The following is a 71,122-nucleotide window of genomic DNA, read 5'->3' on the forward strand; positions in this document are numbered from 1 at the left end:
AGCCCAAACCCTAACCCCTCTCCCCTTTCCCTCCATTGGACCGCCGCCGCCACCTTCGTCGACCACCCGCCCCACTCCTCTCCCCGTCGACCATCGCTCCGCCGCCGTCCCGTCCTCCCCTTCCTTCCGCTGCCCACCTCTCCCTTCGTCTGCACCCTCCCCTTCCCCCCTCCACTCCTCCCTCGCCTCTGGCCAGAATCGTCGCTCCCGATCCAGATCCCTCCCCTCGCCGCCACCCATCCCTCCCTCCCCACCTCAGATCCTCGCCGCCGCCACCCACCTCTCCCCTCCCCACCTCAGATCCCTCCCCTCGCCGCCACCCACCCCTTCACTGGCCGTCATGGACATGGTCGCCACCACCGACCGCGAGCGCGTCCGAGTCCCATCCATGTCCGCGTCGGCTCCGTCTCTGTCTCCTTTCGTGGGAGGTGACCCGCACCCGGCCCCGCGGCGGGGGAGAGGCGGCGGCAGCCTCGCGCTCCATCCAGATCCGGTGCTCGCGTGCTCCAGCGGCCACGCGCGACCGTCTCCCGTGGATAGGGTTTGGTCCACCGCGTCGTCGGCGTGTCTCCAGCGACTAAGGTTGGTCCCCTCTCTTCCTCACCTCGTCTCCTATCCCTACCAGATCCTTTCTTCCTCACCTCGTCTCCTCTCGCTACCAGATCCATCCAGCACGTCGTTGTCGCTCGTGCTCCGGGCCGCCATGGCATGGACGGGAAGGCTGCCTCGACGCCGACGCCATGGAGAACCCCGCGGTCAGCCCCCTCTCCTCTCCTCTCCTTTTCGATTTCTTCTTCCATTGCATTCCCTTCCATCCTCTTCCCTGACGCGATGTGGTTTCCGTCCATGAGCAGCAGCGTCAGGGGCGGTGAAGGCCAACAGTAGAAGCATCCATCTCCGGCGCCACCAGGGGCAGGTAAAATTCTGGTTGATTTGCATATATGGTCGCTGTTGACTCTGCTTGTCTCTATCTGAAAGTAGTGGTAGCTGTAGTGCGTGTGCTGAGTGATTGCCAACGCTTTGTTGGCTGGTTGGATGTAAGAACTGAATGCGTTGCTTTTGCAAACTGATTATCTATCTAGAAAATGTTGCAGTTGTGGTACTACATGATCTTACTAATGCTGTCTTTTTCAGTTCTTCTGAAACTGAACGCATCTAAGTTTGGCCATTTGTACTGCATCTTTCTGAACCGAACACTGCCATGTTTGGCAAACTGATGATACGTGTATCTTTGTTGAACTCTGGTTATCTGCAAGTAGTAGTGCTCTTCCTGGATTGGAGTGGAAATTGCTGCATGGTGCTGCAACTTGCGCAAACTGATGATATGGGATTAAGAATAATGATGCATTTTTGTTGTTAGCGATTTCTTCTATGAAACTTCATATATGTATTTACATTCATTGAAAGCATATAATCAATATCTGGTCTGATGATTTATGTACTATTATCTCAAATAAAAAAGCATATAACAGTAGCAGTAGCACAAATTTAACTGAATTCAATTAAAATTTCCATGATGTGCTTCAATTAAAATACAACCATGTTACGATCTTTCAGCATGCATGATGTGCTTCGATGGTTTCTATCTACTGTCATGGTATGATCATTTGACCACCGTGTCATCTCCAATTTGCTTCAATTAAACTGTTGGGTGCTTCTACAGATGACCCCTTGCATCTCCAATTTGCTCTGACCCTGAATTACCTTGTTAAGTATTTGCCTTGCCTGGTAATATTGCCCTTCCAGTTTAGATCATGCTTGGCTACTTGACAAGGTATTCTGGTCTGTAGATGCATCTTATTCCTGTTGAGAATCGTTTGGATGCATCTTATTCTGGTCTGTTTTTTTTGTTATTGACCTGCTGCTGTTGTCAATCTACTGTTGTCATTAACCTGCTGTTGCTGTTGTTGTACGAGAAGAAGGAGCACACCCAGGAGAAGAAGGAGCAAACCCGGAGAAAAACAACGAGCAGGAGAAGAAGGCCCTGGATTGCTGTTGCTGGAGTGTTTACGAAAACATGATCTTCTCCCATGTACAGTGCAGTCACATTTCATGTCACAGAGCAGGAGATGACGGACATGCTGATCGATATGCTATAAGTTGCCGCAAACTCCCTCTTTTTCTTCCATTTGCATGAATGATGCTATATCGATCTGTTTGCTTGAGATCATAAGTGTATGCTATGAGAGATATCCAGAAGGTCCCCTGCTCTGCTCTGCCTGCCTCGTTTACTGCCTTTCCACCATAGTAGATGTTCTTTTTTCTTCTGTAATTTACCATCAATGATTTGTTGTAGCCTAATTTCTACGAACTAGTATGATTCGTTCGCATATTTGGCCAGCTCCAGACTAGTTAGTGCTCCTCTTTTGGTTTCCTTAGTTGCTTTATGCATAAGAATAAGCTAATAAGAACAGAACATTAATACTTTGCATGCTATTAGCTGAATGGATGGCTGTGGTAGTAAAATTCTATTATTGTTTAGGTGCAATTTGGTGTAGTGAAGTTTTTTGCACGACTCGCACTTGTGCAATACATATTCATATTTTTCTCTGTTTTCTTGTATGAATGAGTATCTCATTTTAACTAGCTGGAGAACAAAAATCATGGTACTAGCTGAATTTGTGTCATCATTCTAATATAAATAGTTGTTATTTTTTGAATGGTCTCTTCTTGCTATATTGGCTCCAGTTTTCCTAATTCTTCTCTGTTGATTCATGTATCAGGGTGACCGTGGAAGGCATATCACCGTTTGTGCCCAGTCCTGACAGGAGTAGGTGCCTAGTTTGTGATTGTTATCGAAGGAGCTCCATGCTGAAGAACATAGCTTGTAACTGTATCACATGTGGAGCTTGTAACTGTGATTGCCATACTTGCAGAGCTTCTGGATAATGTCTGGAGTATCACGTGTAGAGCTTGTATGTGTTAGAGCTTATTATGTGTAGAGCTTGTAAAGTATATGTTATTTGTACAATAGGAGCTCTGTACTGAATCTGGCTGATAATATTTGGAGTATTATGTGTGTTTTTTGTTTGTGCCAATTTAAATACTGGTTATTTATTTACTGTTAAATTGAAATATGAAGAATATGAACTTGCTAGCTGGGACCCACGTACCTGAACCTGACATCTGGGACCCATTTGACTAGTGGACCTTTTTTATATTACAAAAAAAATAAAACTTTCTAGCGGAAAAGGCCACGGCCCAAAAATGAGAAGGCTTAATTGTTGGGCTTGGCCCATCTACCTAGCCAAAATTAATATGAGAAAAAAAACACAAATAAGCCGAATTGTTGGGCTAGGCCCATGTAGAAAATCGAATTGGACCGGGCTGAATCTTGTGCCACATCAGATTACCACGCTGGATGCCTACGTGGCCTCGGGAGGTTGCTAGTGACCAAAACGCCACAGTAGACGTATTTTGGTCATAAACGTCTTCGACCATTCTAGAAGAAAGGTCGCTATAGTCAGTTTATGATGGCCAGCTTTTGACCTTCTGTTTTTGGTCACAAAAAGGTCGCAAATGGAAATTTGTGACCTTTCAGTGACCAATAGTGGTGGTCACAAGTTGACATATTTCTTGTAGTGGTATTTATAATTATCCTCACTATATTATGCAGATTGAAGATCGTCGAATTGAAGAAAAGACAAGTCGGTGATATTGGGTTCACTAACACAAATCTCATAGATGCAACTGAGGTTAAATTTCATGCCGCAGATATCGAGGCCAACTTGCTACAATCGTTGTTAATAAATGAAAAAAAAGATATAATACTCTTTCCTTACAACTCCAAGTGAGTGTTACTGTCTTGTGCATATTCGGATTCCCTTATATATTAGTCAAGGTTATAGTAATGTAATTGGTGAGTTATGCATGCGTGCGCAGGTTCCACTATATTCTCCTAGAGATTAAGATTGAGCAGGGAGTAGTAATTGTCTTGGACTCTAAACCAAAAGATCCCCAGGAGTATGCGGACATGACTCAAATGCTCAAGAAGTAAGTTAAATCGATCATTATCCACCATATCAGCAACTTTGTTCATTTCTGATATCAAGTAATTGTTTTCTTTGCCTGGTAGGGTTTGGAGAAAATTCACCAAAAAAGCTCCGGGACTGCCAAAGAAACTGGAATTTAGACACCCGAAAGTAAGTACTATAGTAGCATGTTCCGCGCATCTCCTAGTGATTCAAGCGCTAGTTTCATCAATACCATTTGGCATTCTTGCTTATCAGTTTGATTGACCTCTATTTCTTGTAAAGTGGTTGTGGCAGGAACAAGGGAATGATTTCTGTGGATACTACGTTTGCGAGTCCATCCGCCACACGACCTGTGAGTGGGGCTACTCTGACGAACAATATGAAGTGCGTAAATAACAATATTCACAATTTTATTTTATTACCATCATTTGTGTTGAGTTTCATTCATATATATATATATATATGTATTGACCCCCTTCTTCAAATTAGATGTTTCGGATGCGGGATGAACTCCTAGCACCAGATCGCATGCGAGCAATTCAAGAGGAATTGGCGGCATTCTTTCTTGACCACGTGATCGCTGAAGACGGAGAATACTAGTGGACCATGCGTCTGTATGATAGGAGATTATATTTGTAAGAGATAATTATTGTATATATGTAGCCGGTAGTGTCGGATAGATATACGAGAACTTGTTGTTCGACCAATCTCTCGAAGAAGGAGAGGTGGTCGATATCACTTCTCTCTGTATGCATATATGTTCATGACGATCTTCTGTTTCCTTCGTTTGCTTACTAGCTAGCTAGCGTGTCTAGTCCTCTCTATACGTATGTATAGTACGTAGCGTCGACCAAGCACGAACATAAGAGAGGACACTTCTCTCTATTAATTAGCTAGCTAACACAATATATGAAACACCTAAATTAACCCCTCAAAACCCCCAACCCCCCCCCCCCTTCAAAAAACAAAAAAAACAGCCACAGAAATGCTGACGCGTGGATGCCTATTGGTCCCGGTCGGTGCCACCAACCGGGACCAAAGGCCCTCTTGCCTGGGCTCGGCGCACAGGCCACATGGAGGCCCATTTGTCCCGGTTCTGGACTAAGCCAGGACTAAAGGGACAGGGCATTAGTAACGACCCTTTAGTCCCGGTTCAGGAATCGGGACAAAAGACCCTTACAAACCGGGACAAATGGGCCGTTTTCTACTAGTGCTTGGAGCTATATTTTTATTCACCACATGATATGTGTTTTGCTTGGAGCGTCAATTTATTTTCTTTAGCTTTGCTTGCTGTATGAATAAAATACCAAGATCTGAAATTCTTAAATGAGAGAGAGTTTTCACATAGCTACACAATTATTTAACTACTCATTGATCTTCACTTATATCTTTTTGGAGTAGTTTGTCATTTACTCGTGTGCTTCACTTATATCTTATCAGTAAATGGTTGAATAATTTGAATGTCATAAATCTAGAATTATATATGTTTCATATGCCTTTCCCATGGGGAGTAATGCCTTCACATATAAGAAGTAGAGGTGCTAAATTTATTGAAGGTTAGCAAACATTGTATTGGTCACTTGAACAATTGATGAAAGAATATTGAAGGAAGAGAGATTTCACATATAATACTATCTTGGACATCTTCTATGATTATGAGCCCCATTAGTTATTTTCAAACCTGAGCAAATTAGTTGAAGTTGGACAAGGAAGACAACATAATGAGTTATGCTTGGGTATATTTGTAAGTTATATTGTTTTGGATCCTCTAACATGTGGTGCTTGCTATTTAGAATCCTTTGCTAGCTGAAATATCTGTACTAAGCGGGAATACTGCTTGTGCATCCAAATTCCTTGAACCAAGTTTCTTCCATGAGTGTCCACCATATCTACCTATATGTGGTATTTACCTGCCATTCCAACTAAATTTGCATGTGCCAAACTCTAAACCTTCAAATAATAATCTGTTTTGTATGCCCGAATCGCTCATGTAGCGACTAGGGGTTAGTAGTATCTTCCATGCTAGGTGGGTTATTCTCACGATGAGTGGACTCCGCTCATCATTCACGAGAAAATGGCTGGTAACTGGGATGCCCAGTCCCATGATCAAAAGATCGAAATCAAATCAAAAATAATTGTAAACAAAACTCCCTAGGTTTGATGTTAGTTGGAGGCACCCCTTGTTTCGGGCAAGCCATGGATTGATGACTGTTGGTGGAGGGGGAGTAAAATCTTTACCTTTCTGTTTGGACCGTCTATAATGTATGTAGTGTGGAAGATATTGGAAGCTCTTCGTCGTTATGTTGACAATGAAAGCATACCTCTCAAAATTATTTTCATCTCTGTTTTTGCTTCGAGCTCTGGCACCTTTGCAAATCCCTGCTTCCCTCTGCGAAGGGCCTATCTTTTACTTTTATGCAAGAGTCAGTAGTATTCCTTCCCATTCCAACCTACTCTTTAGTTGGCAAGCATCATATGATGGAAAGATGTAGGCATATATGGCCATTCAAATATATTTGAGCATGAATTATTACTATTGACATTACCCCTGAGGTAAAAGGTTGGGAGGCGAAACATTAAGCCCCTATCTTTCTCTGTGTTCGATGAATACTATTTGTTCTAAAAATATGCTTTGAGTGGTAGCAATCATGGAAGACTAAATGATAGTTGAGTATGTGAAGTTTGCAGAATCAAAGCTCTGACATAGACTCTTCCTGAAAATAAGATGAATTGTAATTGTTTGATGACTAATAACATGGTTTGTTGTTTTCAAGAAATTTTATGATCTATACTTTAACATGTGAATAGTTTGTTACTTGATCATGCAAAGTTTTATGATATGAGCTACTATTATGACATATAATGATGCTAGAAAAGGTGATAGAAATTATCATTGATCAAACTTGTGCACCTGCTAGGATTCACACTTCATAAATTCTTTCTTTTATCATTTACCTACTCGAGGACGAGCAGGAATTAAGCTTGGGGATGCTGATACGTCTCCAACGTATCTATAATTTATGAAGTATTCATGCTATTATATTATCCATCTTGGATGTTTAATGGGCTTTACTATGCACTTTTATATTATTTTTGGGACTAACCTATTAACCCAGAGCCCAGTGCCAGTTCCTGTTTTTTCCCTTGTTTCAGTGTTTCGAAGAAAAGGAATATCAAACGGAGTCGAAACGGAATGAAACCTTCTGGAGAAGTTATTTTTGGAAAGAAAGCAACCCGATAGACTTGGAGTGCACGTCAGGAAAGAAACGAGGGAGGCACGAGGCAGGGGGGCGCCCTCCACCCTCGTGGGCCCCTCGTGGCTCCCCTGGCATATTTCTTCCGCCTATATATATCCATATACCCTAAAACTATCGGGGAACAGAATAGATCTAGAGTTCCGCCGCCGCAAGCCTCTGTAGCCACCAAAAACCAATCGGGACCCTGTTCCGGCACCCTACCGGACGGGGGATCCCTCACCGGTGGCCATCTTCATCATCCCAGCATTCTCCATGACGAGGAGGGAGTAGTTCACCCTCGGGGCTGAGGGTATGTACCAGTAGCTATGTGTTTGATCTCTCTCTCCCTCGTGTTCTTGATTTGGCACGATCTTGATGTATTGCAAGCGTTGCTATTATAGTTGGATCTTATGATGTTTCCCCCCTCTACTCTCTTGTAATGGATTGAGTTTTCCCTTTGAAGTTATCTTATCGGATTGAGTCTTTAAGGATTTGAGAACACTTGATGTATGTCTTACATGTGTTTATCTGTGGTGACAATGGGATATTCACGTGATCTACTTGATGTATGTTTTGGTGATCAACTTGCGGGTTCAGTGACCTTGTGAACTTATGCATATGGGTTGGCACATGTTTTCATCTTGACTCTCCGGTAGAAACTTTGGGGCACTCTTTGAAGTACTTTGTGTTGGTTTGAATAGATGAATCTAAGATTGTGTGATGCATATCGTATAATCATACCCACGGATACTTGAGGTGACATTGGAGTATCTAGGTGACATTAGGGTTTTGGTTGATTTATGTCTTAAGGTGTTATTTTAGTACGAACTCTATGATAGATCGAACGGAAAGAATAGCTTCGTGTTATTTTACTACGGACTCTTGAATAGATCGATCAGAAAGGATAACTTTGAGGTGGTTTCGTACCCTACAATAATCTCTTCGTTTGTTCTCCGCTATTAGTGATTTTGGAGTGACTCTTTGTTGCATGTTGAGGGATAGTTATATGATCCAGTTATGTTATTATTGTTGAGAGAACTTGCACTAGTGAAAGTATGAACCCTAGGCCTTGTTTCCTAGCATTGCAATACCGTTTGTGCTCACTTTTATCATTAGTTACGTTGCTGTTTTTATATTTTCAGATTACAAAAACCTATATCTACCATCCATATTGCACTTGTATCACCATCTCTTCGCCGAACTAGTGCACCTATACAATTTACCATTGTATTGGGTGTGTTGGGGACACAAGAGACTCTTTGTTATTTGGTTGCAGGGTTGCTTGAGAGAGACCATCTTCAACCTACGCCTCCCACGGATTGATAAACCATAGGTCATCCACTTGAGGAAAATTTGCTACTGTCCTACAAACCTCTGCACTTGGAGGCCCAACAACGTCTACAAGAAGAAGGTTGCGTAGTACACATCAATGAATGACTTGTTTATTTTTTTGGATGAGGAGTTGAGGAGGAATGTGCAGTCATCTTGGAGTAGTAGTATTTATAACCAAGTAGTAATACGCTCCTAAGTGGGAAACCGTTTTGGTTTTGATCAATGTGAACAGGTTTGCAATTTGGAATGTGACGAGATGCATGCTTAAAATTTACTGACGGTTATAAGTGCGGCACTATTCCCGGAAGGCGTAACGTGGGCACGTACGCCTTCTCGACCGCGTACGTGGCATTTGCACTATAGGGTGCACCGCAATAGGCAATGTCAGCACACGTCTTGTTCCAACAATCGTGCATGCTCGTTATTACCATCGCACATGCTTCTTTTAATTAGAATGTGTGTGCCCGTCTAGCGCACACACATTGATCTATCTGACTGTTTCAGTTTGTTGTGGCTAATCGCAAACAGTTCATCCGTGTGAAGTGTATGCCATGAATCGCAGACACTTTGATCTGGCTGACCCGTTTCTGTTATGTTTCCTAATCGCAAATAGTTAATCCTTCTAAAGCGTATGCCCTCAATCGCACACACCTTTATCTAGCTGCCTGTTTCTATTGTTCTTCCTCATCACAAACAGTTCACCCGAGTGAACCGTATGCTGTATATCGCACACGCCTTCATCTGTCTGCCCGTTTCTTTTGTTCCGCCTCATCGCAAACAGTTCATTGAACTGAATCGTATGCCCTGCATCGCACACGAAACTAAAGCTGAACCGTGTTTGATGGCTCCGCCATCGCAAACGTTTTGCACCTTTTTTGACGGTTCTTTTACACCACCGTTTCCGATTATTGCATCACACACAGTTTCATCGAAGGGTCTCTGATCGCAGTGTCGCGTTAGCAGCATCCTGTAGTAGTGAGCTCCTCGATGAGAGGATCGTTGGTGATGACGATGGCTTCGATTTCCCCCTCCCGGAGGGAAGTTTCCCCGGCAGAATAGCTCCGCTGGAGCCCTAGATTGCTTCTGCCCAGGTTCCGCCTCGAGACAGCGGCGCTTCGTCCCAAAAGCTCCCTTCTGATTTTTTCGACATCAAAACCTTCCGTATAGCAGAAGATGGGCATGAGACGATGGCCAGGGGGCCCACAAGCCCTGGGGGAGTGCCCTGGGGGGTAGGGCGCGCCCCACAGGCTTGTGGCCACCTGGTGGGTCCCCTTCTATAACTTCTTCGCTCAATATTTTTTTATATATTCCAAAATAATTCTCCGTAAAGTTTCAGGACATTTGGAGTTGTGGAGAATAGGTCTCTTAGATTTGCTCCTTTCCGGTCCAGAATTCCAGCTGCCAGCATTCTCCCTCTTCATGTAAATCTTGTAAAATAAGAGAGAAAAGGCATAAGTATTGTACTATAATGTGAAATAACAGCCCATATGCAATAAATATCAACATAAAAGTATATGATGCAAAATGGATGTATCAAGGCTTCTTGAGAGAAGCTCCGGTTGTAAGAAGCTTATAGCAAAACTTGTCCCAAATCGGACAAGAATTTTACAACAGCATGTTGGTGCCATGTCATGACACCATGCCAAGTTTCTTGATTTTCAGGTTAGTTTTAGGTTTACAGGAATTTTAAAACCAAGTTTCTCAATGTTTTCGACCGAGCCACGATGCCAGATATTTGAGAATTCATTCCCATTTCTTGCATGAGACTTAAACATTCACCAAAGGACACATATATGATTTTTCAACCCATTTTGGTGCACTGGAACATGTGCATGTAGTTCAAATTTGAATTATGGACATTAAATGCTTAGAAACTCAATTTATGTATTAAAAAGCCAAATGAACCCTGAATAATTCCAAATTTTAACACGACACTCATATAGTTGCGTGTTCACTGCAGGTAAATGTTCTAACAATTCAAACATCGTCCTTTCCTGCCATAACCCCATTTTGTCTATGAGGATGGATTTCTTTAGATCCAGACTTTTGTGGCAAGAAGATGTTAATAAGAAAAAAATACCATTTGTTGAAGTGGTCTAAGGTTTGCAGGCCTATAGACGTGGGTGGGTTAAGAATCCAGATTTTGTCTCTGATGAACAAAACTCTTTTATGTAAATGGTGGTGGACACTGTTTGATACTAAGGGATTGTGGCAAAGTGTCATTTTAAATGAATATAAAGAAAGGGACATGCCTTCCTAGTATTAAACCAAGACAAGGTGATTCCACTTCTTGGCTGGAATATTAAAACACAAGGAACACCTTTTCTCCCTTTGTAGATCCACTGTTGCTAATGGAATAGTGTGAGATTATGGGAAGATTGGTGGAATTGAGATAAACCTCTGAAAACCAATTTTCCTAGATTATACAGGATATGCTTTGACAAGAATAAATCTGTTAACGAAATCCTTTTGCAAAGGGCTTGATCAAGTTTAGTTTAGGAGAACTTTGTATGGTGATTCCTTGGAGCTTTGGAATCATATTAAGGAGGTGTGTATTCGAGTGACCATGTTTGATCAGAAAGATTCCACTAGATGGACTCTAACTAAAAAAGGGATTTATTCCGTCAAATCATATTTTAGGTTTTTGATTGAAAATGAAATGAAATATCCACAAAAAATCTTGTGGAAAACTAGAAAAGCCTCTAGAGTGAAGGTGTGCCTTCGGTTAGTTCTTAGAAACAGTATACTAAGTTGCTAACCAAAGATAATCTTCTGAAGAGAGGGTGGGTTGGTGACAGTGAATGTCCTTATTTGTGGTAAAGAGGAAACCATTAACCCTTTTTTCACAACGTTCTATGGCTAATCTACTTTGAAACATAATGAAATGTGCTTTTAATCTACATGATAATCCAGATATCACACATGACCTGTTTAACACCTCATTGCTGAAAATTAATAAAAATGAGAAAAACCTGGTGGTGGTTGGCATTTTTGCTACTTGGACTATTTGGAAAGAAATAGTAGCATTTTGTACAACAAAAAGGTGAATGAGCCTTGTACTCCTGTGAATATGATTATTAAATGGCTTCATGGTTGAAACACTTTGCTAAAAACCCAGAAAAGCAAAAAAATAATGAAGTTTTCAAGGCGTCACATGGCTAGAGATCAGGGAGCAATAAGATTACGGCGGGGTGATCTTCATGAAGATGCTTCCCCTATACCTCCTCTGCCTTATTGGCTTTGAAGATGTTCTGTTGCTATCTTCTTTGCTTTTGGACATTTGATATTAAGAGTTTGTTGTTAGACATTTATGAAAGGTTTTAACCCTGTATCCTGGAGACCCAGCATTTGGACTCCCAAAATATTGGGATTGAAGTTTATTAGCTTTTACCTTGCAAAAAAAAGTTTATTAGCTTTTGTGGGTTATCAACTAGCTTTGTCCGATATAGCCCATGTGGTCTTTGGGGCTAACGGATGCAGGCGTGTAGCCCATTTTGCTCTGGTAGATCATGCATAATTTCATCCCCTTTTTTTTTCTTTTGTTTTAGTAGTTGTATGAGACATTGTGGTTTCTTTTAGTCAAAATTGGAGAGGGAGCTCTCTTTATCAAAAAAAAAAGTTTGGGGTACAAGCTCGGGAGAGTGCAAGAGCCAAATTTGATGACCAGCGTTAGTAGAGCTTGGTTTGGAAAAAAAAATCTCTGGGCCCAAATGACAGTCAATGATAAAAGAGATAAAAAAATTGCTTGTCGGACTGTTACGCGCAGCCACCCACACAAGACAGACCCACTCAGATCCCCTGTTTTGCCTCAAAAAAAAAAAACTCAGACCCCCTGTTTCACGCTCCCCTGTTTCACCCTCTCGAATAAGGAAATGCTCATTCAGGTTCCCACCTGACCACCTCACGGGCCAAAACCCTCTCCCCCTTCCTCGCTGTCTGCCTCTCCGGGGACGACGGCACGACGCGGTACGGGCTGCGTCGCCAGGATCTGCTACCTCGTCGAGTCCGCTTCTCCCCCGCCATACAAGTCTTTACCTCCGGCGACGGCGTACGCGGCCTGCTGCGCGAGCGATTCGGCCACCTTAGGGGTTAGGTTTTCCCCACATCCGTCAAGGTACGAACCACGAAATGGCGACCTTTTTTTTGGGGGAGTCTGTATGCGATTGAGGGGTAGGATCTCTATTTGTCATCGCCCGTGCGGCCATGCTTTAGCGTGCCTGCGGTGGCGACCAGGGTACATACACATGCCCTGCCTGCGCTGGGTTCGTTGTAGATTGGGGGCTCCGATGTTTCATGCCGACTTTTTATTGATTGCATATCTTCATGATAATGCACCATAGGCCTGCAATTTGTTTGTTATACATGAGAAAGGGGGAAGAAGAAGAGATAGGAGAGATGCTGTTTATGCCAGATTTGACTTAAGTTGTGCTGTTTTTTGTTGCATGTACTGACTACTGAAGCTATGGCTCGAGACTTTGATACATACATGAAGGGGTACCAGAGGTGCAAGCGCCCTTGGGAGTGTTCAGTTAAAGATCTAGGCGTCAAGCATATCGATTTCGATAAAAAAAGGATGAGGTTTTTTGAGGGCAAATACACCATGGGACCAATCATATCTGACTGTCTCATGAGAAGTTCCTAAACAGATCACAGTTTGAGTCCTATTCTCTTTTGAGGAACTTTAGGCATTCAAATGTTGTGCCTGTCCAAAACTTCTATGATGTGTCAGGCTATCCCAGGTTTGTATTGTCTTGGGTGGACGGAAGCTTAACAGCATGGATGAAAAAGGATGGCGCAGGCATAATGTTTAAATCAAATATGAAGGGGAGCATTCCAACGGGAGCACTACGACAGACCATCCTGTGAGCCCTCAATCCTCATACTAGTTTTTTCGCTTGTTTCATCTGAACTTGTCGTTTTTGGTTGATGTTGGTGTTGGGCTGGGAGGGGGCAGGTTTTGCTGGTCTGATCTAACTTCTATCTTGATTGTATATTTTGTATTCAGTGACCTCTGTAGCGGACTTGAGCATTTACTGGCTGAGCAATTGTACCCTGCTGAGATTGATTTAAAAGACATGTACGTGCGCCAAGTGGGCCACAAGGGAATTGTCCAAATCCTCATTAATAAAGGTACTCGACCAACTTTTTATTTTGTCAAACGACCAACTTATTTAAGGAAGAACTGCAGCCCATTCCCTTTTGCTAACATTTAAATGTATGGATGCAGTTGAGAGATTGTCAGGTCTTGATGCAACAAAAAGGAAGGCAAAGTTATGGGCTGGTCTGAGAAAAGCTCTTCATGAGATATATAAGGAGGCTCCACGCGCTGTTAACCCTGTTGCATTGAGGTTCATCAACTATGTTGGAGTGACAGACAGCACCCGACTACAGAGGTTCCCTGACAAATGGGACTACAACATGAAGGCAAGGTACTTACTATCAGTTATGTCAGAAGATATTGCTGTGGTAAGACCTAAACTGCATGTCTAAGGTGTGCCTATAATAAATTGGCCAGAAACTCCCAATGGCAACCGTCTTCGGGCACCATTTCAAGAGGCGTTTGACCATCAGGCCGCACGTGGAACAATCTATGACGTAGAAGATCCCTATGACTACATAAGGTTGTGCAAGGATGTTATCAAACATTGGAACGTCATGCCAGCTTCTGTTAAGGTACGCATGGAAGTGTGTAATGTGAGGTGTGGTTTTCATTTCCTTTTTATCTGACAATTGATAGCTGAAACACAGGGCGAGTGTTCCACCTGGGAGAAGTTCATTGACAAGATCGAGAAATGGGATCAGATGATTTGGTGCACTCTGTACGAGGCTACTGCATGTAAGAGCTATTTTTCTACGACACGTGCATGCCTTAAAATGACATGTTCCTTACACATTGCAAACTTTATTAGCATCATTATATGCTAATGCTTATTGTTTTCGTGTATGCAACTCCGTAGCCTTGAAACTGGATTCAGAACAGGGAATTGCTTATACAAACTGAAACAACCTAGAGTAGATTTTGATTGCAGCTGCGAAATTTAGGAGCCACTGATTGATCATGATCTTAGTTAGCGATCGTAGTAAACTATAACAAGTTTATATGCAAATGAAATGTACCTTGCACTTTCAGGAATCCTGAGGATGTATGGCAACAATGAGACAAACTAGCTTGACTTCGCTTCTGGAAACTGAAGACGTGATGAATGCTAGACACTGGCAGCAAAACCTGGTGATTTGTATTCTCATGTAACTTGTATGTTGAGGCTTGCTAGTTTGTTTTAGTGTCCCCTTCTTGGAGTTGTTGAATACTTGTGGTCAAGAGGCTGAAGATGTGGCATGTAATCATCACTTGTTCTAATACTTCTTGGAGTTGAATGTTTTGGTAACAGATTGTCAGGTCGGCTGACTGTTGAAGGATCACATAACTGCATGTTCTGTTTCCTGTTGATGTTTGTGTGAGTGCCAAATGAGAAGGCAACACTCTGACCATTGAGTTTTGACTGGGCATCATATTACACACGGTAATATAATATGCCCAAAAGGCATGGTTTGGCAGTGTCTATGCATGTTTTTTAGAATGTTGTGAGGCGTTTCAGAGATATATGTGGTGTCGATATAACGATGGATCTTACTGGAGTAGTGTCTGTTTTTTATCCTTCCACCCTTACTGGAGTATATGATCTATGCAAGAATGAAAACAGTGTGGCGACATCTCGAAGCAAAACCTATTCTGCATGCAATCTTGTCTCACACTGCAACAACGGAACAATCTGGCATGGTCAGATATAAGTTGCTCACATCACAATCTAGCCCCAAGCGCTGCACAGTCGACGTGGTTGACTTCACTTGCCGGCCACCTCCACACTTGCATCTGCTATCTTGCACCCTCCACGAATGTAGCGCATGGTTTGAAGAATTGAAGCCCTCCTAAATCCCCAAATCCTGAAATGAATAGCGCGTGGGTTGAAGCCACTCACGCGGTTTTATAAAGAAGCTAGTCTGACAGCGAATATTGTCTTTGGAGGCCGAGCTCCATGGAGCTCGGTTTTGAAAAAAATTAAATTTCGTCAAATTTCATATTCTCCGTGTTTCAAAAAATTCAAAAAAAACACAGACATGCATGAAGGCACTACACACATGTGTGTAAATTTTCATTGCAAAATACGTTGAAATGAGGATTGTGCAAAAAAGAAAAATCTGGAGCTTTTTAACACATGATACTATTCATCCTCCCAGGCCATGAATTTATCTTTTTTGCACAGGTCGCATTTCAACATTTTTCATCTTGAAATTTTACACACATACACATAACATCCTTGTTTACCTGCACAATTTTTTTTCAGATTTTTTTGAAATCAAAAGGCTTGAATTTTGATTTGTTTACAAAAATAGGCCTCCATGGAGGCCGAGAGCCAAACGTCCATTCTGGACTGACAATGAATATAAAAGGTTATACTGAAATTAATTACAGACATACAGAAGCTAGTCTGACTAGCTAGTGTTCTTTTAGCACTACTAAAAGATGATTCATTCAAGGTGTAACATAGACTACAACTGTTTTTTTCTCTGAAGATCCCTCTTTTACATAAAAAAAAAACTCCGGCTGGATCAATGTTTCTTCAACCTGTGGTTGCATGGTTAGGAGGATAGCGGTATTCCCAACCCACCAGAGTTCAAGTCCTACATTTGATATTGATGATCGCATTATTTCTAGATTGAATTCAGACTTCCGGCGATGTTAGTTCAGTAGGAGTAGACGTTCCTGCCGACTGCGAGGCGTCTATGGTGACTTCGTAAAATCTCAAGATGCTATGCCGGCTCAGTCTCTTGGAGGCGTTCACAGGGGTAGGATGTGCATACGTGCGTTTATAGGTGTGAGTGTGCTCGTGTATGTGGGCGACTTAAAGATTATACTGTGTTAAGAAAAAAAAGTCTATATATCCACGAGAAGACTTTTTCTTTCCCCTTTCGCAAGGCAACTAGGGAAAGCCTTCCTCCCTTCGATCTTCATCTGCGAGCCCGTGGATTTAGCTCCTCTCCGCCGGCCGCTCCGGCAACCGGTGGCGGGGAGGATATTCCTGGTGCCTCGGCTTAGATAGGTAGGGTTTTTGTTCTCACAAGAGCAGCGCTCGGATAGATGGAGGCGCTTCTTTTGAGTCAATCTTCCGGGCTCCGGTCATCCTCAAGTTCGTTCGTCGGGGCGGATCAGACGGAGCTCCGGCGTTCCAGCCAGCTCCTCGGAGCGGCGATGTTAGGGTTTCTCGTCATGCGTACGCAACGGCGAGATGCGAGATTCAGTGTCTGATTCTTCAGATCGATTCAAGGATTCAATGGCGACGACTGTGGCTCCTGAACGCTGGTCCTTAGGGGCACGTGCACGAAGACTTCCCAGCTGTCATTGATATGGTCAAGCCGGCTCCGGTATGGAAGCGACGTTGGCGGCTCGTTCTGGCGGTGGCAATGATCGTTCGGTTGTCCATGGACCTTGATGTAACTTTTTTTTATGTTTGAGGTGCTTTGTACTCCGGATGAATTTTTATAATAGTGATATTTTTGGGGAAAAAAAAAGCCTCGAGAGAATATGCGTGTCCTTTTACCTGCGTGCCACACGTCCACTCCTGGCTCCCAAACAACTCTAGCTTCGGATCGTGGGACAGAGCAAAAGGTTTGACCCGGGACAGAGTACTGTTTTTCTTCCTATTCGTTGTGCCCCCAAACTGGCCACCGCCTCCCGCGAGGCCGCGACGCATCGGGCCTCTCCGCGTCTTGTCTCCCTTGTTCGTCTGAGATCGATTCGTTCTGGCTCTCTGGCAGCCACCTCCGCCGCGGTCCTCCGTGTGGCGAGGGAAAGCTCTCCTTGTCCTTGCCACTTCCACGCGTCGAGTCGCCGCCAATAACTCCGGCGGAACCACTCTGTTTTTCAAAACATTATCATTATTATCGGTTTGGATGTCGTTTGTTCATATATCCATTGTTGGTTAGGGTTCAAGGACAAGAACACTGCTTGCGCAGGAGCAATTAGCAACTCCTGATCGAATCCGACGAAGGGGGTCGAACACAGAAGCACCTTGCGATCTCCGTCGCCGCGTGGAGAGATGCCGCAGAAGCGAAAGAAGACGCCGGGTAACCCCGCCGGAGAGAAGCAAACAAAAACTGACACGTCGTCGCCGCCGAAAAGAACAAGCACTCCGCAACTCAGAGCAAGAACAAGCTCCCGCTGTTCGGACCGGAGTACCGGTCGTCCCAAAGATCCTCCCGACCATGGCAACGCCGCTGCAATCCAGGAACAGAAACAAGAATATGCCGCAACACAGGTACTAGATGAAGATGTGGGCGACATAATCCAGAAGCTGAACGAACTGGGCTTGGGAGAGGACATCGACTTCGAGGACTACTATGGATACTTGCAGCAGCTGCCTCCCGACCCCCGTGTTGACACTTCCACTGAACTGGACCTTGAGGATCACTTTGACATGGACCTCCGCCATGCGGTGTATCGCATTAGAGATCCTACAAGGTTCCATCCATCCATGCCTCTGTTTTTCAGCCATCTATTCAATGCTGTTCAATCTCTACATCTGCATTCCTTCCTTGTGACTTTGTGGGCATTTTATGTTACTTGTTCTATCCTACTTATGCTGGTTTCTTTAAACAACCGTCCATATCTAATTTGATCCAATGGTGACATCATTGCCTACAGTTGTTAAAACAGGAGTCCAGGAATGAGTTGTGCTGCGATGAACTGAAAGAGTGCCCTATGGAGCTTCTTGACAGGGACGAATTTCCTACAGATTTCCTCGTGAAGATGCGATATTTTAGCTTCTTCGATGAAGGCGGCGTATTAGACTGGTTCTTCGATCCTGATCTCTGCAAGCTTGCTGGCCTGGATGACTACCAGCGTCTAGTCCCACGGAGGCATGTACGTATATGATTTGATCACCGGGTGTTCCTGTGATCGTTTAATTGCCTTTAGTATTATTCCATTGTGTTAGTAACTTAGTATGGCTTGTTAGGTCCATTTGTCTGAATTTCAAAACCATGATATATACACAAATGAGACTCTATGTGGTCTGTTTCCAGAAAAGGGTTGAAGAGTTATTTATTACTCCCTCCGCCGGAATTACTTGTCGCTCAAAGGGTTGAAGAGTACTTATTTAAGGTTCTAGATTACAGAGCAATTTATACATAGTTACTGATGAGTTCATGACACATCTACAGAGTGTTAATTGTCTCCTTGGATGGATATTTCATAATGTTATATGCTGGAAAATGTATGTAATCAAATTATCGGCCGCTGAAATCTGGTCAATTGACTACTTTTAACATAGTGCCAATCCAGGATATTTTCTTTCCACTTTATTGCCTTCATAGAGGCTCATCATTATTTTAGTAAAGTAGTCATATGCGTATTTTCCTGTTGGAAATGGTAGTTTATTTAAAAGGAACCAACATATTTATTTAATTTTATGAATAATAGTATGTTTTTGCTAGCCCTTTGTCAAACCCTTCGTTTTTTTTGCCCCTCGCTATTTACAATTTGTTATGTTATAATTGTCATTCTAGAAAACATTCTAAACCATGTGTTTCCTCTTTCCCTTCATTTTTGATGTAGGATGCTTATGAGTACGCTGGTTGGGTTGTGTACCGCAGTTACCTCCATAGCTACGAGATGCAATATGAATACATCAAGTACTTTGAAACATTATTAAGGGAACTTAAGGTATACATACACCATAAAGTCAAGCAAGATTAGCTTACCTGCAATGATTGGATTTTTGTTCGGGGACTCAAACCTTTTATTTAATCTTGATACAGTGGTTGAAAGATTGTCTACCGAGCAAGTTTTCATCTCTTACTGTAAGTACATGACCACACAAAAATCATGGATGGCGATGTTTCTGTATACGCTGCACCACCATGGTAATTCTTTTGTTCTTTAATCTTTATAGGTAAGCAAGATACGCACCAGAGGAATTTATCAAGCAACTAAGATCGCTACTCGCTTTTCCAAGATCACAACTCATTTAGCTCGTATTGGCTTCCGTGTATGATCTCTAACACACTCACTAATTTATTTTTGTGTGTGTTTTACATCTAACAGTTCCATTCTTTCGATGCAGGATTGTTTTAACTACATGAGCATTGAGGCTACTTGGTGTAACGGATCCGATGGTGTCTATTTTGAGATTTGGAAGAGGGTCACTCAACAAAAGGTTAGAATTCAGCACATCAACCCAGTCTTCTTCACACATGATGATTATCCATGTAATTCTGATTAATTCATGGTGTTAATGAACTCTGAATATGATGTATTTTTTTCCTCAACAATGCACAGAAGAGTTTCAGAGATGCTTTGAAGGAAGTCTGTAAACTGAACAAGTGTTCATCACTGCAAGATAACATGAAATATGCCATAGAGAATGACTGTTCCGTGATGGAAACAGCGGTAGGCTCTTCTTCACATATAATTTTCAAGTCAAAATTCGAACATGCATGCTTATCCTTTTTGCGTATTTTCTTCATCTTTTCAGTTTCTTCGTTGCACGGTAGGGGCAGGCGTTACCAAGGAAGTAAGTACTGTGATACGCATGTGGGATCCATCCAGTGGATTATATGCTCTTATATTTGATTTGATTTCACGTCTAACTGCCTTAGGTATCAGAGGATAAAGCTCAGGAGTTGATTGCAGAGGCAGTTAAAAAGCTGGTAATGTGCTTGAATGAAATTGCACCTTGCTATATATCAGTACATGCCTATTTCGAAGATACCATTATGCTAAGCGACAATCATTTGTTTATTCAGAGGATAAAACCAAAATTCTATGATGGGTATATCAGAAAGAAGATAAACATTGCCAAACTTATAGGAATGATCACTGTGGTATGCCATCCTATCCTTAGTTTTTAATTGTGCATAATATGATATCTTTTCTGTTTACGGTAACCAAACTATATGTGCTCTATAACAGCGATTATATTATTTACTTTTCCAGGACTGAAAAGACATAATACATCTGGCTTTTCATGGTTGGAGCTGCCATTTGTTCAAGATGTCTTTCTTGGATTTCCTGTACTTTTGCTGCTGCAATGAACAAATGAACTAGACCAGACTTAAAGCTCTTACCAAGTACAGTAGCATAATACTAGTAGTCTACTAGATGGATGGTTTGTTCCGGGGTCTACTAGTACCGAAAGAAAGTGGAAAATGCTTGTATTGAATTGTTGCTACTAAGGGTTTAGGTTTATTAGAGGGCTTATTGGAATCTCATAAACATAACGGTATGTCATCTTGCTCAAAGCATTTACCTGTATTTACACTTAAATTCCGGATGGTGCGGAGGGATCTTGATCTATGGACGGCTATTTAGTTATAAGATGCAGAGGGTATCTTGGTCTAGTAATATTATGGACGTACTGCCTATGTAGAATCAACACATTCATATGTCTCGCATGAGCATGAGATATTTCATTGTGCACATTGGAGTGTTACACTTAGTAAACTTATGAAGACCGGTCCAATTTTTAGCATGAGAATCACCTTCCAACAACTATTACACACTGTTTTTATTTCCAATTTTGTTTTATTCCGAAAATACAAAAATATTGTCGACGTGTTATCTTTTAATTACCTTTGTGCAACTAGCAAGACTAGTAAGGATCGACAACCATTGTTAGAACTATTGGGGAACACAAGTGAATATTTATTTGTGTTGCGGAGCATTCGACTGTTGCAGGATACTGGTAGTACGCGGATTTATACCTTGGTTTCTCATCAAGGAAAGCTTGCTACGAACTCCTCCACTTGAAGCCCAACGCCTTGCCCCTAGCAAGCAAGCACTTGTAAGGTTAAGCCCAACTAACATACACAATTCCTCTTGAAGATCACTCATCTATGCATGACCATTGTAAAGACTAATAGATCGGAGATTGTATATGTCTATAAATCATGCAACAAAGAACTCATATGAATCCAAAATAAACCATATATATAAATGTGAATATAAACTGACAATTCATCACACCTCAAAAAAACACACCATTAATAACATCCAATGGATGACAATCATGTTGGCGGCTCATGTGATACAAACAAGAAAGAGGTGATGCAATCTAGCTACTATTATAGACCCATAATTCAAGGAGGATTACTCATAAATGGACATGGTTGTAGCAAGGGTGATGAAGATGACTTTGGGGATGAATTCCCCGTTCGCCAGAGTACTGAAAAGGCCTCCAAATTAGATCGTCACGAAACAGGAGGTGGCGATGGCATAAACATTCCTTGATAATTATTTATGAGGGTTTCAGGTCAATATAAAGGCAGGCGGTGGAGAGGTTCCCTGGTCGTGTGGGCCCATGTCTACTAGTCCATCGCTCCCTTGGCTTCATCCTGATCCAAAACTTTGCAAAAAAAAAATCAATGTTTCCAGTTACCGAAGCGGTGATTTTCTGAAAAGTCAAAAACATGAAAAACAACAACTCACACTTGGCATTGGATTAATATATGTTAGTCCAATAAAATAATATAAAATTGTGTCAAAGCTATGCCAAAATGATATAAAAGTAGCATGAACATACAGAAGAAAAAAATATACATACATTTGAGATGTATCGAGTAAGAGTGACAGAGCTGCCGACAGAAAGCTGGGAGGCCAGGTTGCTAAACAGGGCCCTAAACTTGGGTTGTTGCATGTTGAGTAGTCACGTGTCTGTGGGCTGAGTAGTGGGCCTAAGCTTCGGAAAGGTTGGATGGACCAAGACCAGGTTGGGCCCTAACATAGCTTCATAGTGGCAACTTCGACGACTAAACATGTCGCGACCTAAGCATAGCTTAGATGACTAGATTTCTTGTGGTGGAACCAACCCAACCAAATTCAAGTCCTAGGCATGGCAGTAATGCTTGCATATTTTCTGAACTTTTTAGGCTTTTTCGCACTATTTGGTAGCATGGCGTGCCCTTCGACTACGAGGTGCATGTGGCAACTTCGTCGATCACAAAATTTCTCTCGAAGGTGCTCATAGTAATATAGTGTGCTTACGTTCATATAGGTGATTGTGCTTGCGTGTTGTCAGCGTCTACGCTTATATTGTGTTTCTAAAACATTCTAAATCTACTCACTATCCATGAAATGTAACTTAAACTAGCCAGTGATCATATTTTGAATATATTTTTGACATGATATTTTGAATATATTAATATTTGGTAACCAAGGTGAATATATATGCCCTAGTTCTTCTACTCTACTAAGGGCATCTCTAATCAATCCCCTATAATTTAGAGAAGGATACGGCAGAGGAGTATATTTGCTCCTCTAAACAAGTGTCATTCCTAACCGATCCCTTAAATTTAATAGAGTAAAAAAATATTTTTGCCAAATCTTTCTAATTTTAGTTTACATAGTACATTCCAACTACATATTTGCACACATATTAAATCCAAACATAATAATTAAGGTTCACACAATTAACGAATATTACAAATTCAAATTAGAAACCAAATTATTCAAATTTGGAAACCATATTATTCAGATTCAAACACATAGAAGGGGTCAAATGAAGTAAAGAGCATGATAAAAGCACAACTATGAAGTGCTATGGAGATGCCACTGATGCTCAACAAGATCATCTTGGAGTTGGGTATGAACTTCTTGGTTCTCGATGTTGTGGTGTGCTGTGAGGAATCTTTATATCATGTTTGCATTGTGCTCCTGCTCAACAGGATTCCCATTGGAGATGTAGCAAAAGTTCTCAGGTATGCCTCTCTTATTTTCAATGATTGTGTTATGCAAGATGATGCAACATGTCATGATTTGTCATAGGGCCTTGGAGTTCCACTGGTCAGCAGGGCCACGGATGATGGCAACTCATTTCTAAAGCACACTAAAAGCTCTCTTCACAACCTTCCTTGTCAACTCTTGATGCGCTGCAAAGTGAGACCTCTAGTTACCTTAGGACGCATGATTGTCTTTACGAATGTGGCCCATGGAGGATATATAGATGCCATATGCAGGATAGTATCATATCATGTACTCACCGCCATTGACAACATACTTTCAAGGAGGAGCATCTCCAACAACAAGCATAGCAAACAGTTGTGATCTCGGTAGCACATTCAGGTCATTATGAGAACCAGACAATCCTAAAAATGAATGCCAAATCCATAAATCCTCCGATGGAACAGCCTCAAGAATGATTGTTGGATCGTTGCAGTGGCCTTTGAACTGACCTTTCCAGTGCATGTAGTCAACTGAACCTTCACTCAATCCCAACAGCCTTTCGGTATCTTCATCGTTGGGTGGCCTGAAGTACTCTGACCCAAAGATATTAGTAATGGCTTTTGTGTACCTTCAAATGGTCTCCAAGATTGCATCTTCTCCAATGCGGACATAGTCGCTAAATGGCGTCGGCCGAACACCCGTAGGCGAGCACTCGAACAGTTGCGATACACTTCATGAAAGGACTCACACTTATCTCTCCAGATGCACTCCTTCTAAGTTTGAACTAATCATCATGCCTCTCCACAGCTTTTACAATGGTGAGAAATAGACTTGTGTGCATCCGAAATCTCTGGCGAAAATACTTCTCCCGTTCTCCGGATAGGTTTGATTGGGGCCAAAATAGCCTCTCATGATCTTTGCATGGCCATCCGCTCTATCACAGTTGAGGTGTATACGACCGAATTGTGATCCTCTCCTGAGCCGCTGAAAATGATCATTGAAGGTCATGCCATTGGCCATTTTGAAGTCGTTACCATCTTCTTCCTCCTCCGACGATGAAGAAAGTCCTTGAAGATCATCTCTCTTAATCTATTCATCTTGACAAATGACTCGGTTCAATTCAATTGACAAAGGACAAAACGAGCTGAAAAAGCACAAACTAACTCACCTAGGCAAATTGTCAAACACTTGAAAGGCGGCGAAGCTGTCACGACAGGCTTGCAACATTGAGAAGATACTAGCGGCCGACAGGGCTTTTGAGATGGCCAACAGTGGACGGAGAGGCTCAGAGAAAGAAGATATGAGCCTCTTTCCGGTGACGGGATCGATGCGGCGGTGGTGTTTGAGCTCGATTTCGGCGACGACAACGACCGATGATTGGTTCGGAGTGGGGCAGGAGGGCGGCGAGGGTGAAAGGAGGCAATGGGGTGTCGGCGGATACGGTGGCTAGTCACCGAAAGCAACACCGGTGATGATGCATCGTGGGGTGGAGACGGCGCATGTGTGGGGGAGAGGTCAAAACTTTTGCTCCGCGGTTCACAACCGGATGATCGTGGGGTGGAGACGGCACATGTGTGGGGGAGTACTGTGAACGCCGATGTGCACTGTAGTCCCCTTCCCCCCTATCCGTCGTTGTGCCCCCAAGGCCCCAACCGGCCGCCGCCTCCCGTCTTGTTTCCCTCGCTCGTCCCAGATTGATCCGTTATCTCCGGCAGCCACCTCCGCCGTGGCCGCCGCGGCCCTCCATCCGGCGAGGGAAAGCTCTCTTGCCACTCCCACGCGTCGGGTCGCCGGCAATAACTCCGCCAGTACCCCTCCGTGACATTATTACCCCAATTGTTTTTTTTATGTCTTTATTTATAGCATTACCGGTTTGGATTTTGTTTGTTTATCTCCATTAATTGTTGGCTAGGGTTTGGGCAGATGCGCTGCCACGGATAGAACGAGATTCTTTGAATATCTTTGTAGACGAGAGCATTGACGAAGGGAAGGGGGTCGAATAGACAGACGCTCAAGCCGTGAGGTGCCACAGAAGCACCTTGAAAAGGCGAGTTCGCCGTCGCCGGTTATGGGCTTGCGTGGAGAGATGTTGCAGAAGCGAAGGGAGAAGGTAAATACAGGCTCGATTCTGCAGAAGCGTAATGCAAAGGAGAAGACGTGCCCCCCTGATCGGCTCCGCGGACGTACACAGGGTATCAATCGGCCTGTCAAGGCTGAATCACCTCTGGCCGGAGAGATGTCTCAGAAGCGAACAGAGAAGGTGAATACAGTCTCGACTCCACAGAGGCATAGTGCAAAGGAGACGACGTGCCCCCCTGATCGGCTCCACGGACGTACACAGGGTATAAATCGGCCTGTCAAGACTGAAACAGGTTTGTCTCAGAAGCGAAGGGAGAAGGTGGATACAGGCTCAATTCCACAGGAGCATAATGCAATGGAGAAGATGTGCCCTCCTGATCAGCTCCGCCGACAGATGCAGGGTATCAAGCAGCCTGTCAAGACTGAAGCATGTATGTCTCAGAAGCAAAGGGAGAAGGTGGATACAGGCTTGATTCCACAGAAGCATAATGCAATGGAGAAGACGTGCCCCCCTGATCAGCTCCGCCGACGTACGCAGGGTATCCAGCGGCCAGTCAAGACTGAAGCACGACTTGCCGGAGAGAAGAAGCACATGAAAAGCAATGCATCTTTTCCAACGAAAAGAACCACTGCACAGCTCAGAAAAAGAACGAGTTCCTGCACCACTTGTCCATCGTTGCCCATGACCAGGGCAACACCGCTGCTATCCAGAAACAGAGAGAAGAAGACGTGGGCGAAATAATTCAGAAGCTGAACAAATTGGGCTTGGGAGAGGATATCAGCTTTGAGGAGTACTATGGATACTTGGAGCAGCTGCCTCTCGACCCCCGTGTTGATACTTCCAATAAACTCGACCTTATGGCTCGCTTTCGCATGGACCTCCGTCATGCGGTGTATCGCATCAGATCCTACAAGGTTCCATCCATCCATGCCTCTATTTTTCAGTCATCTATTAAATGCTGTTCAATCTGTACATCTGCGTTCCTTGCAACTTTATGCTACTTGTTCTATCCTACTTATGCTGGTTTCTTTAAACTCACATCCTTATCTAATTTGATCCAATGGTGATATCATTTCCTACAGTTGTTAAATAAGGAGTCCAAGAATGACTTGTGCCGTCTTGAACTGATGGAGTGCCCAATGGATCTTCTTGACAAGGACGAATTTCCTAAAGATTTCCTCGTGGAGATGCAATATTTTGGCTTCTTCGAGAGAAAAGGTGTATTAGACTGGTTCTTCGACCCTGATCTGCCTGCTGGCCTGAATGACTACCAGCGTCTAGTTCCTCATGATCATGTACGTATATAATTTGATCACAGTGTTTGTGTGATCATTTAATTTCCTTTGGTGTTCCATTGTGTTAGTATGGCTAGTTCGGACCATTTGTCTGAATTTCAAAACCATGCTATATACTCCCTCCGTCCCATAATATAAGAGCGTTTTTGACACTACACTAGTGTCAAAAACGCTCTTATATTATGGGCCGGAGGGAGTACAACAAATGAGACTTTGTGGTCTATATCCAAAAAAGGGTTGAAACGTTATTTGTTTACTTATTGAAGGATCTAGATTACAGAATAATTTATTGATGAGTTCATAATACATCTACAGAGTGCTAATTGTCTTCCTGGATGAAAATTTCATAATATTATATGCTGGAAAATGTAGATGATCAAATTATTGGTATCTGAAAACTGACCAACTGACTACTTTAACATAGTGCCACTCTAGGATATTTTTCTTTCCACTTTTGCCTTCATAGAGTTCCATCATTCTTTTAGTAAAGTAGTTATATGCATTTTTTTCCCTGTTGGAAATGGTAGTTTATTTAAAAGGAACCAATAGATTTATTTAATTTTATGAATACTAGCACGTTTTTATTAGCCCTTTATCAAACCCTTGTTTTTTTTCACTCCTTGCCATTTACATTCTGTCATGTTATATTTGTCATTCTAATAGACATTCTGAACCATGTGTTTCCTTGTTACCTTCATTTTGATGTAGGGTCATGGTGAGTATGCTTTCTGGGGTGCGTACAGAAGTTACTTTCATAGCTACGAGATGCAACTTGAATACATCAAGTACTTTGAAACATTATTAAGGGAACTTGAGGTATACATCATTAAGTCAAGCAAGACTAGCTTTCCTGCAGTGATTGGATTTTTGTTAGGGGACTCACAACCTTCTTTTTTTAATTTTGATTGATACAGTGGTTGAAAGATTGTCTACCGAGGAAGTTTTCATCTCGTACTGTAAGTACATTACATGACCACACAAAAATAATGAATGACACTGTTTCTGTATGTGCTGCACCACCATGGTAATTCCTCTGTTTTTTAGGTAAACAAGATTCGGACAAGAGGAATTTATCAAGCAACTAAGATCGCCACTCGCTTTTCCTATATCACACCACATTTAGCTCGTATTGGCTTCGATGTATGATCCCTATCATAATCACTAGTTTTTTTTTTTTTTTGTGGTTTGCATCTGACAGATCCGTTCTTTTGATGCAGGATTGTTTTACTTACATGAGCTTCGAGGCTACTTGGTGTAATGGGTCCGATGATCTCTATTTTGAGATTTGGAAGCGGGTCACTCAACAAAAGGTTAACATTCGGCACTGTAACCCATTCTTCTGCACATGTGTTGATTATCCATGTAATTCTGATTAATTCCTGGTGTTAATGAACTCTGAATATGCTTGGTAATGTATATTTTTTTCCTCGACAATGCACAGGGAAGTTTCAGAAATACTTTGAAGGAAGTCTATGAGCTGAACAAGTGCCCTTCACTGCAAGAGAGCATAAAATATGCCATAGAGGATGACTGTTCCGTGATGAAAACGGCGGTAGGCTCTTCTTCAGACAATTTTCAAGTTTAGAATTCGTAACATGCATGCTTATCTCTTTTGCTTCTTTCCTCTATCTTTTCAGTTTCTTCGTTGCACGGCAGGGGCAGGCATTACCAAGGAAGTAAGTACTATGATATGCATGTGGGATCGATCCAGTGGATTATATGTTCTTATATTTGATTTGATTTCACATCTGACTGCCTTAGGTACCAGTGGATGAAGCTCAGGCGTTGATTGCAGAGGCAGTTAAAAAGCTGGTACTGTGTTTGAATGAAATTGCACCTTGCTATATATTATCTCCGTCCCAAACTAGTTGTCTTTGATGTGTCAAGATACGGATGTACCTATAACACTAAAGCGTGTCTAGATATATCTGTATCTAGATAAATCTAAGACAACTAATTCGGAACGGAGGGAGTACATGCCTATTTCAAAGATACCATTATGCTAAGCAAAAATCATTTATTTATCCAGAGGATAAAACCCATATTCTATGATGGCTATATCGGAAAGAAGATAGACATTGCCAAACCTATAGGAGTGATTACTGAGGTATACTATCCTAATATTTGTTTGTAATTGCGCCTAATTTGATATCTTCTTTGTTTACGGCAACCAAGTTATATGTGTGCTCTCATTGCGCTTAAATCTGTACATACTTGGTAATGTATTTTTTTTTCCTCAAGAATGCACAGGAGAGTATCAGAGATACTTTGAAGGAAGATTATAACCTGAACAAGTGTTAGTCATTGCAAGATAGCATAAAATATTCCATAGAGGATGATTGTTCCATGATGGAAAAGGCGGTAGGCTCTTCTTTTGCGTGTTTTCTTCATCTTTTCAGTTTCTTTGTAGCACGGCAGGGGCGGGCGTTCCCGAGGAAGTAAGTACTGTGATATGCGTGTGGGATTGTATCCAGTGGATTATATGTTTTTATATTTGATTTGTTTTCATGTCTGATCGCCTCAGGTATCAGAGGAGTTGATTGCAGAGGCAGTTAAAAAGCTGGTACTGTGCTTGAATGAAATTGCATCTTGATATACACATACCTATTCAAAGATACCATTATGCTAAGCGCAAATCATTTATTTATTCAGAGGAGAAAACCCGAATCCTGTGATGATATCAGAGAGAAGATAGAAATTGCCAAACCTGTATGCAACGAACAATGAACCAGAGATCAGACTCGTAGATCTTACCAAGTAGGAGCACAGTAGTATAGCAAGTACTGCTACTAGTCATGTGATGTTTGAGTGTGTTCCTACAACTTCCTGCGTCATGTTATGTTTATGAGCCACTTGTCTGATTTTCTGTACTTGGCTGAGATTTGTTTTTTAGGGTAGCCACTTGGCTGAGCTGCTCTCGTATTTTTCACTGGGCCGAATTGCTATCAGGCCTCGCTGCTTGGGCTACATTGGGTCGTCTTGTGCATATACTCTCCCTCTGCCGCTGGGATCGCTGTTTGCTCACACTTTACTTGGTACTACTTACTTTGGTTTTAGCAAAAAGTGGAGTCTCACAAATCACCAAACACCAGGGCAGGCTGAACATTTTAAAGTGGAGTCTCACAAATCACCAATGCAAAATAATTCATTGTTTAAATCAGGTGGTGCGCAATGGTGGAGCTACAGCAAGGCCGGATGGGCCATGGCCCGCCGAATATATTGAAATTTATACACAACTTTTTTTACTGTTCGGCCTTAGAACTCCGGCCCACTGGCTATTTCTTCCATTTTGGCCCGCCCAGGGTTGGCCTTCAAGCTCCGCAACTGGTGGTGCGCATCTGGTTGTGTTTGCAGGGGTGTAGTTGGATTAGAGCATCTACAGCCGGACATCTCAAATTCGCCTCATATGTCCGGGCAGGCCACCCGGTCATGATTTTTTGACCCAGACGTGCCCCTCAAATGACCCTCAAACACTCGGGCTGACCGACGGATATGGGGGTGCCTGAGCACGCAAGCCATGTGGATCTGACGGCGGGGTCCCACGCAGAAACGCCCGGAAATCTGGCGGTCTGACGGATGCCGTGTTCGTCGCCGCGGTGTGAACGCCGCTGGCGCCGCTCCGGCTCGCCGCCCAAGACCAAATCCGGCTATTTAAGTCGGCCGGTGTCCCGCAACCCTAACCCATCCCCCTCCCTCGTCTTCGCGCCGCCAGTTCGAGCCCATCCACCTCCTTCCTCTCCCGCTCTGGCGCTCTTCCTACAGACGCTTCGCCCACGCTCTGACACTCTGCCATGGTTCGGAGCAAGATCACCTACTACGCCATGCTGACGCTGGAGCACTGCTACGAGATCCAGCAGGAGATCCGGGCGAGGCAAGCGGCGCGCATCGCCCGCATTGCATCGCCCGCATCGCTGTCGGGCTGCCTCCAGACTCGCCGGAGCCGGAGGAGGAGGAGCAGCTGGGGGAAGCGGAGGAGGAGGAGATGGCTCCGATGGAGGTGGAGGAGCCGGACCAGTAGGTGCCGGCCTTCAAGCAGGAGCAGGCGGAGTTCGCCGTTGCCAGACCGACGAGATGGCAGAGCAGCAGGCAATCCTGGAGTCCATCCAGGATGAGGCCTATGTCGAGGCCAACCGGGCGTTCCTCCGGCAGGCGGAGTTGGACGCGCTCTTCGCCGAGCTCGACGCGGAGATAGAGGCGGAGGAGGCCAGAGCGGAGGCGCCGGAGCTGCAGCTACCGTCCATGCTGCCGGAGCCGGGCACGGAGATCGTCGTTATCTCCGACGAGGAGTAGCTAGGATCGACGTAGTACGTAGGTTCTACTTTTTTTCATGTCTTTATATGGATATAAGAATCTAATATGAGATGTCCGGATGCAAGAAGTGAAATTTGAGGCATGCCTGGTCACTTGTCCTCTCTTTTTTTATGCGAATGTTGTCAGATAGTCCAAGTGAACCGAACAGAGAAAATGATGAATCCCGCACAAATCACCGTTGATCAATAAGCCCAACCCATAGTGTGTGTTCTATGTGTGTATCTTAGTTAATCGAGGAATGGATATTCAAATTGAATATCAAGGCCAGTCAATCAAACTTTTTAATCGAGGGGTTCCTACTCTGCAAATAAAATTCATGATCAAACAGTCAAACTTTGTAACCAATAGGACGTTGTTTTCATGATCAAAGAATCAAACTCGATTTCTACTCTCCAAAATGGAATTCACGCGCGCGCACAGAGACGCAGCATGGGAAGTACGACCTCTTAAACTGCAAAAACGTCTTACATTAGTATACATAGAGAGTAGCACTCTAAACAAAATCTCATATGCTTCTAGCTGTAATCGTTCATGCAAGAGTACTGCTCAGTGTTGTTAGAGCGTCTCCAGCAGCAAAACAAAAAAACACCATGTAAACAAAAAACAGTTTTTCTTCTTTTGGGGGCAAAAAATCGGCTCCAACAGCATACCAAAACCTGTAGAGCAAACATTTTTTTTTGTCTAGTAGACCAAAAGATTGCTATAAAGCAATGACCAAATCCGAGATGCACCAAGGTGTCGACGTGGAAGGCCCACAAAACTGAATCAAAAGCACACACAATATTAAGCTTGAGCAGCATCCACGACAACTTCAGGTTGTGTAGGAGGCGCAGAGTCTATTGCACCAACAAGTTATCGTGGATGTAACGTTCAGCGACCATTGCCCTAAGCTAGGGCATGAGGCGAAGTGAGAGCACTTTCACGAAAGCTTGGCAAAGAGGTTCGGCCAAAAATCATGAAGGGACTCAGGATGCGGCTTCTTGGGCAGCAAAGTAATGACAGCCTCATTGAGCTTCTGGAAACCCCTCCCGTTTAGAGTGTATAGCTTATCAAAGGACGCACAGACATTGGCCTTGATCATGGTCCAACAACTGCCAAGAATCCATTGGGGTCGGGCACCTTGCCGGCAGGAAGAGACTTCACTGCCACCCAGATCTCATCCTTAGAAAAGGGGTGCCTAGTTTGGAAAGATCGAACGTAACATGATGGATCTTGGCCAGATTAATGGTGAAATCATGCACGTCGACGGTGCTACGGATGTTGGTGAGGTGGTCATATGCAGCCCTGCCAGATCATCCAGTTTCGAGACGAAAGCATCCCCCACCTTGAGAGAGAATATGTGGTTCTTTTGTATCCTGTGCGAGGCATGCAAATGATGGCAGGCGAGAGGTAATCTTTCCATTCATGAGCCAAAAGAAATGAAGGAAGGTAATGGGTCGGTCGAGGCGTGCCAGCCCAAGGTACACAACCTTGTGCTTGCGGCTGAGCCAGATTTCAAAGGCAGAGAGCAGCCGAAGGTCTTGCACGGCGCCGAAGCAAGTGATAACCTTACGGGCGGCCTTTAGATGAAGGGTGACGTTGTCGATGGTGCAGGCGCTCCAGCTCTGGAGTGGGCGAGGAGTGGCCAGAAGACGCGAATAGAGGTGGCGGAAATGGTCGGGGTACGGGGTCACCGATTGCCATGCTTTGAAGATGGCTTCTAGGAAGCCCTCGAGCTGCGGCCAGAAGTGCTCAAAGTGGAAGCGAGCCGTTCAATCCACAAAAGAGCGGGCAGTTATCCGATGCACCAGAGGAGCGACAACACATCGGGCAAAATGCAGGTGAGGACTTCCCAATAGGATGCGAAGAGAACGCGATCGTTCCGAAAGAGCGTGGATGATCGCGCTCGTTCGGCCAAGTATAGCGGCGCCCATGAAGACAGGGGTCACGAAGTTCCTCATCCATGATGAATAACCGGAAGCAATGCCTGACACAACAATTCATGCAGTGGTTGTTCTTACCAGCGGTGGATGTAATTATGTTGAAGTCACCCCCAAGAGCCAAGGCCTAACATGCGAAGCCCGTACTTCCTGAAGGTCTCCGATGAGGAAGCTTTCTTGTTGTCGTCGTCGTCTTGAAGGTAGGTTGGTCGCTCGCCGGAGAGGAGACCAGAGCGTGATGTGATGGGTTGGCATTGGTTGAGTTTGAGATGGAAACCTCGAAGCGGGGCGCCGATGATCAAATAGTCACAATTTTGTAATCACGGGATTTGTACCGTGCATCTCAAATTTCACAATCAAACAAAATCCAAAATTTCACTATGCATTTTCCATTTTGCCAATCACAAACTGGCTAGCATGGTCGAACGAGTCAAACCACGGTGAAAATAACCGAGAGAACAAAAAGGAAGCAAGAGCCAACACATCCAACTGATGGCACAAGTGTGTTACAATCTTAGAAGAAACACAAGCGTGGCAAGCACAAGGCCACCAAAGATGATTGCTATTCTCAAGCAAAGCAAGATCCCAGATGCTTCTAGCTGCTACAGTAGTTAGCTCACGCAGGACAGGAGGGCCGTATTTGGTCACGTTCCGGTGCTGTGTTAGCTGTTAGAGATTATATGGATCTATTAATAGCGGTTGCCCCGTTTGACGGGTTCTTTCTTGGTCCACAAGTAAATATTGGGATGGATGGATGGGCATCTGCCGGACCACATCTCTCATTTCGCTTTGTTTCCTTTTCGCCAGATATTTGCCAACCGTGATAAAGATAAACGGCTGCACGTACCCGCCAAGTGTGAAAGGGTGCTAAACAGAATATTCCCCTCCTACGAGAACTACTTCAGAACCTGATTGTACAGCTAGGCTTAGATGATCCCTTTCCCGGTTTAAAAAAATAACAATTAGTTTTTTTCAAACAAATCGTCGTTCATTGTGCATGACACTGTCTCACATATTATATTCTACCACTAACCAAACTCCATGAGTGGAGGCACACCGTCACAAATTGAATACGTTCACTTTTGCAAGCTTAAAGTAAAGTAATCCCCTAGCAGCCACTGGCCTAAAAAAATACGTACAATATAAAAAAAATGCCCGCAAAATAAACAAACTTCAAAATTAAATTAAATTGAAGTTAAAACGAGTGCTTACATGGCTAACCACGAGGCGTAATTCGTGTCCCGCCTAGGCATCACACGCACGCCGGTCCGGTCGCAAAGCCGCGAACACGTGAGCCTCTCGTTGGATGCCAGTGGTCACAGGCCGTCTCCACGCGGAAGGGAAAAAAAAGGGGGGGAAGAAAATCGCAACGACCAAAATTAATGCGATCGATCGACTTGGAGGAGAAGAAAAGGCCTCCTCAGTTTCTGGGATCCCCGGGAGGCAGGCACGGCCCCCCCGCCACTGACGCCGCGGCCCCACCCCTGCCCTCGCCGCCTCCGCCATCGCTCCTCCTTCCCGATATAAAATCCCTCGGCCAAAAGACCCTTCCATTCGCAACCCGCAACCCCCCAACCCCACCCCAACCACCCACCGCAGCAACAAGGGCAAGCGTGCGTCAACATCAGACGACGGCCCGTCCCGGATTGTGATTCGCGGAGGCGTTCCTCGGCGCCCAGATGAGCTCCCGGATGGCCGGATCGGTCCTCCTCCGCCGCGCCGGCGCCGGCGCCGGCCGCCTCTTCGCCACCACCCCGTCTCCGGCGGCCAGGACCGCCCTCGGTGGAGGTGAGGGCGCGTGGGTGCGGATGATGTCCACCTCCGCGGCCTCGCAGGTCAAGGACGAGGCGGCCAAGGCGGTCAAGGCGGAGGCGGCCAAGGGCGACGGGGAGAAGAAGGAGGTGGCCATCAGCAGCTACTGGGGGATCGAGCAGTCGAAGAAGCTGGTGCGCGAGGACGGCACCGAGTGGAAGTGGTCTTGCTTCAGGGTACGCTCTTCCCTTGCTTCCTCTGCTCTGCTTTTCCCGTTTCGGTTCCGTCGCCGGCGACGGGTCGCCAGATCGGAGCGTTTGTGCGGTCGACGGGCGCTATTATTATTTTATTTCCTTGTTGCGCCGCCGCCGTGTGTGATTGATCGGTTGGTTTTGCTGCCCGCCGCAGCCATGGGAGACGTACACCGCGGACACGTCGATCGATCTGACCAAGCACCACGTGCCCAACACGATGCTCGACAAGATCGCCTACTACACCGTCAAGTCCCTGCGCTTCCCCACCGACATCTTCTTCCAGGTACGCGCGCCTCCTCCCTCCCCTCCCCTCACCGGCCGCCACAACCGCCGGATGGTTCGTTCCGTGTTTTTTAGTCCAACCCGTTTCGCCGAAGACAGCACGAACGGCGGTGTCTGCGTCTTTGCGTGTCATGGCCTCGTGGGTGACGGATGTAGCATGGTCCCTGTCACGCTTTTGATTCTGTTCCCCCCTGCTTTCCGGGGAGACGGCGTTTGGACTCGCTATTTAGAACGCGGACCCAAGCCGTCATGCCGAGTATTTTTTACCTAATCGTTCGTTCGTGGGGATGGGTGTTTTATATTCTGCATCAGATTACTGTGGATAATCGCGTGCTGGAGAAATCCGCTGACAGTGGATGGAAGTATCGACAGATTATAGACTGTCAGCAAACATTAGGAATTGGAAACACAAATAACATGGCGATCCTTGACATCGCTACTACATCGGACATTTTATTATTGATTAAAGCACCAGAGAGGATGCCATTTGTTTTGCCATGTACTTTACTTTACTTTATTAAAGCATCTGTTTATCATGATTTTTGCACAAGCTGTATCATCTTGATCTCCACTCTGTATTTCGAAGTTCATCATGATCTGAAGCTGACCCTTCAAATTGGTTGCAGAGGAGGTATGGCTGCCGCGCAATGATGCTGGAGACTGTCGCCGCAGTGCCGGGGATGGTGGGCGGCATGCTCCTCCACCTGCGCTCCCTCCGGCGCTTCGAGCAGAGCGGCGGGTGGATCCGCGCGCTGCTGGAGGAGGCCGAGAACGAGCGCATGCATCTCATGACCTTCATGGAGGTGGCGCAGCCGAGGTGGTACGAGCGCGCCCTCGTCATCGCCGTCCAGGGCGTCTTCTTCAACGCCTACTTCTTCGGCTACCTCATCTCGCCCAAGTTCGCGCACCGCGTCGTCGGGTACCTGGAGGAGGAGGCCGTCCACTCCTACACCGAGTTCCTCAAGGACCTCGACGACGGCAAGATCGACAACGTCCCCGCCCCGGCCATCGCCATCGACTACTGGCGCCTCCCTGCCAACGCCACCCTCAAGGACGTGGTCACCGTGGTCCGCGCCGACGAGGCTCACCACCGCGACGTCAACCACTTCGCATCGGTATGAATCCTTCCAAATCCCACATGATCGGCATTCTTTCTTGACCCCATTTCCTGACCAGTCCATGTGCATCTGTTTTGTGTGGATTGGTTCTGAATTTCTTATGATGTATTCTGATTTTGTCTGTCGATTGTGTCGTGCAGGACGTGTACTACCAGGGTATGCAGCTGAAGGCCACCCCGGCGCCGATCGGATACCACTGAGGCTGGCCGTGTTCTGCTGAATTTTGCATCGCTACTACTACTGCCACCAAGCAAATGAGTGTTTCGTTTTGAAGGCAGAGGAAATGAGAGCTCTTTAGCTGTATAGGATGTTGCAATTGTTGCTCGTTTGGTAACCATTGAGTACTGAGAAATAAGCAGTGTGCTTGTCAGTTACGTATCTAGGATATTGTTGAACCACCATTTCGCTCTAAGATGAACCTATTTGGCGTACGCCACAATGTCTTCGTTATCAGACCACCATTCATCTACCTCCCTATGTACATATACCCTATTTGAATATTCTTCCTTTTCCTTACCACTGTTGCATTTTCTGATCTGCAGTAGATCAGGTGTTTGTGGCTTGACTGAACTCAGTTGATGCCTTTCCTCATAGTCGGGCTCTACAGCCGCAACGCTTGGAACCAGGCCTATACCTATTCATCCGGTTGAATGGCCAAAAACCCAAGTGGTCCACCCCGTCATTGACCGGTCAAACCACCCTACGCCCGGGCTGTCTAGCACCCTTTAAACCCTGCATATTTCTGAGGACAAATAGTAGAAGGCGTGATGCGTTATCCGGCCTAAGCTGGCCCATCCCAAACTCTAGCCACTACTCCACTTTCTCTAACCCCTCCGATCCAATCATAGATCATCGTTGGTAATCTCTGGCATGGCGGGCAACATATTCGAGACCGGAAACTTTGGATGCGTCGACCGAGACTGTGCAGGGACGGGGAGTTTGCTGTCCACTTGGCTCGTAAGGATCCCATGAGGAAATGAATCTGCCCCACACTCCACCATTCAGTCCTTCCGACGGGAATCCATTGCTTCTGTGCAAGTGGGCTGGCGGCTCGAGGCGGCCAACCGCGGAGGCTCCAAAATAGGTGAGCGGAGGGTGGCAGGCGCTCCGCACCGGCCTTTCGCGGGCTGGTCACTAAACCCCTGCGGTGGGTCATCGTCGCGGTGTCGTCCAACTCCTAGTCAAGGGTAAACGCAGGCACTGCCCACTGCCTCAGATGCAATGCCCAAGTTGTTGTAGCAAACTGCGGCCGAGGACCGGTGTGCTCGCCGTGCGAGGAACAATGCGCGAAACGTCGCCGGGGCCTTGAAGATGCATGTGCCCGCATTTGGGCGAAGCGACAAGCCCGGGCCGCGTGTGCCTTCGCACTAGAGCAAAGCTAGGCTATTTGTGGCCTCTCCGAGCTGCTCTCTCCGGACGAGGAGGAGGGGGATGAGGGTGCTACATCCAACCCCTACAGCTTCGAGCAAATCCACCTTGACCCGTATTGCATCTTCAAGCGCTATGGGGACAAAGCGGACAAGGGCAAGGGTAAGGACGAGGGCAAGCGTGTGTAAAGTTTCTCAATAGCTCTAAGATTTAGAACATGCCAATTCTTAATAATTCGATGGCATGTATGATGAACTACTGAAACTACGTGTGTTTTATTTTGCATGAGAATGAATGGATTAGAGGATTTGGTATGAGGGATATGGCTAAACCTGGGAATAGTTAGTAATCCAGACCAAATCCAGCCCAATCTATACTAGTACAGACCCACTTATCAAACCAATTCAATCCAAACCGTTGGTGCTAGAGTCCAGACCAATCCAAACTGTCGTATTGTTCAAGACAAACCAATCCAAATCATTCCTCACATACAGTTTGAACCCAAAGTTTTCAAACCATGGATAGAGATTGAACCATAGGAGAGAGAGAGGATGGAGAGGGGGGAGAGAGAGACACAAAAAGGGGGCGGAAGAGAGAGATAGAGAAGAGGAGAAGGGAAGGGCCGCCCCTAGAGAGGACCTCCATAATCTGGTTGTGAGTGCTTGGAGGCAGAGATTGGAGCTTTAGCCGCCGTCGGCGCTCGCGATGGCCGATTTTCTTGTACAGACATACTACGATCGAATTTGGTCGCTCGATCCAGTTTTTATCTATGGGTTGAAACAGGTTGTGACTGTTTGGTCTCCATCCAGACCAAACCAAGCCGATCTAGTATCATTGATAAAGCCCATACCAAACCAGATTACCACAGGGGGTCAACCCATTCAGTCCAATCCAAGACAAACCAATAGAAAAACCAAACTGAAACTGAAGTTTCAGTCCAAACCATTCCCAGGGTTAGATACGGTTATGGACGCAAACATTTGAAGGGTGACCAGGCGCTGTCTCTGGACGCGTCCTAACGCATTCATAGACGTTTGAGGGGTGATATTTCATGGATCCATCCGTTGATGTCTCAGTGAGCATTTCAGAATCCTTTCTAGTTCTGAATCCTCGGAAGCGCCACAATTTACTGTTTGATGTGCAATCTAGCCAACCGTCCGTTGTAGACATGACTGGTTGTAGAGAAAAAGAGTGATCTATTCCTTTTTTTCACTATTGACGAAAAGACCCCTAATCTATTATAAAAGTTTAACGAAAGTACAAAACATCTCAAACATTATTAGAACTATAGTGAGGTGTTGAAGTCTTCGTGCACGTGCCTCTAAGGATCTATACCACAAAAGCCACAGTCATCGCCATTAAACCCTTGAATCGATCTAGAAAACCTGATACCAAATCTCGGTGTCACGTATGCACAAGAAAAAACCTAACCTCGACACCCTGAGGAGCTGGCAGGACTCTACGCCGAAGGCCTGTTTAATCCGTCCCGACGAACGAACTTGAAGGAGGATCAGAGTCCGAAAGACTGACTCGAAGAAAAAGTGCTGCCATCTGTCCTAGCGTCGATCCCGCGAGAACTAAGGGTGGCAAGCAGAAGGGATGCGAATTCACAGGCTCGGTCGCGAAGATTGAGGGGGGGGGGGGGGGGGGGGGGGAGGCTTGCCATGCTTGCCATAGTCACTTGGTGGCAGGGGAAGGTATATTCTACAAATGAAGAGAAATCCAACTTCATTTCGAGCTGTGGGATAGGACCATGTAACTGACACGCCGATGGTCTTTCCATAATATCTTGCTTTCGAGTGATTCTCTCCATTGGTCATAGACACGGTTGCTGCGATTCTCTCCATTGTCATAGGCACGGTTGCTGCGATTCTCTCCATTGTCATAGGCACGGTTGCTGTGTGGGGATCTTCCACTGGAGTTGTCAGCGTCCACCAGCAGTGTGTGCCAAGAAAGGGACAAAGCTAGCATGCATCGCAAGGTAGAACAAACTATGGCCAAGGAAAGAACATGTTCATGCGTATGGCTCAGAGCCAAAGAAAAGAATCTTCTTCGGTTAGCAACCCTCTCAAGTCATACTCCAGAAATTACCACACTGCACATCACTCCTCTAACTGCACATCGCTCGTCATATTTTGTTGATAAATGGATCGATCTCTCCTCCATTCCATTGACACACATCACTCCACTACTAGCTGCTGAACTGAAGCGGCATCCCGTGGCCGACGACGATGCACGCGCCGATGTTGATCCTCCTGCTGTCGATGGCCGTGGGGGGCGCAGCTGGCATCGGCGTCACCTACGGCAGGCGAGCGACGAGCCTCCCGCCGCCGGCCGACGTCGCGCGGTTCCTCGCCCGCGGCACCGTCCTCGACCGCGTGAGGCTCCTGAACGCTGACCCGCTCGCCCTGCGCGCCTTCGCCGGCATGGGCCTCGCCGTGGACGTGACCGTCCCGAACGCCCTCGTCCCGCGCATCGCCGACAGCGTCGCCTTCGCTCGACAGTGGGTGCGCGACAGTGTCGCGCCCCACGCGGCGGCCGGGACCAACGTGTCGCGGATCCTCGTGGGCCGCGACGTCATCTCGCAGGCCAACCGCACGCTGCTGCTCTGCCTCGTGCCGGCCATGCAGAACCTGCACACGGCGCTGCTCGCCACGTCGCTGCACCGGCGGATCAAGGTCTCCGCCGCGCACTCCCTCGGCGTCCTGGCCGTGTCCACGCCGCCGTCCGCCGCGCGGTTCCGCGAGGGGTACGACGCCGCCGTCGTCAAGCCGCTCCTCGCCTTCCTGCGCGCGACGGGCGCGCCCTTCATGGTGAACGCGTACCCGTTCTACGGCCTCACCAGCGACGCGGGGCTCGACTTCGCGCTGTTCAGGGTGAGCGCCGAGGGCGTCACGGACGCCGGCACCGGGCTGGTGTACACCAACGCGCTGGACGCGCAGCTCGACGCCGTGCACTCGGCGATGAAGCGGCTCGGCTTTGGCGACGTCGACGTCGTCGTGGCCGAGACTGGGTGGCCGTGGGCCGGGGAGGACTGGGAGGTCGGCGCGGGCGCGGACCACGCCGGGGACTACAACAGGAACGCCATCCGCCACCTCGGGTCCGGCGTGGGCACGCCGCTCATGCCCAACCGCACCTTCGAGGTCTCCATCTTCTCCCTCTTCGACGAGAACCTGAAGCCCGGCCCGATGTCCGAGCATCACTTCGGCCTGTTCCACGCCGACATGACGCCGATCTACGACGCCGGGATCCTCACCGCTCCGGAGGTAATTCATTCGTGCCACCATCGGTTCTACACTCCGCTCTTTCTCACAGTGATGTTAACTAGCCACACTGCGGGCGTGCAGACCGTTGGGCCGGTGAGCGCCAAGGTAACACCGGCGTCGCCGGCGCCAGCGCCAGCGCCAGACGCGGGAGCGGCGGACTCGGGCGGGCGGCAGTGGTGCGTGCCGACGCCGGCAGCGGACGCGGCGGTGCTGCAGGAGAACATCGACTTCGTGTGCGGAGGGGGCATGGACTGTGGTCCGATACGACCGGGCGGGCGCTGCTACGAGCCGGACACGGTGCAGGCCCACGCGGCGTACGCCATGAACCTCTATTTTCGGAGCAACGGGCAGCATGCGTTCGACTGCGACTTCGGTCGCACCGGCGTCGTTACCACTGTTGACCCAAGTAAGATTTCTTCTTCTTCTACGTGATGAAGTGTTTCAGCTGGATCGATCTTGTCTCTAATTATTACACCGCGACATACTCTGTTTTTCCATGGCAGGTTTTGGAAGTTGCAACTTTACATAAGGAGGCGTACTTGGCAAGAAGCAAGAGGACTTTGTCGTTGTGTTTGGTGCTCAACAAGTTTCTTATGCAACTTTGTTTGTCAAATTTATTAAAGCCCTATATACCTACCTAGAAAGAAACATTGCTGGTTGCGATTACCGCTGGATATGGAAAGCACGTATTCCTTTGAAAATTCAAATTTTCATGTGGCAGCCATCGCAAGATGCGGTGCTGACCAGGGATGTGATGAAACGCCGAGGATGGAAGGGGGAATCCAAATGTTCCTTTTGTGGGGAGAGGAAAACCTCCCAGCATCTCTTTTTCGCTTGCCCAGTTGCCAGAGTTACCTGGAGAGTAGTTGGGTGCATGTTTGGCACAAACCTATGCCCTAATAACTTGTGGCAGGTTTTTGTTTGGTGTTATACTTTTTCCCGGGTGGCGATGTCTTTTATACGGTGGGCATTGCAGCTCTATGTTGGGCTATTTGGACCTGCCGCAATCGAGCTACTTTTGAGCACACCCCTCTCAAAAACCCATTTGAATGCATTTTTTCTACATGTGCACTTCTTTGTTATTGGGCAAGACTGATAAAGCAGGAGGATGCGGCGAGTCTGAGGGCTGGAGGAGCTCTGCTGAAGAACAATGCGTCTCGCATGATGAGGATCTGCGCAACGGCGCACCAGGATGGAGGAGTGCATTGAGAAAAGAGATCGAGAAGAAAAGGAAGATGATCTGCTGCAACTTTTGCTTTATCGCTTTTGATCGATATACCTCCTGCGTGAGGTTGCTGTGGAGCATGTTGCTCTGATGTGAGCAGTGGTCTTTTGTTAAAACTGTGAGTTAGATGTTGGGGTTCTGGATTTATAGTGTCGTCGGGTTTTCGCCCCATGGTGAGTAATCTCGATGGCGAGTGCTCATGGTGGGTTTCCCGGCGATGCTTGAACCCGCTTTCCTCTTTCCCGTCCTATTTGCTGAACTTGGTTGTATTTCCGTTATGTTCAAGTAATGGAAAGGGGATTCGCCCGGTTCAAATTGTTTTTAATTAAAAGATGAAACAAAACGTTTTTAGACCCTTAAATTGTTGCATGGTTACATTTGGTGTCCCAACTTATTTCCTATACATTTTTGTCCTCGTGTTCTTCAAATTTGCTAGTTTGAACTATTTGGATTACGGGATGTGGTAGCCTTCGACGTGTCCGCGGACATTTGAGACAATCCTTTTAAAGATAGCCTTGGAGATGTTCTTAGGGCTACCCAAAAGTCATATTTAGGGAGAAAATTTCTTTTTTGGGGGATTAACCCTTAGCTGGCATATCCCTCAAACAGTTAATCCCAAGTTATAGTTTGTATCCCAAAAGTCACCATGCAGCTTGTTTTTGCCCCAAGAAGAGCAACCCTCAGCAAAAATTGGGAGACCACGCTGCCCCTCTCGGCCTCCGTGCCATCAAAGAGTCCCCCGACGCCGGAATCAGTCCACGCAGGTTTTGGAAGTTGCAACTTTACATAAGGAGGCGTACTTGGCAAGAAGCAAGAAGACTTTATCGTTGTGTTTGGTGCTCAACATGTTTCTTATGCAGCTTTATTTGTCAAATTTATTAGAAGGCGAAACAAAATGTTTTTAGACCCTTAAGTTGTTGCATGGTTTCATTTGGTGTGCCAACTTATTTCCTATACATTTTTGTCCTCATGTTTGTTAAATTTGCGAGTTTGGACTGTTTGAATTAGGGGACGAAGGAGCCTTGGACGCGTGCGCCGACATTTGAGACGACCCGTTTAAAGATAGCCTTGGAGATGTCCTTAGGGCTAGAGATACCCCAAAAGTCATATTTAGGGAGAAAATTTCTGATTTGAGGGATTAACTCTTAGCTAGCATATCCCTAAGATAGTTTATCCCACAAAATTATAGTTTTTTATCCCAAAAAGGCACCATGCAGCTTGTTTTTTCTCCAAGAAGGGCAACTCTCAGCAAAAATTGGGAGACCGAGCTGCCCCTCTCGACCTTCAGCGCGCCGCCAAAGAACCATCAACGTCGAAATCAGTCCGCGCAGGCCCCCTTCCACAACCCCACCACCCCTTCTCTTTCATTGTTGGCACCATAATCGACCCGATTCGCTGCCGTCATGTTCACAAAGCTTCAGCCTGTCGATGGTGAGCCTTGATGTGGTCAGAATTTATGTTGCATGAGCTTCGGAATGCAGTAGTAGCCTTGTGTGCGAGCCCATGCCGGTCTACGACATTGGAATGGGCCCTCTTCACCGCCTTCGTTACTGAGCTGCCCACCATTCCTGTATGCTTGGCCATGAACTCTCTATCATGGTCTATGCATTTTGGCAAATCATCCCGTTGTAGCAGCTTCTTCGTCGAATCGGCCCACAAATCATACACCACCGGTGGCAATGCGGTCCGAAACCTGGCAAAGCATAACATAAACCCTCTCTATGCTTGCAATTTGGTATACGATTCCCATTGTTCAGAACATTACATATGCAGAGACAGAGAAATGATTCTCTTGCAACACATGTATATGGATAAAGCTTTACGTAAACTAGATGCTAGACTACTAGTATTGATCACTGATAGAAGCTAGATGATGCGCTGATAGAATCATGCAAGAAGTAAGTCCAAACTCAACGAGAAGCAAATCCAAATAAATGAGATGCAAGCCTAGAGAAGGAAATATAAAAAGCTTCACCGTGCACTCCTAACTTCTATAATGATTTGGTTGATACTCCTTGGATCAGTAGCAACAGTTCTTCTTGGGCGAGCCATTGCATTAGTGATGTTCTTAGTGTAAGCAATTAGCTAGATAAACTATTGTGTTCTTAGTAATTTCCACTCTGGATTGGCACCAATTGTTCTCAATGTGCAACATTATATTTGATTTGTATCCTAGATCAAGTTTCGAATAAAATATGTTATGAAAATATACGTCCAAATGAACTTTGTATGCAAACATATGATTTTTTTGAGGATTAATTTTTTGGCGATCTTCTAGATGAAGAAAAGATTAATTCTTTAAAATGTGGGACAATTACACTTTTGCCCTTAGTTGTGCCAGCCCGTGGGGTTTGCCCTTACTTACTTTTCTCCTCTGCTCAGTTTTGCCCTTAGATTTGTTTCTGAGGTCATCTAAGTGCCCTTTGACCGTTTGACTAATAGTTTAAAAATTCATACAAAATTCATATGAACTCATAAAAATGCAAATGAGATATAAAAATATTTAGAAAACATTACCTTATGTGCAGGTCATTTGCATTCCTCAAAAGAGTATTGTTTAAACAACCCAAAGTTATTAATGCTATTAACATTATTAAAAATAAAAGGTATAAAAATACTTTTTTCATGAATAAAAATTACAGGAAAATAAGGTGATGTTTTCTGAACATCCTGATATCTTATTTGCCTTTTTCTGAGCTTATATCTACTTGTTATGAATTTTCAAAATTTGAAACTTCATAATAAGTTGATCCGAATTCACAAAAATGCAAATAAGATCACCTACATTTGCAATTAATTTTTATTCATGAAAAAGTTTTTTTATACCTTTTTATTTTTAATAATGTTAATAACATTAATAACCTCGGTTAATTTAAACATTACTTTTTTCCTTGTTGCAAAGGGCATGCACATAAAAGTAATGTCTTTCTGAACATTTTGATATCTTAGTTTCATTTTTATGGGTTCATATGAATTTTGAAAGTATTGGTCAAACTGTCAAAGGGCACTCGGACGACCTGAGAGAAATATCGAAAGGAAAAAGTGAGCAAAGCAGACTAGGGGCAAAATTTGCATTTGTTCCTTAAAATATAGCTTTTCAAAGAATATATAGGATGTGGGATTAAAGTTTAGAGGGTCCGCTAGAGATGCCCTTAATTACCACTCTGAAACGGAATATTTATGAAATGTTCAACGAGCCAATAAATTTATTCATTTAGTTAAAAAAACAAATTTATTCATTTGTCCTCACTTTTTTTGGTACGAAAGGAAGATCAGTTGTGCAATACTATAAAGGAAGTGCCCCACCACACCCTTCTCTTTCATTGCTGGCACCAAAGTCGACCCGATTCGCTGCCATCATCTTCACAAAGCTTTGGTCTGCTGATGGTGAGCCCTGACGTGGTCAGAAATTAAGTCGCATGAGCTTGGAAAAGCAGTAGTAGCCTTGTGTGTGAGCCCATGCCGGTCTACGACACTGGAATGGGCCTTCTTCACCATCTTCGTTACTGAGCTGCCCGCCATTCCTGTATGCTCGGCCATGAACTCTCTATCATGGCCTAAGCATTTTGGCAAATCATTGCGTTGTAGCAGCTTCCTCATCGAATCCTCCCACAAATCATATCATACAACGCCGGTGGCAATGTCGTCCGAAATCTGGCAAGGCATAACACAACCCCCCTCTATGCTTGCAATTTGGTATACGCTTCCCATTGCTCTAAACATTACACACGTAGAGAAAGAGGAATGATTCTCTTGCAACACATGGATATGGATAAAGCTTTATGTAAACTAGATGCTAGACTACTAGTATCAATCACTGAGAGAAGCTAGATGATGGACTGATAGAATCATGCAAGAAGCAAGTCCAAACTCAACGAGAAGCAAATCCAGATCAATGAGATGCAAGCCTAGAGAAGGAAATATAAAAGGCTTCACCATGCACTCCTAACTTCTATAATGATTTGGTTGATACTCCTTGGATCAGTAGCAACAGTTCTTCTTGGGCGAACCATTGCATTGGTGATGTTCTTAGTGTAAGCAATTAGCTAGAGAAACTATTGTGTCCTTAGTAATTTCCACTCTGGATTGGCAGCAATGGTTCTTAATGCACAACATTATATTTGATTTCTATCCTAGATCAAGTTTCTAATAAAATATGTTATGAAAATGTATCAAACATCACCTACATTTGAAATTATTTTTTATTCATGAAAAAGTATTTTTATACCTTTTCATTTTTAATAATGTTAATAACATTAATAACCTCATGTAGTTTAAGAATTACTTTTTTCCTTGATGCAAAGGGCATGCACATAAAAGTAATGTCTTCCTGAACATTTTGATATCTTATTTTCATTTTTGTGGGTTCATATGAATTTATTATGAATTTTCAAAGTATTGGTCAAACGGTCAAAGGGCACTCGGAAGACCTGAGAAAAAAAAATCAAAAGGCAAAACTGAGCAAAGGAGACTTAAGGGCAAAAATTGCATTTGTTCCTTGAAATATACTCCCTCCATTTTTATTTACTCCGCATATTAGCTTTGGTCGAAGTCAAGCTTCGAAAATTTGGCCAAAGTTTATAGACAAAATACTAACATATACGATAACAAATCAATACCATTAGATTCATTATTGAATGCACTTTCACATCATATAGATTTGTTGTGGTAAAGGGTTATATTCTTTTCTATAAACTTAGTCAAACTTTACGAAGTTTGACTTTAGTCAAATCTAATATGCAGAGTAAATAAAAACGGAGTGAGTAGCTTTTTAAAAAATATATAGAATGTGGGATTAAAGTTTAGAGGGTCTGCTAGAGATGCCCTTAATTACCACTCCGAAACGGAATATTTATGAAATGTTCAACATGGCAATAAATTTATTCATTTAGTTAAAAATATAAATTTATTCATTTGTCCTCACTTTTTTTGGTTACGAAAGGAAGGTCTGTTGTGCAATACTATAAAGACGAAATCGTATGTACATGCAAAAGGGAAACGTTGGGTACCGGCTTCGGCTGGTCGCGCATGGACCGCTCGATCGTGTATTCGTGTAGCCATCCCCACCGCTGAGCATCTCCCGATCCACGTTTGCATCGCTGGCTTTTCCTTTCTTGGCCCATCACACATGCCCTTTGCCCAACACGGCCGCTCGTTCAGCCTTCCTCATATCTTCTTTGCACGAGGAGCGCACCCAGGTCATTTCAAAGCTTTATCTTTGACCAACTGCTCACTGAAGCTTTGAGGTGGGGTTGGGGAAAGAGCTACGACCGCAGTCGGATGAAGCTGCATCTGTTTGTCGGCTATGTTGTGACTGTGGAGACCATGGCCATGCCCACACCATCCTAGCGCAACGAGCTCGAGGGCCGGCGGGGGTGCTGCGTGTTGCGACCGCGGTGATTGCGTGCTGGAACCAACGTGCGACGTGCCGGAACCAGCGACAATATTTGCTGGATCGACTCATGGTGGAGCTACCACGCGGCGGCGGGGACAACGATTTTTGTTGCAACTGTTGTTGGATTTTGCTACAACCGAAGAGAAAATTTGCTACATAAATGAATGGCATAGAAGCAATCCAGGACGACAACGACGACGATTTTTGCTGCAACCCTCGTTGTCTTTTGCTACAACCAACGAGTTTTTTGCTACATCCATTTTAATGGTGATGACTGGTGGCCGTCGTTCATGCAACCCTATGCAGCGAGTGTTGATGGTGGAAAAAAGTTTCATGCAGTGTGGGAAAAAGCTTCAACCGACGCGGAAAAAGTTTCAACAGGCGCGAGTGGTGACGCTGAGAGCTGCGGCCGGAGGCAGGGTGGTGTTGCGATGGATGTGCTACGTCGGCGGTACGGTGGTGGTGCGATTTTGCTGCGATGAGTTTTTTTTTGCTGGAACTAGAATACGCAGTACTGCTACAACCGGCACAACAATTTGATGCCACCGGCTAGGGTGGTCATGAGCTGCATATTTTGTCGGAGCTTGAAGGCCAGAAGTTGAAACCCGTTGGTGTGGCGTGCTACGACCGACACCACGGCATGCTGGAACCATCCGCGTCGAGAGGTAGAACTAGAAGACGATGGATACAGCAATCGGCGACGGCAGGAGTTGAAGGCCGCGACCAGCCGGCGATGGTGCAACCTCCAAGGAGAAAGCGGTAAATAGAGATGGCGTGTGCAACTGTTGTAAAAAATAGCTTCAACCGTAGATGGAAAAGCTTCAACCGATTTTTGAGGAAGTTTCAACCGGCACTGCCAATCACGAAAATTGCAACCGTTCACGGAAAATGCTCCAACCTTAGATGAAAAAAGCTTCAATCAGACGATAGAGAAAGCTTTAACCAGGTGCTGGTCAAACAAAAAAAAGCTACAACCATTTACAAAAAGCTTCAACTGTAGATGGAAAAAGCTTCAACCAGCAAGAGAGAAACCAACCAGACACACTGTGCAACCATTGAAAAGTTTGACAGAGAAAGCTTCAACCTTATACAGGAAAAGCTTCAACCGGGGATAGAAAAAGCTTGCGACCGGCGACCAGAACGTGGCCCAGATAAAGAAGCTGCATTTTTTTACTGGAATCGTCTAGATGAAAATTTTCAACCAGAGAATCGATTTGCTGGAAATGGTGATATTGGTGCAGCTAATCGAGGCTGTTTACGAGAGCTCGCCAGTGGCAACTCTATGAGAATTTCTGTCGAGATCAACTAAGTTTAAGCTAGCTCAGGTCACCAAGTTCAGCGTGTGCACGTGCGTTTGCTATTGTAGGTCAATTAATCTGCTTCTCTATGGAAATTCCATGGGGCGGACGGGCTCGCTCGCTCCCGGTATCGTGAACCGTCAACTGGTCACATTACATCCAACCTTACACATATATTGTTCATCACATACAAGAAAACAAAGACACACAAACTGATTACAGCAGTACATACTGACCAAGCAGTTTATTATTGAAACAGTCCTCCTTCGAAAATGGCTACTAAGCCCTCAACAGCAGACTGCAATTTTTTTAGTGTAACCGGGGTCAGATGCAGATCGCATGCTGCTCTGAAGTAGCATTTTCAGCATGCAGAACAACCTTAGGGTCATTGCATGTGTTCTTCCTGTGACCACCGATGCCACAGTTTGAGCATTTTATTTCTTTCCTTTCTTTCCGAGGAAGATCACCCGTTCGTGGGCAGGTAGTGCTCTTGTGACCTGGTTCTCGACATATGCTACAGAAGTAGGTTCGCTTGCTTGTACCACATCCATCGTCAGATTTTGGAGTTGCTGCTTGATTGTATTTTTGCTCTTTGCGCCTCGGTCATCATATGAAGGTTTGTCCCTGCTGGTGGTGGGCCGGCCTGGCTTACACTTTCGTTCTGGAGCCTTTAGCCCACGAAATTATCAATTCTGCTACCTTATGCATCACGGGCACACACACTGCATACTGGATGCAATGGAATCAACTCTTTTTCATTCTTTTTATCTGCCTCAATCCTGTCTTCCAGACCCATCCCACCACGGAGGTGTCAATTTATCCATTGTTTTCCTGAGCATATCCATTGCACAGTCATGCGCAGTTGTATTTGCATCCCACAGGCGGACAACCGCAAGGGCATGGGTCTACACGTTTGAATGTCTAAATGAGTTTGCATCAATATTGTCCTTCTGAAGAAAAGCCAAATGCTCCGGCAGCATATCCCTTGCATCTTGTGTCCAACGTTTCATAATGTGCTTTGTTGGTATCTTGTCTATACCAAGGAAATCAAGGACCTGCAAAACGGCATAGTTTGTAATTGCCATGGTTAATTATCCGGCTAAATAAACATGTTTGCTTTCGAGCCCACGCACACAAGAGCAACAACCCAATAAATAAAAAAATATACATCTTCGGCATAATATTCTTTTTGTTACCTTAAGCACATGACAACACATCTTCGCATAATACCCTGCACCATTTGTCATGTTTTTCTGGGTGGTAGCGCCGTGCAAAATATGTTTTTCCTTTGCTGATCTCCTCTATCTTGTATTGCCCAGCTTCATATAGGACCTCAGCAAAATTTTCAAACATCGCTCGAGTGTATATATCACTAGCATATGCTACTCAAGTGGTGTGTTCAGTTTCATAACCGGAGAAATTTGGACAAATTATTTGAATGAGTATTATGACATAAAACAGGTAGTGATTGCAGAAGCAAATTCTTTTATTTATTTTTCAGTAAATTAAGTAAGGAAAACTTACTATCTCTCCACAAAGCCCCCTTAATGCTCTTTTTCTGAAAGGCACAATAAGTTTCCAACTATGTTGTACAGTGGCGGAGCTAGGCAGGAATGTCGTGGGGGGGGGGGGGGGGGGGGGGAGGGGGGAGTCAAAACATGAACAACTAAGAGGGCAAAGATTGATCTTTTCCTTATCTAATCCCCGTACAGTAATTTTTCACGAAGATTGGGGGGGGGGGGGGGGGGGGGGAGGCCCTCAGGCTTGCACTAAGCTCCGTCACTGATTGTACACCTTGTTGATGCTAATACTATTTTCACGAAGCTGCCATACAAGGTCACGGGTAGACATGTCAATATGTCTGCGAAGGCCAGTATATCTTCTCACCACACTTATCTATTAGAGAGTGATTGTGGAATGTCCTATGCTCACTTATGTACCATCCATTGTCTTTTGATCGGAGCAACTATATCATTGTTGGGCACCTAGAACGGCAGGACCATGTGTTACTCTTTTCTAGAACCCCCTGCAAAAAGTTTGTCACAAAAAAATATATGCGGATTTTCTTTTTTAAATGGCCAGAAGCATTATTTATGATGCATCAGCTATGTTTTGTCATGCTGATGGTTAATCGAAAAACAATACTAACCGAGCAGCTACTACTATCTCATGCATACATTTGGTCCTCTCAACGTTCAATCTGCTTTTTCCATATCTAACTCCAAAACCAATTTCCCAGGAATTCAGTGTAATAGTCATAGCTTCTCCAAGTGAATCAAAATTGTCTCCAACAGCAGGGATTACAACAGTTTCAGTCTTCTTCTCCGCATAGATCTCAATGTTTTTTCCAGGGCACTTATCCTTCCAGCATAGGGTGGACATTCAAGAGGTTCATTCTCTACACGGATTCTTTGTAATTTGGAAAGATATCGACGCATGCACTGCAAATTATTTCTTTGCTTAATTAACTACTATTATCCCGAAAATGCATAGGAGCACATGCGGGCTCACCCTCCCTATATCTCACCATTGAGTAAGCATAGGGATCTGTACCACTATATTAGTCTGCATGTATTTCTCAAATTTAATTGGACGTATGCTTTCTTTTAAGAGAGGTATTTTTCTATAGTCTTAATGATCCTTGACAAATAATAAATGCATCTACGTGTGAACACATCTACATGTGAACGGTCGGACACTTGGACTGGACATCTGACAATGCCCCACATGCATGTAAATTTTAAGAGCCCTACATTTTGAATCATATAACACATCTAATAAATGCAGCTTGTGGAGTACCAAGCTCCTAGGAAATTTCCTTCAATGATAATTCCTAGACAATTGTGTAGGTAGATTCAAGAGATTTTTCAACACATTTCATATTGTTTTTAATCTTAAGTGGAAAACTGAGAACTTCATGGTAATAGTTCTAGAAACTTATTCATAATAATCTCAGTTTTTTTTTGAAAATCCGAGGAATTATTCTCTTCTAGAAAGCTGAGGATTTAATAATAAAATTCTAAGAAAGGTGCAATTAATCATCAAAATCAAAACAAATGTATCCCGTCACATAGACACAAACGAAATTGCTACAGGACATCGGTGGAAGAGAAAGTTTCTTTCTTTACATTTTTACAGTGCTTCATCATGGTTCTTTTTATTAAATGGACGTTTACTAAAGAGGCCAAAGATTGATCTTTTCCTTATCTAATCCCCGTACAGTAATTTTTCTTCGTTGATTTGCCTAAGGCTGGGTGGGGAGCGGGGGGGGGGGGGGGGGGGGGGCACGCCCCCCTCAGGCTTGCACTAACTCCATCATTTAGAGTGATTGTGGAATGTCTTGTGCTCACTTATGTACCATCCATTGTCTTTTGATTGGAGCAACTGTATCATTGTTGGGCACCTAGAACGGCAGGACCATGTGTTACTTTTTTTCTGGAACCCCCTGCAAAAAGTTTGTCACCAAAAATGCGGTTTTTCTTTTTTATATGGCCAGAAGCATTATTTATGATGCATCAGCTCAGTTTTGTCATGCTGATGGTAAATCGAAAAATAATACTAACCGAGCAGCCACAACTATCTCCTGCATACATCTGGTCCTCTCAACGTTCAATCTGCTTTTTTCATATCTAAGTCCAAAACCAATTTCCCAGGAATTCAGTGTAATAGTCATAGCTTCTCCAAGTGAATCAAAATTGTCTCCAACAGCAGTGATTACAACAGTTCCAGTCTTCTTCTCTACATAGATCTCAATGTTTTTTCCAGGGTACTTATCCTTCCAGCACAGGGTGGACATTCAAGAGGTGCATTCTCTACACGGATTCTGTGCACTTTGGAAAGAAATTGACACATGCACTGAAAATTATTTATTTGCTTAATTAACTACTACTATCCTGAAAATGCATAGGAGCACTTGCGGGCTCACCCTCCCTATATCTCACCATTGAGTAAGCATAGGGATCTGTACTGCTATATTAGTATGCATGTATTTCTCAAATTTAATTGGACGTATGCTTTCTTTTAGGAGAGGTATTTTTCTATAGTCTTAATGATCCTTGATAAAGAATAAATGCATCTACGTGTGAACACATCTACATGTGAACGGTCGGGCACTTGGACTGGACATCTCACAATGCCCCACATGCATGTAAATTTTAAGAGCCCTACGTTTTGAAACATATAAACACATCTAATAAATGCAGCTTGTGGAGTACCAAGTTCCTAGGAAATTTCTTTCAATGATAATTCCTAGACAATTGTGTAGGTAGATTCGAGAGATTTTTTAAAACATTTCATATTGTTTTTTATCTTAAGTGAAAAACTGAGAACTTCATGGTAATAGTTCTAGAAACTTATTCATAATAATCTCAGTTTTTTTTTTGAAAATCCAAGAAATTATTCTCTTATAGAAAGCTGAGGATTTAATAATAAAATTCTAAGAAAGGTGCAATTAATCGTCAAAATCAAAACAAATTTATCCCGTCACATAGACACAAACGAAATTGCTACAGGACATCGATGGAAGAGAAAGTTTCTTTCTTTACATTTTTACAGTGCTTCATCATGGTTCTTTTTATTAAATGGATATTTACTAAAGAGGCCAAACATTGATCTTTTCCTTATCTAATCCCCATACAGTAATTTTTCTTCACTGAATTGCCTAAGGTTGGGTGGGTGGGGGGGGGGGGGGGCACGCTCCCCTCAGGCTTGCACTAAGCTCCATCACTGATTGTACACCTTGTTGATGCTAATACTATTTTCACGAAGCTGCCTTACAAGGTCACAGGTAGACACGTCGATATGTTTGCGAAGGCCAGTATATCTTTTCACCACACTTATCTATTAGAGAGTGATTGTGGAATGTCCTGTGCTCACTTATGTACCATCCATTGTCTTTTGATCGGAGCAACTGTATCATTGTTGGGCACCTAGAACGGCAGGACCATGTGTTACTTTTTTTTTTCTGAAACCCCCTGCAGAAAGTTTGTCACCAAAAAATGCGGTTTTTCATTTTTATATGGCCAGAAGCATTATTTATGATGCATCAGCTCAGTTTTGTCATGCTGATGGTTAATCGAAAAATAATACTAACCGAGCAGCCACAACTATCTCCTGCATACATCTGGTCCTCTCAACATTCAATCTGCTTTTTCCATATCTAACTCCAAAACCAATTTCCCAGGAATTCAATGTAATAGTCATAGCTTCTCCAAGTGAATCAAAATTGTATCCAACAGCAGGGATTACAACAGTTTCAGTCTTCTTCTCCGCATAGATCTCAATGTTTTTTCCAGGGTACTTATCCTTCCAGTCGAGGGTGGACGTTCAAGAGGTGCATTCTTTACATGGATTCTGTGTAATTTGAAAAGAAATCGAACGCATGCACTGAAAATTATTTATTTGCTTAATTAATTACTATTATCCCGAAAATGCATAGGAGCACCTGCGGGCTCACCCTCCCTATATCTCACCATTGAGTAAGCATAGGGATCTGTACCGCTATATTAGTCTGCATGTATTTCCCAAATTTAATTGGACGTATGCTTTTTTAGTAGAGGTATTTTTCTATAGTCTTAATGATCCTTCACAAAGAATAAATGCATCTACGTGTGAACACATCTAGATGTGAACGGTCGGACACTTGGATTAGACATCTGACAATGCCCCACATGCATGTAAATTTTAAGAGCCTTACGTTTTGAATCATATAAACACATCCAATACATGCAGCTTGTGGAGTACTCCCCCCCCCCCTACGGAAATACTTGTCATAAAAATGGATAAAATAAGATGTATCTAGACGTATTTTAGTTTCTAGAAACATCCTTTTTTATCCATTTTGATGACAAGTATTTTCTGACGGAGGGAGTACCAAGTTCCTAGGAAATTTCTTTCAATGCTAATTCCTAGACAATTGTGTAGGTCGATTCAAGAGATTTTTCAACACATTTCATATTGTTTTTTATCTTAAGTGAAAAACTGAGAACTTCATGGTAATAGTTCTAGAAACTTATTCATAATAATCTCAGTTTTTTTTGAAAATCCGAGGAATTATTCTCTTCTAGAAAGATGATGATTTAATAATAAAATTCTAAGAAAGGTGTAATTAATCATCAAAATCAAAACAAATGTATCCCGTCACATAGACACAAACGAAATTGCTACAGGACATCGGTGGAAGAGAAAGTTTCTTTCTTTACATTTTTACAGTGCTTCATCATGGTTCTTTTTATTAAATGGACGTTTACTAAAGAGGCCAAAGATTGATCTTTTCCTCATCTAATCCCCGTACAGTAATTTTTCTTCACTGATTTGCCTAAGGCTGGGTGGGGAGGGGGGGGGCACGCCCCCCTCAGGCTTGCACTAAGCTCCATCATTTAGAGAGTGATTGTGGAATGTCCTGTGCTCACTTATGTACCATTCATTGTCTTTTGATCGGAGCAACTGTATCATTGTTGGGCACCTAGAACGGCAGGACCATGTGTTAATTTTTTCTGGAACCCCCTGCGAAAAGTTTGTCACAAAAAATATATGCGGTTTTTCTTTTTTATATGGCCAGAAGCATTATTTATGATGCATCAATTCAGTTTTGTCATGCTGATGGTTAATCAAAAAATAATACTAACCAAGCAACCACAACTATCTCCTGCATACATCTGGTCCTCTCAACATTCAATCTGCCTTTTCCATATCTAAGTCCAAAACCAATTTCCCAGGAATTCAGTGTAATAGTCATAGCTTCTCCAAGTGAATCAAAATTGTCCCCAACAGCAGGGATTACTGATACGTCCATTTTGCATCATGCTTTTATATCGATATTTATTGCATTATGGGTTGTCATTACACATTATGTCACAATACTTATGCATATTCTCTCTTATTTTACAAGGTTTACATAAAGAGGGAGAATGCCGGCAGCTGGGATTCTGGGCTGGAAAAGGAGCAAATATTAGAGACCTATTCTGCACGGCTCCAAAAGTCCTGAAACTTCACGGAAGTCATTTTCAGAATATATAATAAATAATGAGCGCAAGAAGTCCCAGAGGGGGGCCACACCCTGTCATCGAGGGTAGGGGCGCGCCCTACCCCCTGGGTGCGCCCCTGCCTCATGGGTCCCCTGGTGGCCCTCCGATCCATCTTCTGCTATATGGAGTCTTTCGACGAGGAAAAAATCATAAGCCAGCTTTCGGGACGAGACTCCGTCGCCACGAGGCGGAACCTTGGCGGAACCAATCTAGGGCACTGGCGGAGCTGTTGTGCCGGGGAAACTTCCCTCCGGGAGGGGGAAATCATCGCCATCATCATCACCAACAATCCTCTCATCGGGAGAGGGCAGTCTCCATCAACTTCTTCACCAACACCATCTCCTCTCAAACCCTAGTTCATCTCTTGTATCCAATTCTTGTCTCCAAGTCTGGGATTGGTACCTGTGGGTTGCTAGTAGTGTTAATTACTCCTTGTAGTTGATGCTAGTTGGTTTATTTGGTGGAAGATCATATGTTCAGATCCTATATGCATATTAATACTCCTATGATTATGAACATGAATATGCTTTGTGAGTAGTTACGTTTGTTCCTGAGGACATGGGAGAAGTCTTGCTATTAGTAGTCATGTGAATTTGGTATTCGTTCGATATTTTGATAAGATGTATGTTGTCTCTCCTCTAGCGGTGTTATGTGAACGTCGACTACATGACACTTCACCATTATTTGGGCCTAGAGGAAGGCATTAGGAAGTAATAAGTAGATGATGGGTTGCTAGAGTGACAGAAGCTTAAACCCTAATTTATGCGTTGCTTCGTAAGGGGCTGATTTGGATCCATATGTTTCATGCTATGGTTAGGTTTACCTTAATACTTTTGTTATAGTTGCGGATGCTTGCAATAGAGGTTAATCATAAGTGGGATGCTTGTCCAAGTAAGGGCAGTACCCAAGTACCGGTCCACCCACATACCAAATTATCAAAGTACCGAACGCGAATCATATGATCGTGATGAAACCTAGCTTGATGATAATTCCCATGTGTCCTCGGGAGCGCTTTTATCTATATAAGAACTTGTCCAGGCTTGTCCTTTGCTACAAAAAGGATTGGGCCACCTTGCGGCACTTTATTTACTTTTGTTACTTGTTACTTGTTACCAATTATCTTATCACAAAACTATCTGTTACCTATAATTTCAGTGCTTGTAGAGAATACCTTGCTGAAAACCGCTTATCATTTCCTTATGCTCCTCGTTGGGTTCGACACTCTTACTTATCGAAAGGACTACGATAGATCCCCTACACTTGTGGGTCATCAATTACAACAGTTTCAGTCTTCTTCTCCGCATAGATCTCAATGTTTTTTCCAGGGTACTTATCCTTCCAGCATAGGGTGGACGTTCAAGAGGTGCATTCTCTACACGGATTCTGTGTAATTTGGAAAGAAATCGACACATGCACTAAAAATTATTTATTTGCTTAATTAACTACTACTATCCTGAAAATGCATAGGAGCACCTGCGGGCTCACCCTCCCTATATCTCACCATTGAGTAAGCATAGGGATCTGTACCGCTATATTAGTCTGCATGTATTTCTCAAATTTAATTGGACGTATGCTTTCTTTTCGGAGAGGTATTTTTCTATAGTCTTAATGATCCTTGACAAAGAATAAATGCATCTACGTGTGAACACATCTACATGTGAACGGTCGGACACTTGGACTGGACATCTGACAATGCCCCACATGCATGTAAATTTTAAGAGCCCTACGTTTTGAAACATATAAACACATCTAATAAATGCAGCTTGTGGAGTACCAAGTTTCTAGGAAATTTCTTTCAATGCTAATTCCTAGACAATTGTGTAGGTAGATTCGAGAGATTTTTCAACACATTTCATATTGTTTTTTATCTTAAGTGAAAAACTGAGAACTTCATGGTAATAGTTCTAGAAACTTATTCATAATAATCTCAGTTTTTTTTGAAAATCCGAGGAATTATTCTCTTCTAGAAAGCCGAGGATTTAATAATAAAATTCTAAGAAAGGTGCAATTAATTGTCAAAATCGAAACAAATGTATCCCGTCACATAGACACAAACGAAATTGCTACATGACATCGGTGGGAGAGAAAGTTTCTTTCTTTACATTTTTACAGTGCTTCATCATGGTTCTTTTTATTAAATGGACGTTTACTAAAGACGCCAAAGATTGATCTTTTCCTTATCTAATCCCCGTATAGTAATTTTTCTTCACTGATTTGCCTAAGGCTGGGTGGGGGGGGGGGGGGGGGGGGCTCCCCTCAGGCTTGCACTAAGCTCCATCACTGATTGTACACCTTGTTGATGCTAATACTACTAGTTGAATGCCCATGCGTTGCCACGGGAATACAAAATATGATGTAAAAAGATAACTCGACGTGAATTAGCAATATCCATATCTATTAGTGACACATTCTGCAAAGTGAAATACATATACAACTATATGAATTAAAAATAGTACTACCATTTTTTCTCGGGAATAGTATCATAATTCATATGCAACATGGAAAATAAAAGGTTAAAAGGACAGACATCTAAGAAATTTGATAGCCCTCACAGACCGTCTAAATACCTTGGTTCTACTCCCTCTGTTCCTAAATACCTTGGTTCGAACATGGACTACACACAAAGCAAAATAAGTGATTCTACACTTTAAAATATATCTTTATATATTCGTATGTAGTCCTTTATTGAAATCTCTAAAAAGATTTATATTTTGTATTTAGAAATCAAGGAAGTGCATTTATGACTCTTACTCTCACTCTTTCTTGTAATTAAACTTTCTGTCTTCTATAAAACTAAGGTACGTCATTGACGTACTCTCGAAAAAAACTCTCAGTCTCACTGTCTACTCACCGCTTAGCCCTTTTCCCTTCATGCTACCAATACTTTTCACTTTCCAGAAATACCCTTCCCCCACCGCTCTCACACACTCGAGCTCACTCTCTCGCCCCCACTCTCACCCACCCCTTATTGCTCCCCTCCAGATCCACGCCATCGCCGGCCTCTCCTCGCCGCCGTCACCGACCTCTCCTCGCTGTCGTCACCGGCCTCTCCTCGACTCCCTTTCTCTCCACCACCAAGCACCTCGTTTCCTCCCATCGCACAGCCCGTACCTTAGGTCAAAAGCTTGACTTTTTAGGCGCCGACGACGGGCTTCTGGGCGGCAGAGGCTGGATCCGCGTGCGTCCACGCCGGCTTCGCAGCGACGCTTGATGTGGAGCGGCGCTGGAGCAGCGGAGCGGGGCTTTCTTCTTCACCTCACAGCGTCGTCCTCCTTCACGACCACGCAGCCGCAGCGGCGGAGGAGCCGAATCCCTAGCCAGCGAGCTCAGGGAGCCATGGGTCCATGGGTACGAATCTCTCCTCTTCTCTCTCTCTCTGACCCACCCCGTCTCTTCTCCCTCCCTCTCTGACCCCCGTCTCCATGACCAGGGCAACGCCATGGAAGGGCCACCAACTACAGCAGCGAGGAGAGGAGAAAGGGAGTAGCCTGACGGCCGTCTTCCACCTCCGCCTGCGCCTCCGTCCTCCACCTCCACCTACACCCCCACCGGAAAATAGTACAATGGCCAAGGAAATAGGCAAGAGGCGCCGCTTCCTGGATGGACATGGACATGCTTCTCCAACTCTGCTTCTTCCTGGGTCGCCATGGAAGGTACTCAATGTTATGCTCTGCTATGCACCATGTTATGCTTGCTGCAACTTACTGATGCATAATTCAGTCAAGATAAAATTGTAGAAATCTCAAACTTTAGCATGGACTGAATAATGTTTGTGCATAATTCAGTCAAATTTAGTTAAGGATTTTGTTACGATTGTTACTGGATCATCCATGGACTGAATAATTCAGTCAAATTCAGCTAAGACAATTCAGTCAAATTCAGCTAAGATCATTCATGGAATTGTCCTTGCAATCAGTCACGAGCTTCATTCATTCGTTCATTCAGAGGGATAATTGTTTACAACCTATGCAAATTGTCCATTTTTTGATTTGTTAGCATCACTCAGTCATCCACCATTACACTTTCCTTGTCCTGCCTTTTTTTGTGAATTGTGCAAGCTGTGCTTGCTTTAAATTCCAGTAGGAAGAACTTGCTTTAACAGAATTTGCTTGCAGCAGCAGCAGCTTGCAATTTTGCTTGCTTGCACTGCTTGTGTAGTTCCCCCTACAGACTCTGTAGCAAGTGCAGTAGTGTCCTCTCTCACTCTCTTCTTTTTCAGTACAGTAGGAGCATTCTCTTATCTTATTTAACTGTAACTTTGACTGAAACATTTTTCTATTAATTAAAATAAATTCAAACCTTTTCCTTTAATTAACTTAAACCTTTTAATTTACTCCCCAGTAGTAATTAACTGAAACCTTTTGTGTTAACTCAAATTAACTAAAATATTTTTTGTTAATTAAAATAAACTGAAGCCTTTTCCTTTAATTAACTTAAATCTTTTCAGTTAAGGAGTACTCCTCTAGTAGTATTGGTCATTTAGAAGTAGTTATATGTGTCATTCAGGAGTATTGTTAATTAGGGAGGAGTAAAATTAACTTGTGCTTGCAGTATAAGGCTAGCTAGATGAGTAGTATCGGTATACGGTTAGGATTAGGTTGTTTATTTAGTGAGATAGGATTAAACCTTTCTTGGGGTTGTTTGGATTGGATACAGAGTTTTTGCCAATTCTATTTCCCATAAACTCGTTTAAAGGGCTAACCACCTGAAATTTGTTAGCATAACAAAAAGTATATGTTTTTTAGGGACAGAATTAGTAAAACTTGGTTTTAGTAGAACAGGCAAAGTGTCTTCTAATATTTATTCTTTAAACCATTTTAGCCGTTCCTATTAAAAATGCATGGCATGAGCATCAATCAGATCAAAGAAATCACTTACGCCTCAATCAGGCAAAGGCAGCAGCATGACCTTAACATTGTGTATAGTTATAGTCTACTCTAGAATATGGTTAACACCTTAACGTTGTGACTCACGTGTTCTAGGTGAATGTGCCTGAGTGTCTTGAAACTTCCAAGAAGGAAAAGAACTGTGGTCAAGGAGGCTAGCTTCCTCTTCTGGTTCAATCTGCCAATCCTGACCAAAATTTGAATTGTACACACCCACAATGCATTTCAACAAAGCAAAACACAATGGCAGAATCATACAGATTTATGCAAGATAACCTGACATAAAATTCAGTACTCTACAATGGTGACAGTCATACTGATGTACCATTTGTAAAAATCGAATGCAAAGCTTGGTGTGCATCTTTTGGCAAATAGCTTAAGGTTGATGTTTCTAATCGTGTACATGGTACTTTGGAATCACCTTCTGCATTGAATTTTATATGATGTGAAAAGATTAGTTGACAATGAATATTTTATATGAGTGCTTTCTATGGGGTATATTTCGACAACAGAACACGAACATGGTCTTATTTGTTAGCCCACACATTGTAGACTCTGATAAGAATTTTCATTTGTTGAAAGTTTATTTTAAGAGAACATGATGATATTTGTAAACAGTGGAGCACATATCGATGTGGCGCAATTAGCTGGTGCGACTGATGATATTTAGAGGAAGACAAATCCTACTTACATGCTAGGCCTCTCCATGGATTTCGTTGAGAGTGGGCCTGGTCCAACTACTTATATTTTTTTAAAGGCCCACACGGAACTCCAAAAGTGTGTTCAGCATGTAAGAAATTTGATGTTCTAAAAACAAAGTAAGAAATTTGATAGCCCTCACAGACCGTCTAAATATCTCAGTTCTGTAATATGCCCTCACAGACCTTCTAAATATCTCAGTTCTGTAATATGCTCTCACAGACAGGCAAAGTAAGAAATTTGATAGCCCTCACGGACATCGACGGGAGAATCATACAGATTTATGCAAGGTAACCTGACATAAAAGTCAGCACTCTCCAATGGTGACAATCAGGTCTGCATCTTTTGGCAAATGAACTCAGTAGAACGCGCTATAGTGGTATTGGCCAATGTTTCTCATTCACCAGTCACTACAATGAATAGCTTGAGGGTTGATGTTTCTAATCTTGTACATGGCACTTTGGAATCACCTTCTGCAATGAATTTTGAGGCCTGAAATTAATGTTTAAGAACGTGTTAGAATCTAAGGACACCTGCGTGTTAAATCTTATCACAGAGCTATAGAAAAAAGTAGATGAATAGATTATATTCCTTTTGTTCATATCGAAGTATCTATTGGCTTGAAAGACTCATCCTTTAATGGTAGAGATAGTAGAGATACGAGGAGCTCACTGATGGCAAACTCAGCTCAAATTTGGTTTGTTCATAAATTATCAGATACATAGTTCCTTATCCATGTATTTCTAACAAGAGATTCTATGCAACTGAAGTTTAAGTCAGTATTTTTATTGCTATATGATATTAGATGCCTCAGGTTTTTACCATATTTAAAAAGCACTTATGCCTTAGAAAGAAATACGATACCTTAGTATTTTTATTCTTCTTTAGGAGGTCATTGTCCAAGCTGTTGGGTTTCGTAGTAATTTCAAAAAATTTCCTACGCACACGCAAGATCATGTGATGCATAGCAACGAGAGGGGAGAGTGTTGTCTACGTACCCAACGCAGACCGACTGCGGAAGCGATGACACAACGTAGAGGAAGTAGTCGTACGTCTTCACGATCCAACCGATCAAGCACTGAAACTACGGCACCTCCGAGTTCGAGCACACGTTCAGCTCGATGACGATCCCCGGACTCCGATCCAGCAAAGTGTCGGGGAAGAGTTCCGTCAGCACGACGGCGTCGTGACGATCTTGATGCACTACAGCAGCAGGGCTTCGCCTAAACTCCGCTACAGTATTATCAAGGAATATGGTGGCTGGGGGCACCGCACACGGCTAAGGAATAGATCACGTGGATCAACTTGTGTGTTTCTGGGGTGCCCCTGCCTCCGTATATAAAGGACTAGAGGGGGGAGGTTGGCCGGTCATAGGAGGCGCGCCAGGAGAGTCCTACTCCCTCTGGGAGTAGGATCCCCCCCCCCAATCCTAGTTGGAATAGGATTCACGGAGGGGGAAAAGAGAGAGGGGGGGCCGGCCACCTCTCCTAGTCCTAATAGGACTAGGGGAGGGAGGGGGCGCGCAGCCCATCTTGGGCAGCCCCTTCTCTTTTCCACTAAGGCCCACTATGGCCCATATAGCTCCCGGGGGGTTCCGGTAACCTTCCGGTACTCCGGTAAAATCCCGATTTCACCCGGAACACTTCCGATGTCCAAACATAGGCTTCCAATATATCAATCTTTACGTCTCGACCATTTCGAGACTCCTCGTCATGTCCGTGATCACATCCGGGACTCCGAACAACCTTCGGTACATCAAAATGCATAAACTCATAATATAACTGTCATCGTAACCTTAAGCATGCGGACCCTACGGGTTCAAGAACAATGTAGACATGACCGAGACACGTCTCCGGTCAATAACCAATAGCGGGACCTGGATGCCCATATTGGCTCCTACATATTCTACGAAGATCTTTATCGGTCAGACCGCATAACAACATACGTTGTTCCCTTTGTCATCGGTATGTTACTTGCCCGAGATTCGATCGTCGGTATTCCAATACCTAGTTCAATCTCGTTACCGGCAAGTCTCTTTACTCGTTCTGTAATACAACATCCCGCAACTAACTCATTTAGTTGCAATGCTTGCAAGGCTTAAGTGATGTGCATTACCGAGAGGGCCCAGAGATACCTGTCTGATAATCGGAGTGACAAAACCTAATCTCGAAATACGCCAACCCAACATGTACCTTTGGAGACACCTGTAGTACTCCTTTATAATCACCCAGTTACGTTGTGACGTTTGGTAGTACCCAAAGTGTTCCTCCGGTAAACGGGAGTTGCATAATCTCATAGTTACAGGAACATGTATAAGTCATGAAGAAAGCAATAGCAACATACTAAACGATCGGGTGCTAAGCTAATGGAATGGGTCATGTCAATCAGATCATTCTCTTAATGATGTGATCCCGTTAATCAAATAACAACTCATTGTTCATGGTTAGGAAACATAACCATCTTTGATTAACGAGCTAGTCAAGTAGAGGCATACTAGTGACACTTTGTTTGTTTATGTATTCACACATGTATTATGTTTCCGGTTAATACAATTCTAGCATGAATAATAAACATTTATCATGATCATAAGGAAATAAATAATAACTTTATTATTGCCTCTAGGGCATATTTCCTTCAGTCTCCCACTTGCATTAGAGTCAATAATCTAGTTCATATCGCCATGTGATTTTAACAGCAATAGTTCACGTCACCATGTGATTAACACCCATAGTTCACATCGATATGTGATCAACACCCAAAGGGTTTTACTAGAGTCAGTAATCTAGTTCACATCGCTATGTGATTAACACCTAAAGAGTACTAAGGTGTGATCATGTTTTGCTTGTGAGATAATTTTAGTCAATGGGTCTGTCACATTCAGATCCGTAAGTATTTTGCAAATATTTATGTCAACAATGCTCTGCACGGAGCTACTCTAGCTAATTGCTCCCACTTTCAATATGTATCTAGATCGAGACTTAGAGTCATCCAGATCTGTGTCAAAACTTGTATCGACGTAACCTTTTACGACGAACCTTTTTGTTCACCTCCATAATTGAGAAATATTTCCTTATTTCACTAAGGATAATTTTGACCGCTGTCCAGTGATCTACTCTTAGATCACTATTGTACTCCCTTGCTTAACACAGAGTAGGGTATACAATAGATCTGGTACACAACATGGCATACTTTATAGAACCTATGGCTGAGGCATAGGGAATGACTTTTATTCTCTTTCTATCTTCTGCCGTGGTCGGGCTTTGAGTCTTACTCAACTTCACACCTTGTAATACAGGCAAGAACTCTTTCTTTGACTGCTCCATTTTGAACTACATCAAAATCTTGTCAAGGTATGTACTTATTGAAAAAACTTATCAAGCGTCTTGATCTATCTCTATAGATCTTGATGCTCAATATGTAAGCAGCTTCACCGAAGTCTTTCTTTGAAAAACTCCTTTCAAACACTCCTTTATGCTTTACAGAATAATTCTACATTATTTCTGATCAACAATATGTCATACACATATACTTATCAGAAATGCTGTAGTGCTCCCATTCACTTTCTTGTAAATACAGGCTTCACCGCAAGTCTGTATAAAACTATATGCTTTGATCAACTTATCAAAATGTATATTCCAACTCCGAGATGCTTGCACCAGTCCATAGATGGATCGCTGGAGCTTGCATATTTTGTTAGCACCTTTAGGATTGACAAAACCTTCTGGTTGTATCATATACAACTCTTCTTTAAATCCATTAAGGAATGTAGTTTTGTTTATCCATTTGCCTGATTTATAAAATTGCGGCAATTGCTAACATGATTTGGACAGACTTAAGCATCGCTATGAGTGAGAAAATTTCATCGTAGTCAACACCTTGAACTTTGTCAAAAACATTTTTTGACAAGTCTAGCTTTGTAGATAGTAACACTACTATCAGCGTCCGTCTTCCTCTTGAAGATCCATTTATTTTCTATGGTTTGCCGATCATCGGGCAAAATCCATCAAAGTCCATACTTTGTTCTCATACATGGATCATATCTCAGATTTCATGGCCTCAAACCATTTCGCGGAATCTGGGCTCATCATCGCTTCCTCATAGTTCGCAAGTTCGTCATGGTCTAGTAACACGACTTCCAGAACAGGATTACCGTACCACACTGGTGCGGATCTCACTCTGGTTTACCTAGGAGATTCGGTAGTAGCATGATCTGAAGTTACATGACCATCATCATTAGCTTCCTCTCTAATTGGTGTAGTAGTCACAAGAACAGATTTCTGTGATGAACTACTTTCCAATAAGGGAGAAGGTACAATTACCTTATCAAGTTTTCTACTTTCCTCCCACTCACTTCTTTCGAGAGAAATTCCTTCTCTAGAAAGTTTCCGAATTTAGCAACAAAAGTCTTGCCTTCGGATCTGTGATAGAAGGTGTATCCAATAGTTTCCTTTGGATATCCTATGAAGATTTACTTCTCCGATTTGGGTTCGAGCTTATCATGTTAAAACTTTTTCACATAAGCATCGCAGTCCCAAACTTTAAGAAACGACAACTTAGGTTTCCTGCCAAACCATAGTTCATACAGTGTCGTCTCAACGGATTTAGATGGTGCCCTATTTAACATGAATGCAACTGTCTCTAATGCATAACCCCAAAACGATAGTGGTAGATCGGTAAGAGACATCATAGATTGCACTCTATCCAATAAAGTACGGTTATGACGTTCGGACACACCATTATGCTGTGGTGTTCCATGTGGCATGAGTTTGTGAAACTATTCCACATTGTTTTAATTGAAGACCAAACTCGTAACTCAAATATTTGTCTCCGCGATCAGATCGTAGAAACTTTTATTTTCTTGTCACGATGATTTCCCACTTCACTCTGAAATTCTTTGAACTTTTCAAATGTTTCAGACTTATGTTTCATCAAGTAGATATACCCATATCTGCTCAAATCATCTGTGAAGTTCAGAAAATAATGATACTTGCCGTGAGCCTTAACACTCATTGGACCGCATACATCAGTATGTATTATTTCCAATAAGTCAGTTGCTCGCTCCGGAGAACGGAGTCTTAGTCATCTTGCCCATGAGGCATGGTTCGCAAGCATCAAGTGATTCATAATCAAGTGATTCCAAAATCCCATCAGCATGGAGTTTCTTCATGCGCTTTACACCAATATGACCTAAACGGCAGTGCTACAAATAAGTTGCACTATCATTATTAACTTTGCATCTTTTGGTTTCAATATTATGATTATGTGTATCACTACGATCGAGATCCAACGAACTATTTTCATTGGGTGTGCAACCATATAAGGTTTTATTCATGTAAACAGAACAACAATTTATTCTCTTACTTAAATGAATAACCGTATCACAATAAACATGATCAAATCATATTCATGCTTAACGCAAACACCAAATAACACTTATTTAGGTTCAACACTAATACCGAAAGTATAGGGAGTGTGCGATGATGATCATATCAATCTTGGAACCACTTCCAACACACATTGTCACTTTACCCTTAACTAGTCTCTGTTTATTCTGCAACTCCCGTTTCGAGTTACTAATCTTAGCAACTGAACTAGTATCAAATACTGAGGGGTTGCTATAAACACTAGTAAAGTACACATCAATAACATGTATATCAAATATACTTTGCCATCCTTCTTATCTGCCAATCACTTGGGGTATTTCCGCTTCCAGTGACCAGTCCCTTTGCAGTAGAAACACTTAGTCTCAGGCTTAGGACCAGACTTGGGCTTCTTCACTTGAGCAGCAACTTGCTTGCTGTTCTTCTTGAAGTTCCCCTTCTTCCATCTGCCCTTTTCTTGAAACTAGTGGTCTTGTCTACTATCAACACTTGATGTTTTTCTCGATTTCTACCTTCGTCAATTTCAGCATTACGAAGAGCTTGGGATCGTTTCCGTTATCCCTTGCATATCATAGTTCATCACAAAGTTCTACTAACTTGGTGATGGTGACTAGAGAATTCTGTCAATCACTATCTTATCTGGAAGATTAACTCCCACTTGATTCAAGCGATTGTTGTACTCAGACAAACTAGGCACATGCTCACTAGTTGAGCGATTCTCCTCCATCTTTTAGCTATAGAACTTGTTGGAGACTTTCATATCTCTCAACTCGGGTATTTGCTTGAAATATTAACTTCAACTCCTGGAACATCTCATATGCTCCATGACGTTCAAAACGTCTTTGAAGTCCCGATTCTAAGCCATTAAGCATGGTGCACTAAACTATCAAGTATTCATAACGTCTGTATCTGCTCCTGCAATAGGTCCATCACCTAGCGGTGCATCAAGGACATAATTCTTCTGTGCAGCAATGAGGATAAACCTCAGATCACGGATCCAATCCGCATCATTGCTACTAACAACTTTCAACACAATTTTCTCTAGGAACATATCAAAATAAACACAGGGAAACAACAACCCGAGCTACAACATAATTTGCAAAATACTACCAGGACTAAGTTCATGATAAATTTAAGTTCAATTAATCATATTACTTAAGAACTCCCACTTAGATAGACATCCCTCTAATCCTCTAAGTGATTACGTGATCCAAATCAACTAAACCATAACCGATCATCACGTGAGATGGAGTAGTTTTCAATGGTGAACATCGTTATGTTGATCATATCTACTATATGATTCACGCTCGACCTTTCGGTCTCCGTGTTCCGAGGCCATATCTGTATATGCTTGGCTCGTCAAGTATAACCTGAGTATTCCGCGTGTGCAACTGTTTTGCACCCGTTGTATTTGAACGTAGAACCTATCACACCCGATCATCACGTGGTGTCTCAGCACGAAGAACTTTCGCAACGGTGCATACTCAGGGAGAACACTTCTTGATAATTTAGTGAGAGATCATCTTATAATGCTACCGTCAATCAAAGCAAGATAAGATGCATAAAAGGATAAACATCACATGCAATCAATATAAGTGATATGATATGGCCATCATCATCTTGTGCTTGTGATCTCCATCTCCGAAGCACCGTCGTGATCACCATCGTCACCGGCGTGACACCTTGATCTCCATCGTAGCATCGTTGTCGTATCGCCAAGCTTATGCTTCCACGACTATCACTACCGCTTAGTAATAAAGTAAAGCATTACATCGCGATTTCATTGCATACAATAAAACGACAACCATAAGGCTCCTGCCAGTTGCCGATAACTCGGTTACAAAACATGATCATCTCATACAATAAAATTCATCATCATGTCTTGACCATATCACATTACAACATGCCCTGCAAAAACAAGTTAGACGTCCTCTACTTTGTTGTTGCAAGTTTTACGTGGCTGCTACGGGCTTAAGCAAGAACCAATCTCACCTACGCATCAAAACCACAACGATAGTTTGTCAAATAGACTCCGTTTTAACCTTCGCAAGGACCAGGCGTAGCCATACTCGGTTCAACTAAAGTTGGAGAGATAGTCGCCCGCAAGCCACCTATGTGCAAAGCACGTCGGGGGAACCGGTCTCGCGTAAGCGTACGCGTAAGGTTGGTCCGGGTCGTCTCGTCCAACAATGCCGCCGAACCAAAGTATGACATGCTGGTAGGCAGTATGACTTATATCGCCCACAACTCACTTGTGTTCTACTCGTGCATATAACATCAACATAAATAACCTGGCTCTGATACCACTGTTGGGTTTCGTAGTAATTTCAAAAAATTTCCTACGCACACGCAAGATCATGTGATGCATAGCAACGAGAGGGAGAGTGTTGTCTATGTACCCAATGCAGACCGACTGCGGAAGCGCTGACACAATGTAGAGGAAGTAGTCGTACGTCTTCACGATCCAACCGATCAAGCACCGAAACTACGGCACCTCCGAGTTCGAGCACACGTTCAGCTCGATGACGATCCCCGGACTCCGATCCAGCAAAGTGTCGGGGAAGAGTTCCGTTAGCACGACGGCGTGGTGACGATCTTGATGCACTACAGCAGCAGGGCTTCGCCTAAACTCCGCTACAGTATTATCGAGGAATATGGTGGCTGGGGGCACCGCACACGGCTAAGGAATAGATCACATGGATCAACTTGTGTGTTTCTGGGGTGCCCCTGCCTCCGTATATAAAGGACTAGAGGGGGGGAGGCTGGCCGGTCATAGGAGGCGCGCCAGGAGAGTCCTACTCCCTCTGGGAGTAGGATTCCCCCCCCCAATCCTAGTTGGAATAGGATTCGCGGAGGGGGACAAGAGAGAGGGGGGCCGGCCACCTCTCCTAGTCCTAATAGGACTAGGGGAGGGAGGGGGCGCGCAGCCCATCTTGGGCAGCCCCTTCTCTTTTCCACTAAGGCCCACTATGGCCCATATAGCTCCCGGGGGGGTTCCGGTAACCTCCCGGTACTCCGGTAAAATCCCGATTTCACCCGGAACACTTCCGATGTCCAAACATAGGCTTCCAATATATCAATCTTTACGTCTCGACCATTTCGAGACTCCTCGTCATGTCCGTGATCACATCCGGGACTCCGAACAACCTTCGGTACATCAAAATGCATAAACTCATAATATAACTGTCATCGTAACCTTAAGCATGCGGACCCTACGGGTTCGAGAACAATGTAGACATGACCGAGACACGTCTCCGGTCAATAACCAATAGCGGGACCTGGATGCCCATATTGGCTCCTACATATTCTACGAAGATCTTTATCGGTCAGACCGCATAACAACATACGTTGTTCCCTTTGTCATCGGTATGTTACTTGCCCGAGATTCGATCGTCGGTATTCCAATACCTAGTTCAATCTCGTTACCGGCAAGTCTCTTTACTCGTTCTGTAATACAACATCCCGCAACTAACTCATTTAGTTGCAATGCTTGCAAGGCTTAAGTGATGTGCATTACCGAGAGGGCCCAGAGATACCTGTCTGATAATCGGAGTGACAAAACCTAATCTCGAAATACGCCAACCCAACATGTACCTTTGGAGACACCTGTAGTACTCCTTTATAATCACCCAGTTACGTTGTGACGTTTGGTAGTACCCAAAGTGTTCCTCCGGTAAACGGGAGTTGCATAATCTCATAGTTACAGGAACATGTATAAGTCATGAAGAAAGCAATAGCAACATACTAAACGATCGGGTGCTAAGCTAATGGAATGGGTCATGTCAATCAGATCATTCTCTTAATGATGTGATCCCGTTAATCAAATAACAACTCATTGTTCATGGTTAGGAAACATAACCATCTTTGATTAACGAGCTAGTCAAGTAGAGGCATACTAGTGACACTTTGTTTGTTTATGTATTCACACATGTATTATGTTTCCGGTTAATACAATTCTAGCATGAATAATAAACATTTATCATGATCATAAGGAAATAAATAATAACTTTATTATTGCCTCTAGGGCATATTTCCTTCACAAGCATCTTCCTCCTGCATATGTTTGAAATTTCACAGTGTCTCTTGTTATTTCCAGCTTGAACAGGTGCATCTTTGATCAAGTATAGGACAGGCAGATGTCAGAAAAGGAATACTCATGGTTTTTGAAGACTGACCATGCTCCCTCGAGTACTACACAACAACAAACTCAGGTTAGTGTGCATTAAGATCTACAATAGTTATGTGATTGTAACGCAGAATTGAACATACTTTACCTTGAGTTGCTATAATTTGATCAGGCGATTTCATGT

The 71,122-nt window shown here is 43.8% G+C and overlaps 4 protein-coding genes, 1 long non-coding RNA gene and 1 pseudogene across 5 annotated transcripts; 5 read left to right on the forward strand and 1 right to left on the reverse strand.

Moving 5' to 3' along the window:
* Positions 1–13,649: 13,649 nt before the first annotated feature.
* Positions 13,650–14,996, forward strand: LOC147986559 (uncharacterized). Its single transcript, XR_015615221.1, has 3 exons — positions 13,650–14,215; positions 14,291–14,378; positions 14,673–14,996. It is a non-coding gene; the product is annotated as an uncharacterized LOC147986559 (long non-coding RNA).
* A 2,717-nt stretch (positions 14,997–17,713) lies between these two features.
* Positions 17,714–20,540, forward strand: LOC147986560 (uncharacterized). Its single transcript, XM_087542057.1, has 11 exons — positions 17,714–18,040; positions 18,243–18,461; positions 19,155–19,262; positions 19,358–19,399; positions 19,492–19,587; positions 19,663–19,755; positions 19,878–19,988; positions 20,074–20,112; positions 20,198–20,248; positions 20,345–20,422; positions 20,535–20,540. Exons 1-11 carry the CDS (start codon positions 17,939–17,941, stop codon positions 20,538–20,540), a joined length of 945 nt encoding a protein of 314 aa, XP_087398183.1. The 5' UTR covers positions 17,714–17,938.
* Positions 20,541–25,689: 5,149 nt separating this feature from the next.
* On the forward strand, positions 25,690–28,934 carry LOC147986561 (uncharacterized). Its single transcript, XM_087540086.1, has 11 exons — positions 25,690–26,252; positions 26,421–26,633; positions 27,342–27,449; positions 27,548–27,589; positions 27,678–27,773; positions 27,851–27,943; positions 28,075–28,185; positions 28,271–28,309; positions 28,395–28,445; positions 28,663–28,740; positions 28,875–28,934. The coding sequence occupies exons 1-11, from the start codon at positions 26,196–26,198 to the stop codon at positions 28,932–28,934; spliced, it is 948 nt and encodes a 315-aa protein (XP_087396212.1). The 5' UTR covers positions 25,690–26,195.
* A 5,479-nt stretch (positions 28,935–34,413) lies between these two features.
* LOC125539594 (ubiquinol oxidase 1a, mitochondrial) lies at positions 34,414–36,785 on the forward strand. The gene is made up of 4 exons (XM_048703087.1): positions 34,414–34,851; positions 35,024–35,152; positions 35,778–36,266; positions 36,410–36,785. Exons 1-4 carry the CDS (start codon positions 34,543–34,545, stop codon positions 36,467–36,469), a joined length of 987 nt encoding a protein of 328 aa, XP_048559044.1. The 5' UTR covers positions 34,414–34,542; the 3' UTR covers positions 36,470–36,785.
* Positions 36,786–39,721: 2,936 nt separating this feature from the next.
* LOC125533981 (glucan endo-1,3-beta-glucosidase) lies at positions 39,722–41,735 on the forward strand. Its single transcript, XM_048697297.2, has 3 exons — positions 39,722–40,903; positions 40,985–41,309; positions 41,407–41,735. The coding sequence occupies exons 1-3, from the start codon at positions 39,869–39,871 to the stop codon at positions 41,430–41,432; spliced, it is 1,386 nt and encodes a 461-aa protein (XP_048553254.1). The 5' UTR covers positions 39,722–39,868; the 3' UTR covers positions 41,433–41,735.
* Positions 41,736–49,145: 7,410 nt separating this feature from the next.
* On the reverse strand, positions 49,146–49,906 carry LOC147986562 (uncharacterized; annotated as a pseudogene).
* Positions 49,907–71,122: the final 21,216 nt, after the last annotated feature.

Source organism: Triticum urartu, chromosome 2A (assembly GCF_056163025.1).
Source record: "Triticum urartu cultivar PI428250 chromosome 2A, HENAU_Tu73, whole genome shotgun sequence".
In the NCBI taxonomy this organism is placed as follows: Eukaryota; Viridiplantae; Streptophyta; class Magnoliopsida; order Poales; family Poaceae; genus Triticum; species Triticum urartu.

What these genes read in the sequence shown, in the direction of transcription:
- LOC147986561 (XM_087540086.1), top strand. Translation starts at nt 26,196, where the DNA reads ATGGCTCGCTTTCGCATGGACCTCCGTCATGCGGTGTATCGCATCAGA. An exon ending in AGCGGGTCACTCAACAAAAG is followed by an intron (nt 27,944 to 28,074) that starts GTTAACATTCGG and finishes GACAATGCACAG; the next exon opens with GGAAGTTTCAGAAATACTTT. An exon ending in GGGCAGGCATTACCAAGGAA is followed by an intron (nt 28,310 to 28,394) that starts GTAAGTACTATG and finishes TGACTGCCTTAG; the next exon opens with GTACCAGTGGATGAAGCTCA.
- LOC147986560 (XM_087542057.1), top strand. Translation starts at nt 17,939, where the DNA reads ATGGATACTTGCAGCAGCTGCCTCCCGACCCCCGTGTTGACACTTCCA. An exon ending in AGAGGGTCACTCAACAAAAG is followed by an intron (nt 19,756 to 19,877) that starts GTTAGAATTCAG and finishes AACAATGCACAG; the next exon opens with AAGAGTTTCAGAGATGCTTT. An exon ending in GTTCCGTGATGGAAACAGCG is followed by an intron (nt 19,989 to 20,073) that starts GTAGGCTCTTCT and finishes TCATCTTTTCAG; the next exon opens with TTTCTTCGTTGCACGGTAGG.
- LOC125533981 (XM_048697297.2), top strand. Translation starts at nt 39,869, where the DNA reads ATGCACGCGCCGATGTTGATCCTCCTGCTGTCGATGGCCGTGGGGGGC. An exon ending in GGATCCTCACCGCTCCGGAG is followed by an intron (nt 40,904 to 40,984) that starts GTAATTCATTCG and finishes GCGGGCGTGCAG; the next exon opens with ACCGTTGGGCCGGTGAGCGC. An exon ending in CGTTACCACTGTTGACCCAA is followed by an intron (nt 41,310 to 41,406) that starts GTAAGATTTCTT and finishes TTTCCATGGCAG; the next exon opens with GTTTTGGAAGTTGCAACTTT.
- LOC125539594 (XM_048703087.1), top strand. Translation starts at nt 34,543, where the DNA reads ATGAGCTCCCGGATGGCCGGATCGGTCCTCCTCCGCCGCGCCGGCGCC. An exon ending in CCACCGACATCTTCTTCCAG is followed by an intron (nt 35,153 to 35,777) that starts GTACGCGCGCCT and finishes AATTGGTTGCAG; the next exon opens with AGGAGGTATGGCTGCCGCGC. An exon ending in ACGTCAACCACTTCGCATCG is followed by an intron (nt 36,267 to 36,409) that starts GTATGAATCCTT and finishes TGTGTCGTGCAG; the next exon opens with GACGTGTACTACCAGGGTAT.